The 72,089-nt window shown below is 36.8% G+C and overlaps 2 protein-coding genes across 12 annotated transcripts; both read right to left on the bottom strand.

Annotated features, from left to right (window-relative positions):
• Window positions 1–26,788: 26,788 nt before the first annotated feature.
• LOC140891548 (ABC transporter G family member 34-like) lies at window positions 26,789–33,003 on the bottom strand. Of its 8 annotated transcripts, none has more exons than XM_073300092.1 (20): window positions 32,639–33,003; window positions 32,430–32,550; window positions 32,159–32,247; window positions 31,989–32,073; window positions 31,604–31,894; window positions 31,417–31,507; window positions 30,436–31,336; window positions 30,194–30,354; window positions 30,004–30,111; window positions 29,768–29,923; window positions 29,611–29,694; window positions 29,373–29,479; window positions 28,954–29,286; window positions 28,583–28,873; window positions 28,399–28,482; window positions 28,178–28,311; window positions 27,861–28,088; window positions 27,607–27,778; window positions 27,144–27,398; window positions 26,789–27,058 (listed from the first exon to the last, which is right to left on the bottom strand). In XM_073300092.1, the coding sequence occupies exons 1-20, from the start codon at window positions 33,001–33,003 to the stop codon at window positions 26,789–26,791; spliced, it is 4,326 nt and encodes a 1,441-aa protein (XP_073156193.1). The 8 variants fall into 8 exon arrangements, with proteins under 8 accessions (XP_073156193.1, XP_073156190.1, XP_073156189.1 ...); XM_073300089.1 differs by having other exon boundaries at window positions 29,596–29,694; window positions 29,768–29,933; window positions 30,008–30,111; XM_073300088.1 differs by having other exon boundaries at window positions 29,373–29,513; window positions 29,615–29,694; window positions 29,768–29,933; window positions 30,008–30,111.
• A 4,746-nt stretch (window positions 33,004–37,749) lies between these two features.
• LOC140892394 (ABC transporter G family member 39-like) lies at window positions 37,750–46,851 on the bottom strand. 4 transcript variants are annotated; one of them, XM_073301266.1, is made up of 21 exons: window positions 46,312–46,851; window positions 46,111–46,231; window positions 45,847–45,935; window positions 45,651–45,735; window positions 45,273–45,563; window positions 45,078–45,168; window positions 41,733–42,633; window positions 41,490–41,650; window positions 41,311–41,414; window positions 41,065–41,230; window positions 40,923–40,991; window positions 40,678–40,802; window positions 40,260–40,592; window positions 39,872–40,162; window positions 39,712–39,795; window positions 39,364–39,497; window positions 39,042–39,269; window positions 38,796–38,967; window positions 38,399–38,499; window positions 38,245–38,306; window positions 38,028–38,162 (listed from the first exon to the last, which is right to left on the bottom strand). In XM_073301266.1, exons 1-20 carry the CDS (start codon window positions 46,680–46,682, stop codon window positions 38,285–38,287), a joined length of 3,939 nt encoding a protein of 1,312 aa, XP_073157367.1. In that variant the 5' UTR covers window positions 46,683–46,851; the 3' UTR covers window positions 38,028–38,162; window positions 38,245–38,284. The 4 variants fall into 4 exon arrangements, with proteins under 4 accessions (XP_073157365.1, XP_073157366.1, XP_073157367.1 ...); XM_073301267.1 differs by having other exon boundaries at window positions 38,087–38,162; window positions 38,416–38,499; XM_073301264.1 differs by having other exon boundaries at window positions 37,750–38,162; window positions 38,245–38,499.
• Window positions 46,852–72,089: the final 25,238 nt, after the last annotated feature.

Below are 72,089 nucleotides of genomic sequence, written 5' to 3'. Positions count from 1 at the left end.
TCTCTTTATTCACTATCTCATCTTACTTACACTATAGTATATTTAAGGTCTTTATCAAAACAACAATAGTATATCACAATATAACAATAAAGAAAGACAAAGAAAATGCCATTAATGAATGTAAATTATATTAAACAAAGATTGTTTATACATAGAGTCATAAAAGCCCTTAGTCACAAGTTGGCTAACCGGGCACCCACTCTTTCTGTAGTAACCCAGATACCATTTTAAGATAATAATATGTTAAACATGATTAAGGGTTGGTATTTAACCAATTTCGGAGTGTAATTGGACTTCAGAAGTAAAATCTGGGCTTTTTAATTTTGGGCCGGATAGTAAGCTCTGATCCTGGATAGTAATCTCCGATCGGAACGGAAGCTCCGATCCTGGATCGGAAGTTCCGATCCCCAGCTGCCAGAAATGATCGATGACTCAGTCGCGAGTTTTGACAAGTGTCGAACATAGAGCAGATCGGAAGCTCCGATCATAGATCGGAAGTTCCGATCCTGGCATGGCAGACATGCACGCAATGAGCTGGATCGGAAGCTCCGATTCCGAAATCGGAAGTTCCGATCCTGGTCGAGAAATTTGGCTATAAATAGGGCCGTTCAGAGTTCATTTTCAATTACGAATTCCCGAGTTTCCTTCTTCAGTTTTATAGTGTGAGATATACACTTGAGGGCCCTATCGGTTATAATCGAAGTTCTGGAATAACCAAGTTGTGGTTATAGTCATCCGGGACTAGCGTCTTCAAAGGGCTTACTTCGGACGAAGGTATGGTCCGGGAATCGATTTAAGTTTTGGGAGTACTTATTAGCTTAGTTAAGGCTTATAGAACTTGTGTAGTGATACGGTGAACTTTTGAATATAGGCTTGGAACCTAGGATCTACTTTACTTGAACTAGCCTAGAGGTACGTACACATTGACTGAGATTGCCAGCGAGTATACATGTTTATATGTTGCATTTATTTGACATTATTATATGGCATGATGTATGATTTACCGTTTTCTATACTCATATGTCATGAGCATATACACGTTGAGCCTATTCCTTGTTATACCTGATTATAGAGCCGCTCAGCTCTATACTCGATAGTCTGTCACTAAGAGTACCGCGACGGCGGGGGCATTTATGTCTGTCTACTCTGGTGTACTAGACGAGTGTGGTTGCACCCAGAGGTTGATCCGTGCGGTGGCAGCACATATGGCGCCGGTTCTGAGCATGATTTTTCAGATGACCCTGTACCAGTCATCATGTTGCATGCATTATATACATATGTTTACTCATGTCTATGTACTGGGCGTTAGCGCTCACGTCCTAGTTGTTATCTTGGACACCCTATTCCATGGGGCAGGTCGCAGGATGGACGGAGCTGGTAGTTCAAGGCAGGACTAGGGAGCAGGAGCCTTGAGGAGTTTATTATACCACATGATTTGTTAGCTGTATAATGTTTACTGTTTAAGATTTCGATTTGGTTGTATCACTACAGATTTAAGTCTGGATTATGTTACTAAGCTGATATGTAAATTATGGTTTTGTTTCCGCATGTCTTACTCTGTTAAGTTATTTTGTTGTATTAAGTTTAATGCATGCTATTAGTTGCCAGTTAGTAGGTGATACCATGCAGGGTCACTACATGTTTGGTATCAGAGCATGCATAGATTTTGGGATTAGTAATTGGGATTTAGTTTAGTCTTGAGTAATTCTTGCGCATTTGGGATTTTAATGTGCAATTCTTTTCAGGATATGGCTGACGAGAGTCACGGTAGTGTTGGCCAGGGAGGTGGTCATCATCATCGTCGCCATCATCATCAGGATGATCAACATCGTCCTCATGAGGGTCGACGTGCTATACTATTAATAAGTTTATACAGGTAGGACCGAAACCCTTAGTGGGAGGCGAGAATCCTGAACAAGCTAGAAGCTGGATGTCTAAACTTGAGAGCACGTTCCGAGCTTTCGAGTGTACTGAGGAGCAGAAACTGGAAGTTCTAGAATTCGTTCTAGAGGATAGAGCACGTTTTTGGTGGGATGCCAAGGTTGCTCAGGCACGTACTGAGAGAGGACAGGTGACTTGGGGGGATTTTTGTCGGGAGTTTCAGAAATTGTATTTTCCTCCGGCTGTTCGCCAAGCACGATCTATGGAGTTGCTTACTTTGAGGCAAGTATCAATGACTATTGATCAGTATCAGCAGCGATTTCTTGATCTGCTACCTTTCAGTCCTCATATTAATGAGAGTGATGCGTCGAAGTATGATATCTTTCTGCAAGGCCTGAACCAAGATATCTACGCACAGGTTGTCGTCTGTGATGACCCGGTGTCTTATGAGACTTTGGTGAACCGTTGCCGTCTTGTGGAGACCAGCACCAGGCGTGGACAGTTGATGATGCCAGCACAGCCTAGTGGATTTGTTGAGCCTCGAGCTCAATCTATTGTGCCATCTGTACCTACGTATTCTTCTACTCCTACTACTTCGTCTGGTTCTCGTGGTTCACGAGGTACTTTCCGCTTTGGGAAGAAGAATAAGAAGAAGGAGGATTTTTGTAGCCACTGTGGTGGGAAGCATCCTGCAGCTTCATGTCGGAGAGCTACTGGGGCTTGTTATATTTGTGGTCAGCAGGGACATCTGCGGAGAGATTGTCCTCAGCGTATGGGTTCTGCTAGTGGATCGGGATCCCAGGTTGGATCTCAGGCTTCTACTTTTCCACGTCAGCAGCCACCACCACAGAGTTCTTCTGGTTTTCGTCCCCAGACTCAAGGGCAGGTGTTTGATCTGTCTCAGGAGCAGGCTACTGAGGGAAGCGATCGCATGTTGGCAGGTAACTTCTTGTTATGTGGTATTCCTGCACTTGTATTAATTGATACTGGAGCATCGCATTCCTTTATTTCTAGTCTCTTCGTTAAGAGACATAGATTACCTTACGTATCATTAGATATGGATTTAGTTGTATCTACTCCGTTAGAGCAGGAAGTAGTAACTAAGCGTCTAGTGATGGGTTGCCTTCTGGAATTTGAGGGTAATGTGTTATCGGCTAATTTGATGATATTAGCGATGACGGATTTTGATTGTATTTTGGGAATAGATATGCTGACTTTGTATCACGCTACTGTGGATTGTTATCAGCGTCTGGTACAGTTTCATCCCGTTAAGGGTGATAGCTGGTACTTTTATGGTGAGGGTGCGCGACCTCCGATGCCACTTGTTTCGGCTCTGAAGGCATGTCATGTCTTGGAGTCAGGTGGGGAGGGCTACCTCATCTATGCGGTTGATATGTCTACGAGTAGTCTGGGTATTGATCAGCTACCGATTGCCAGCGAGTTTCCTGACGTATTCCCTGATGAGATTCATGGTTTTCCTCCGGTTCGAGAGGTTGAATTTGGTATTGATATAGTACCAGGAACTACGCCTATATCCCGAGCACCTTATCGTCTGGCACCGTCAGAGATGAGGGAATTGAAACAGCAGTTGCAAGATCTGCTTGATAAGGGATATATTCGTCCGAGTGTTTCTCCGTGGGGAGCACCTGTTTTGTTTGTCAAGAAGAAGGATGGATCGATGCGATTATGTATTGATTACAGGTAGTTGAATCGTGTCACCATCAAGAATAAGTATCCTTTGCCGCGGATTGATGATCTGTTCGATCAACTACAGGGTACTTCTGTTTATTCGAAGATAGATCTGAGATCTGGATACCATCAGATGCGGGTACGAGACTCAGATATATCTACGACTGCTTTCAGGACCAGATACGGGCATTATGAGTTTCTGGTGATGCCATTCGGTTTGACGAATGCACCGGCAGTCTTTATGAATCTGATGAATCAGGTGTTTCGAGATTATCTGGATAGATTTGTCATCGTCTTCATAGATGATATTCTTGTCTATTCTCATGACAAGGATGAGCATGCACAACATTTGAGGATTGTTCTACAGACGTTACGAGATAAGCAGCTATATGCGAAATTGAGCAAGTGTAAATTCTGGCTTGATCGGGTAGTATTTCTCGGTCATGTGATTTCTAGTAAAGGGATATCTGTTGATCCTAGTAAGATAGAGGCAGTGCTGAACTGGTCTCGTCCGACGACGGTTGCTGAGATTCGTAGTTTCTTGGGTCTAGCGGGATATTACCGTCGATTTATCGAGAATTTTTCACAGTTGGCCAGGCCTTTGACTCAGCTTACTCGGAAAGATGTTACCTTCATTTGGTCCTCGGATTGTGAGGAGTCGTTTCACAAGCTGCGTAGACGTCTTACTACTGCACCTGTGCTAGCTCTACCTTCTGGATCAGGAGGTTATGTTGTTTATACTGATGCCTCTGGTCAGGGGTTGGGATGTGTGTTGACACAGCATGGACATGTTATTGCCTATGCTTCTCGACAGTTGAAGACGCATGAGAATAACTATCCAGTGCATGATCTCGAGTTAGCCGCCATTGTATTTGCGCTCAAGATTTGGAGACATTATCTTTATGGCGAGAAATTTGAGATATTTACGGATCACAAGAGTTTGAAGTATTTATTCACTCAGGCAGAGTTGAATATGCGACAAAGACGCTGGATGGATCTCCTGAAGGATTATGATTGTGAAATCAAATATCATCCAGGTTCTGCTAATCTTACTGCTGATGCCTTGAGTCAGCAGGTGAGACTGTCTGCACTTCAGACTAATGAAATATCTCATATGATTCAAGAGTGCTGTTCATTGAGTTTTACGCTTGTAGTGACCCTGCATGGAATCACCTACTAACTGGCAACTAATAGCATGCATTAAACTTAATACAGCAAAATACTTAACAGAGTAAATTCGTGCGGAAACATAATCCATAATTTACATATCAGCTTAGTAATATAATCCAGGCTTAAATCTGTAGTGATACAACCATATCGAAATTCTTAAAAGTAAACATTATACAACTAATAAATCGTGCTGTATAAAAACTTTCAAAGCTCCTGCTCCCTAGTCCTGCCTTGAACTACCAGCTCCGTCCATCCTGCGACCTGCCCCATGGAATAGGGTGTCCAAGATAACAACTAGGACGTGAGCGCTACGCCCAGTACATAGACATGAGTAAACATATGTATATAATGCATGCTACATGATGACTGGTAAAAGATCATCTGAAAAATCATGCTCAGAACCGGCGCCATATGAGTGCTGCCACCGCACGGATCAACCTCTGGGTGCAACCACACTCGTCTAGTACACCAGAGTAGACAGACATAAATGCCCCCGCCGTCGCGGTACCCTCAGTGACAGACTATCAAGTATAGAGCTGAGCGGCTCTATAATCAGGTATAACAAGGAATAGGCTCAACGTGTATATGCACATGACATATGAGTATAGAAAACGGTAAAACATACATCATGCCATATAATAATGCCAAATAAATGCAACATATAAACATGTATACTCGCTGGCAATCTCAGTCAATGTGTACGTACCTCTAGGCTAGTTCAAGTATAATAGGATCCTAGGTTCCAAGCCTATATTCAAAAGTTCACTGTATCACTACATAAATTCTATAAGCCTTAACTAAGCTAATAAGTACTCCCAAAACTTAAATAGATTCCCGGACCATACCTTCGTCCGTAGTTAGCCCTTTGGAGTCGCTAGTCCCGGATGACTATAACCACCCCTTGATTATTCCAGAACCTCTATTATAACAGATAGGGCCCTCAAGTGTATATCTCACACTATATAACTGAAGAAGGAAACTCGGGAATTCGTAATTGAAAATGAACTCTGAACGGCCCTATTTATAGCCAAATTTCTCGGCCAGGATCGGAACTTCCGATTTCGGAATCGGAGCTTCCGATCTAGCTCATTGCGTGCATGTCTGCCACGCCAGGATCGGAACTTCCGATCTACGATCGGAGCTTCCGATCTGCTCTATGACCGACACTTGTCAAAACTCGCGACTGAGTCATCGATCATTTCTGACAGCTGGGGATCGGAACTTCCGTTCCGATCGGAGCTTACTATCCGGGATCGGAGCTTACTATCCGGGCCAAAATTAAAAAGCCCAAATTTTACTTCTGAAGTCCAATAACACTTCGAAATTGGTTAAATACCAACCCTTAATCATGTTTAACATATTATTATCTTAAAATGATATCTGGGTTACTACATTCTCCCCACCTTTAGATATTTCGTCCGCGAAATAACATCTAAAGATAAATCAAGATAATAATATGAAACATCAAACCATGTCTTATTACAACAACGGTAATTACATCTTATATGGTAATCAAAAATACAAAGTAAACAACTCAGGATATTCTGCTCGCATACGACTCTCAGTTTCCCAAGTTGCTTCTTCAATGCCTCGGCGTTGCCACTGTACCATCACAAGTGGTATAGTCTTGTTCCGAAGAATTTTCTCCTTCCTGTCTAGGATACAGATTGGTCGTTCAACAAAAGACAGATCTGGCTCTAGCTGAATATCAGTAGACTGAATCACATGAGATTCATCAGCTATGTACTGTCGAAGCAACGACACATGAAAAACATTGTGTATACTGGAAAGAGATGGCGGTAAAGCCAAACGATAAGCAACATCTCCGATCTTCTCCAGTATCTGGAAAGGCCCAATGTAACGAGGAGACAACTTGCCTTTCACACCGAATCTCATCACCTTTCTGAAAGGTGATACTCGCAGAAAAACATATTCACCAGGCTCAAACTGCAGTGTCCTGCGGCGAATATTCGCATAACTGGCTTGTCTATCTTGAGCAACTTTGATCCTATGCTTGATCAAATCTACCTTGTCTACAATCTGCTGCACCAATTCAGGACCCTCGACTTGCCGTTCCCCGACTTCATCCCAGAATAACGGAGTACGACACCATCGACCATACAATGCCTCGAAAGGTGACATATCAATACTACGATGATAACTGTTATTGTAGGCAAATTCAATCAAAGGTAACTGATCCTGCCAAGATAAGCCAAAATCCATGACAGAAGAACGTAGCATATCCTCCAGCGTACGAATAGTGCGCTCTGACTGCCCATCAGTCTCCGGATGATATGTCGTGCTCAAACTCAGAGTGGTACCCAACGCTTGTTGAAAACTACCCCAAAAACGTGAAGTAAATCGCTGATCTCTATCACTAACAATACTCACTGGAATCCCATGTAATCGCACAATCTCCTGGATATATAAGCGTGCCATGCGATCATAAGAATACTCCCGGTTATAAGGAATGAAATGTGCTGATTTTGTCAAACGGTCAACGACAACCCAGATAGCATCACACTGACGTGAAGTCATAGGCAAGTGGGTAACAAAATCCATAGTCACGTGCTCCCACTTCCATTCGGGAATCTCAAGATTCTGCAGTAATCCACCTGGTCGTCGATGTTCAGCCTTGACCTGTTGACAAACCAAACATCTCGAAACAAATTGATACACACTTCGCTTCATCCCCTTCCACCAGAATCTAGTTCGCAAGTCCTTATACATTTTCATACTTCCAGGATGAACTGATAATCGACTCCTATGAGCTTGAGATAGAATATCATTCCTGAGCTCCGCAACATTAGGTACAACCACTCTATTGGATAGGCATAATAAACCATCTGCCTGAAAATGGAATCCAGATGTATTAATTCCATTGGCTAGACGTGCCAATCGCTGAGTCTTAACATCAGATATCTGAGCATCTCTGATCCGAGAATACAATGCTGGCTCAGAGAGAATAGTATACAAACGAATCCCATTCCTCCCTTTCTTGTGCTTGAGCGTAAAACTCAATGAACAACACTCTTGAATCATATGAGATATTTCATTAGTCTGAAGTGCAGACAGTCTCACCTGCCGACTCAAGGCATCAGCAGTAAGATTAGCAGAACCTGGATGATATTTGATTTCACAATCATAATCCTTCAGGAGATCCATCCAGCGTCTCTGTCGCATATTCAACTCTGCCTGAGTGAATAAATACTTCAAACTCTTGTGATCCGTAAATATCTCAAATTTCTCACCATAAAGATAATGTCTCCAAATCTTGAGCGCAAATACAATGGCGGCTAACTCGAGATCATGCACTGGATAGTTATTCTCATGCGTCTTCAACTGTCGAGAAGCATAGACAATAACATGTCCATGCTGTATCAAAACACATCCTAACCCCTGACCAGAGGCATCAGTATAGACAACATAACCTCCTGATCCAGAAGGTAGAGCTAACACAGGTGCAGTAGTAAGACGTCTACGCAGCTCGTGAAATGACTCCTCACAATCCGAGGACCAAATGAAGGCAACATCTTTCCGTGTAAGCTGAGTCAAAGGCCTTGCCAACTGTGCAAAATTCTCGATGAACCGACGGTAATATCCAGCTAGACCCAAGAAACTACGAATCTCAGCAACCGTCGTCGGTCGAGACCAGTTCAGCACTGCCTCTATCTTACTAGGATCAAAAGATATCCCTTCATTAGAAATCATATGACCGAGAAATACTACCCGATCAAGCCAGAATTCACACTTGCTCAATTTTGCATATAGCTGCTTATCTCGTAACGTCTGTAGAACAATCCTCAAATGCTGTGCATGCTCATCCTTGTCATGAGAATAGACAAGAATATCATCTATGAAGAAGATGACAAATCTATCCAGATAATCTCGAAATACTTGATTCATCAGATTCATAAAGACTGCCGGTGCATTCGTCAAACCGAATGGCATCACCAGAAACTCATAATGCCCGTATCTGGTCCTGAAAGCAGTCGTAGATATATCTGAGTCTCGTACCCGCATCTGATGGTATCCAGATCTCAGATCTATCTTCGAATAAACAGAAGTACCCTGTAGTTGATCGAACAGATCATCAATCCGCGGCAAAGGATACTTATTCTTGATGGTGACACGATTCAACTGCCTGTAATCAATACATAATCGCATCGATCCATCCTTTTTCTTGACAAACAAAACAGGTGCTCCCCACGGAGAAACACTCGGACGAATATATCCCTTATCAAGCAGATCTTGCAACTACTGTTTCAATTCCCTCATCTCTGACGGTGCCAGACGATAAGGTGCTCGGGATATAGGCGTAGTTCCTGGTACTAGATCAATACCAAATTCAACCTCTCGCACCGGAGGAAAACCAGGAATCTCATCAGGGAATACATCAGGAAACTCGCTGACAACCGGTAATTGATCAATACCCGTACTACTCGTGGACATATCAACTGCATAGATGAGGTAGCCCTCCCCACCTGACTCCAAGACATGACATGCCTTTAGAGCCGAAACAAGTGGCATCGGAGGTCGCGCACCCTCACCATAAAAATACCAGCTATCACCCTCAATGGGATGAAACTGTACCAGACGCTGATAACAATCCACAGTAGCGTGATACAAAGTCAACATATCTATTCCCAAAATACAATCAAAATCCGTCATCGCTAATATCATCAAATTAGCCGATAACACATTACCCTCAAACTCCAGAAGGCAACCTATCACTAGACGCTTAGTTACTAACTCCTGCTCCAACGGAGTAGATACAACTAAATCCATATCTAATGCTACGTAAGGTAATCTATGTCTCTAAACGAAGTGACTAGAAATAAAGGAATGCGATGCTCCAGTATCAATTAATACAAGTGCAGGAATACCACATAACAAGAAGTTACCTGCCAACATGCGATCGCTTCCCTCAGTAGCCTGCTCCTGAGACAGAGCAAACACCTGCCCTTGAGTCTGGGGACGAAAACCAGAAGAACTCTGTGGTGCTGGCTGCTGACGTGAAAAAGTAGAAGCCTGAGATCCAACCTGGGATCCCGATCCACTAGAAGAACCCATGCGCTGAGGACAATCTCTCCGCAGATGTCCCTGCTGACCATAAATATAACAAGCACCAGTAGCTCTCCGACATGAAGCTGCAAGATGCTTCCCATCACACTGGCTACAAAACTCCTCCTTCTTCTTCTTCTTCTTCTTCTTCTTCCCAAAGCGGAAAGTACCTCGTGAACCACGAGAACCAGACGAAGTAGTAGGAGTAGAAGAAGACGTAGGTACAGATTGCACAACAGATTGAGCTCGAGGCTCAAAAGATCCACTAGGCTGTGCTGGCATCATCAACTGTGCATGCCTGTTGCTAGTCTCCACAAGACGGCAACGGTTCACCAAAGTCTCATAAGACACCGGGTCATCACAGACGACAACCTGAGAGTAGATATCTTGGTTCAAACCTTGTAAAAAGATATCATATTTCGACGCATCACTCTCATTGATATGGGGACTGAAAGGTAGCAGATCAAGAAATCGCTGCTGATACTGATCAATAGTCATTGATCCTTGCCTCAAAGTAAGCAATTCCATAGATCGTGCTTGGCGAACAGCCGGAGGAAAATACAATTTCTGAAACTCCCGACAGAAATCCCCCCAAGTCACCTGTCCTCTCTCAGTACGTGCCTGAGCAACCTTGGCATCCCACCAAAAACGTGCTCTATCCTCTAGAACGAATTCTAGAACTTCCAGTTTTTGCTCCTCAGTACACTCGAAAGCTCGGAACGTGCTCTCAAGTTTAGACATCCAGCTTCTAGCTTGTTCAGGATTCTCGCCTCCCACTAAGGGTTTCGGTACTACCTGCATAAACTTATTAATAGTATAGCGACGTCGACCCTCATGAGGACGATGTTGATCATCCTGATGATGATGACGACGATGATGATGACCACCTCCCTGGCCAACACTACCGTGACTCTCGTCAGCCATATCCTGAAAAGAATTGCATATTAAAATCCCAAATGCGCAAGAATTACTCTAACTAATTCTAAATCCCAAGTACTAGTCCCAAAATCTAAGCATGCTCTGATACCAAAAATGTAGTGACCCTGCATGGAATCACCTACTAACTGGCAACTAATAGCATGCATTAAACTTAATACAGCAAAATACTTAACAGAGTAAAAACGTGCGGAACCATAATCCATAATTTACATATCAGCTTAGTAATATAATCCAGGCTTAAATCTATAGTGATACAACCATATCGAAATTCTTAAAAGTAAACATTATACAGCTAATAAATCGTGCTGTATAAAAACTTTCAAAGCTCCTGCTCCCTAGTCCTGCCTTGAACTACCAGCTCCGTCCATCCTGCGACCTGCCCCATGGAATAGGGTGTCCAAGATAACAACTAGGACGTGAGCGCTACGCCCAGTACATAGACATGAGTAAACATATGTATATAATGCATGCTACATGATGACTGGTAAAAGATCATCTGAAAAATCATGCTCAGAACCGGCGCCATATGAGTGCTGCCACCGCACGGATCAACCTCTGGGTGCAACCACACTCGTCTAGTACACCAGAGTAGACAGACATAAATGCCCCCACCGTCGCGGTACCCTCAGTGACAGACTATCGAGTATAGAGCTGAGCGACTCTATAATCAGGTATAACAAGGAATAGGCTCAACGTGTATATGCACATGACATATGAGTATAGAAAACGGTAAAACATACATCATGCCATATAATAATGCCAAATAAATACAACATATAAACATGTATACTTGCTGGCAATCTCAGTCAATGTGTACGTACCTCTAGGCTAGTTCAAGTATAATAGGATCCTAGGTTCCAAGCCTATATTCAAAAGTTCACCATATCACTACATAAATTCTATAAGCCTTAACTAAGCTAATAAGTACTCCCAAAACTTAAATAGATTCCCGGACCATACCTTCGTCCGTAGTTAGCCCTTTGGAGTCGCTAGTCCCGGATGACTATAACCACCCCTTGGTTATTCCAGAACCTCTATTATAACCGATAGGGCCCTCAAGTGTATATCTCACACTATATAACTGAAGAAGGAAACCCGGGAATTCGTAATTGAAAATGAACTCTGAACGGCCCTATTTATAGCCAAATTTCTCGGCCAGGATCGGAACTTCCGATTTCGGAATCGGAGCTTCCGATCCAGCTCATTGCGTGCATGTCTGGCACGCCAGGATCGGAACTTCCGATCTACGATCGGAGCTTTCGATCTGCTCTATGACCGACACTTGTCAAAACTCGCGACTGAGTCATCGATCATTTCTGACAGCTGGGGATCGGAACTTCCGTTCCAGGATCGGAGCTTACTATCCGGGATCGGAGCTTACTATCCGGGCCAAAATTAAAAAGCCCAAATTTTACTTCTGAAGTCCAATAACACTCCGAAATTGGTTAAATACCAACCCTTAATCATGTTTAACATATTATTATCTTAAAATGATATCTGGGTTACTACAACGCTCAAGCACAAGAAAGGGAGGAATGAGATTCGTTTGTATACTATTCTATCTGAGCCAGCATTGCATTCTCGGATCAGAGATGCTCAGATATCTGATGTTAAGACTCAGCGATTGGCACGATTGGCACGTCTAGCCAATGGAGTTAATACATCTGGATTCCATTTTCAGGCAGATGGTTTATTGTGCCTATCCAATAGAGTGGTTGTACCTAATGATGCGGAGCTCAGGAATGATATTCTATCTCAAGCTCACATGAGTCGATTATCAGTTCATCCTGGAAGTATGAAAATGTATAAAGACTTGCGAACTAGATTCTGGTGGAAAGGAATGAATAGGAGTGTGTATCAATTTGTTTCGAGATGTTTGGTTTGTCAACAGGTCAAGGCTGAACATCGACGACCAGGTGGATTACTGCAGAATCTTAAGATTCCTGAATGGAAGTGGGAGCACGTGACTATGGATTTTGTTACCCACTTACCTATGACGTCACGTCAGTGTGATGCTATCTGGGTCGTTGTTGACCGTTTGACGAAATCAGCACATTTCATTCCTTATAACCGGGAGTATTCTTATGATCGCATGACACGCTTATATATCCAGGAGATTGTGCGATTACATGGGATTCCAGTGAGTATTGTCAGTGATAGAGATCCGCGATTTACTTCACGTTTTTGGGGTAGTTTTCAGCAAGCGTTGGGTACCACTCTGAGTTTGAGCACTGCGTATCATCCGGAGACTGACGGGCACTCAGAGCGCACTATTCGTACGCTGGAGGATACGCTACGTTCTTCTGTCATGGCTTTTGGCTTATCTTGGCAGGATCAGTTACCTTTGATTGAATTTTCCTACAATAACAGTTATCATCGTAGTATTGATATGGCACCTTTCGAGGCATTGTATGGTCGACGGTGTCGTACTCCGTTATTCTGGGATGAAGTCGGGGAACGGCAAGTCGAGGATCCTGAATTGGTGCAGCAGATTGTAGACAAGGTAGATTTGATCAAGCATAGGATCAAAGTTGCTCAAGATAGACAAGCCAGTTATGCGAATATTCGCCGCAGGCCACTTCAGTTTGAACATGGTGAATATGTTTTTCTGCGAGTATCACCTTTCAGGAAGGTGATGAGATTCGGTGTGAAAGGCAAGTTGTCTCCTCGTTACATTGGGCCTTTCCAGATAATGGAGAAGATCGGAGATGTTGCTTATCGTTTGGCTTTACCGCCATCGCTTTCCAGTATACACAATGTTTTTCATGTGTCGTTGCTTCGACAGTACATAGCTGATGAATCTCATGTGATTCAGTCTACTGATATTCAGCTAGAACCAGATCTGTCTTTTGTTGAACGACCAATCTGTATCCTAGACAGGAAGGAGAAAGTTCTTCGGAATAAGACTATACCACTTGTGATGGTACAGTGGCAGCGCCGAGGCGTTGAAGAAGCAACTTGGGAAACTGAGAGTCGTATGCGAGCAGAATATCCTGAGTTGTTTGCTTTGTATTTTTTATTACCATGTAAGATGTACTTATAGTTGTTGTAATAAGCCATGGTTTAATGTTTCATATTGTTATCTTTATTGTCTTTAGATGTTATTTCGCGGACGAAATATGTAAAGGTGGGGAGAATGTAGTAAACCAGATACCATTTTAAGATAATAATATGTTAAACATGATTAAGGGTTGGTATTTAACCAATTTCGGAGTGTTATTGGACTTCAGAAGTAAAATTTGGGCTTTTTAATTTTGGGCCGGATAGTAAGCTCCGATCCTGGATAGTAAGCTCCGATCGGAACGGAAGCTCCGATCCTGGATCGGAAGTTCCGATCCCCAGCTGCCAGAAATGATCGATGACTCAGTCGCGAGTTTTGACAAGTATCGAACATAGAACAGATCGGAAGCTCCGATCGTAGATCGGAAGTTCCGATCCTGGCGTGGCAGACATGCATGCAATGAGCTGGATCGGAAGCTCCGATTCCGAAATCGGAAGTTCCGATCCTGGCCGAGAAATTTGGCTATAAATAGGGCCGTTCAGAGTTCATTTTCAATTACGAATTCTCGAGTTTCCTTCTTCAGTTTTATAGTGTGAGATATACACTTGAGGGCCCTATCGGTTATAATCGAAGTTCTGGAATAACCAAGTTGTGGTTATAGTCATCCGGGCTAGCGTCTTCAAAGGGCTTACTTCGGACGAAGGTATGGTCCGGGAATCGATTTAAGTTTTGGGAGTACTTATTAGCTTAGTTAAGGCTTATAGAACTTGTGTAGTGATACGGTGAACTTTTGAATATAGGCTTGGTACCTAGGATCTACTTTACTTGAACTAGCCTAGAGGTACGTACACATTGACTGAGATTGCCAGCGAGTATACATGTTTATATGTTGCATTTATTTGACATTATTATATGGCATGATGTATGATTTACCGTTTTCTATACTCATATGTCATGAGCATATACACGTTGAGCCTATTCCTTGTTATACCTGATTATAGAGCCGCTCAGCTCTATACTCGATAGTCTGTCACTGAGAGTACCGCGACGGCGGGGGCATTTATGTCTGTCTACTCTGGTGTACTAGACGAGTGTGGTTGCACCCAGAGGTTGATCCGTGCGGTGGCATCACTCATATGGCACCGGTTCTGAGCATGATTTTTCAGATGACCCTGTACCAGTCATCATGTTGCATGCATTATATACATATGTTTACTCATGTCTATGTACTGGGCGTTAGCGCTCACGTCCTAGTTGTTATCTTGGACACCCTATTCCATGGGGCAGGTCGCAGGATGGACGGAGCTGGTAGTTCAAGGCAGGACTAGGGAGCAGGAGCCTTGAGGAGTTTATTATACCACATGATTTGTTAGCTGTATAATGTTTACTGTTTAAGATTTCGATTTGGTTGTATCACTACAGATTTAAGTCTGGATTATGTTACTAAGCTGATATGTAAATTATGGTTTTGTTTCCGCGTGTCTTACTCTGTTAAGTTATTTTGCTGTATTAAGTTTAATGCATGCTATTAGTTGCCAGTTAGTAGGTAATACCATGCAGGGTCACTACACTTTCAATCTCCCACTTGCCCTAAATCCAACTAGTCATACTACGTAATCTCATTGCTTCGCGATGTTTGTCAAACAATGGTCCTGGCAAGGGCTTAGTAAGTGGATCAGCGATATTGTCTGTAGAGGCCACTCTCTCGACAGTGATGTCTCCTATTTCCACAATCTCCCGGATGATGTGGTATTTCCTCAGTACATGTTTGGATCTTTGATGAGACCTTGGTTCCTTTGCCTGAGCAATGGCACCAGTGTTGTCGCAGTATACCGAAATTGGACCAATAGCTTCAGGAATTACGCCCAACTCTTGGACGAAATTCCTCATCCAAACGGCCTCTTTAGCAGCAGCTGATGCTGCAATGTATTCTGCCTCAGTGGTGGAATCCGCTGTGGTGTCTTGCTTGGAACTCTTTCAAGAGACAGCACCGCCATTGAGCATGAATACAAATCTAGAGGTTGACTTCGAGTCATCCACGTCGCTTTGGAAGCTAGAGTCGGTATAGCCTTCCAATTTCAATTCTCTTCCTCCATAAACCATGAATATATTCTTAGTCCTTCTCAAGTACTTAAGAATATCCTTCACGGCTTTCCAATTCATTTGACCGGGGTTGGCCTGATATCTGCTCGTGACACTCAGAGCAAAGGCTACATCCGGTCTGGTAGATATCATCCCATACATAATACTACCTATGGCTGACGCATATGGTATGTGTGTCATTTTCTCTATCTCTTCGTCAGTCTTGGGACACATAGACTTGGATAGAGAAACTCCATGACACATAGGTAGATGTCCTCTCTTGGACTCATCCATAGAAAACCTTTTCAATATGGTGTCGATGTAGGTTGCTTGAGTGAGTCCTATCATTCTCTTAGATCTATCTCTATAGATCTGTATCCCTAGAATATAGGATGCCTCACCCAAATCCTTCATCGAGAATCTACCTGATAACCATATCTTTGTTGATTGCAACATCCCTACATCATTCCCAATGAGTAGGATGTCATCAACATAAAGTACTAAGAACGTCACCGCATCCTTAACTACTTTCTTGTACACGCACGGTTCCTCCGGGTTTTTTTTTATGAAACCAAAGTCCTTTATTGTTTCATCAAATTTCTGGTTCCAACTTCTTGATGCTTGTTTTGAGACCATAAATTGATCTCTGAAGCTTGCATACCTTATGCTCGCTTCCCATGGATGTGAATCCCTCGGGCTGCATCATATAGATTTCTTTCTTAATGTTTCCATTAAGAAATGCAGTCTTCACATCCATTTGTCATATCTCATAGTCATACCATGCTGCTATGGCAATAAGGATTCTTATGGACTTGAACATTGCGACTGGTGAAAAGGTTTCATCATAGTCAACTCCTTGTCTTTGAGTATAACCTTTTGCTACCAATCGTGCCTTGTAGGTAAGTACCTTACCATCAGGCCCAAGTTTTCTCTTGTAGATCCATTTACACCCTATTGGAACAATTCCATCGGGAGTATCTACTAAAGACCAAACTTGGTTTGTATGCATCGAGTCTATTTCCGACTGCATAGCTTCAAGCCATAAATTAGAATCCGCATCAGAAATTGCTTCCTTGAAGTTTCTTGGATCACATCCAATGTCGGGTTCACTTTGATCCCCTTCAAGAAGAAGACCATATCGAATAGGAGGTCTAGAAGTCCTCTCGGATCTCCTAGATATAGGCGTGTCCGTTGAAGGTTCTTGAGGTGTGTGGTCGTTATTTTGTATCTCGGGTTCTTCTCGAATTTCTTCGAGTTCCATCATCTTGCCTTTCTTATCTAATAAGAACTCCTTCTCCATGAAGGTGGCATTCCTCGAAACAAACACTTTTGTCTCATAAGGATGATAGAAATAATATCCGATTGAATTCTTCGGATATCCTACAAAATAACATAAGGTGGATCGACTATCCAACTTATCTCCCACTGTCTGCTTCACATAAGGAGGACATCCCCAAATCCTTAAGTACAAATACTTAGGAGCTTTGCCATTCCATAACTCGTATGGAGTTTTATCTACTGCTTTAGTGTGGACATTGTTCAACAACAATACCGCCGTTTCAAGCGCATAGCCCCAAAACGAAGGTGGGAGCTCAGTGAAGCTCATCATAGATCGAACCATGTCCAACAAAGTTCGATTGCGACGCTCCGAGACACCATTCAGCTGAGGTGTCATAGGAGGAGTCCACTGAGAGAGAATCTCATTCTCTTTTAGATAGTTCAAAAACTCGGTACTTAAGTATTCTCCACCTCGATCCGATCGAAGTGCTTTAATACTTCTACCTTGTTTGTTTTCTACTTCAGCCTTGAATTCTTTGAACTTTTCAAATGATTCAGACTTATATTTCATTAAATATAAATACCCATACCTCGAATAATCATCAGTAAAGGTAATGAAGTAGGTGTGGCCATATTGAGTACCAACTCTAAATGGACCACAAACATCTGTATGGATCAAATCCAACAGATTTTGACTACGCTCAGGTTTCCCCTTAAAAGGAAATTTAGTCATTTTTCCTTTTAGGCAGGATTCACAAGTAGGTAGAGAGTTAATATCAGACATATCAAACATGCCCTCTCCCACTAGCTTGTTCATCCTCCTTGAGAAAATATGACCTAGCCTAGCATGCCAAAGGTTTGCCGGGTTTTGACTATCGTTTTTCCTTTTATTTGTTGTTACCGGTTTATCAACATAATTAATTGAAACGTCTTTTAATTTTAAGTTATATAGATCGTTTTCAAGTTGTTCATTTCCAATCAAACATTCATTCTTGTAAATATTGCAAATCCCATTCACAAAATTACAAGAAAAACCATCTCTATCAAGCATAGAAACAGAAATAATGTTTTTAACTAAATCTGGCACAAATAAAACATCTCTAAAAAATAACTTAAAATTTTTCTGCAAAACTAAATAAACGTCTCCCACTGCTTTGGCTTCAACTCTGGAACCATTTCCGAGCCTCAGCTGGGCTCACCCATCCTAAGCTTACGACTTCTTGTCATCACCTGCAAATCATTGCAAATGTGAGATCCACATCCGGTATCCAATACCCAAGAAGTAGTATTAAGTGAAACATTTATTTCAATGTAAAACATACCCTTTGCAGTTCGCAACTGCTCGAGGTATTCCTTGCAGTTACGTTTCCAATGACCGGGTTTCTTGCAGTGATGGCAAACATCTCCGGATATGTTCACGTTTGAAGCTTTTGTCTTGGCCTTCTTTTGTTGTACAATTTTCTTGGGTGGGGCAGAACGTTTCTTACCCTTTCCACTTGGCCCTTTCTTGGAGTAAGAAGAGAAGTCAACCAAGAGTACCGGTTTATCCTTCTTTAATGTGGCCTCATAAGACACAAGCATATTGACCATCTCTTCAAGGGTGACCTCTATCTTGTTCATATTGAAGTTCACCACAAATCCGTCAAACGACGAAGGAAGTGAAAGAAGTAACAAGTTCGCGTTTAGTTCATGCTCCAATGTCAAATCGAGTGTTACCAACTTTTCAATGAGCCCAATCATGTGTACCCCATGCTCACGGACCGAAGTCCCATCTCGTATGCGGCATGTCATGAGCTCTTTGACGGTGGCATACCTCTCCGACCTTGACTGAGCTCCAAAAAGTTCCTTGAGGTGCATGTGTATGTCAGCAGCATTCACGACATCCTCAAATCGCCTCTGGAGTTCATCAGACATTGAAGCTTGCATATAGCATTTAGCCTTGACATCATGGTCCCACCATTGATCAAGTTTTGCCAATTCTTCCGGACTTATATTAGCCGGTGCTTCCTTTGGAGGATTCTTTTCTAATACGTAGAAAATTTTCTCCGAGTTTAGAACAATCTTTAATTTACGGAACCATTCCGTATAGTTTGCGCCAGTCAATTTGTTTTGTTCGAGAATTGAGTATAGTGGATTGCGCGAATTCATTGTAAAGAAATACTGAAAAGAAACAGACAATAATCAGTGATTGTTTAATTAATTTACTAAGACATAAAATATGGCAAAATTTAATTTTATGAATTTCACTCCCACTATTTTAACGATTTCACTACCCTCTAGTGAAAACGGAAAACTCCTTTCCTTAGTGGGAACATGGAGTCCATTTGACAAATCATAGTCCCGAATAATATCAGCCAACCATAATTTTCAAAAGGTAGAGCCCAATTACTTCCAAAGTAACCCCCATGTTTTTACCTCATGTCCAATAAGGGCCCAATAATATGACGCCGTTTATTGTGACATGTCAAGATAACCCATCAATATTAAGTTGTGATGGACGGTCGCCATGTGGATCCCCCAATAATATGAGCCAATCCCATGGGAGTTCCACCCAACTTACAACATGTGTCGATCCAATGTACAGCTTTCCGACGAACGGGCCCCCCCAATAATATGAGCCAGACCGTATCCGCGGGTAGCATCTCATACATTGATCGTTGATAGAAGGTAGGAACATTTAAACAATATTTAAATTCCCTTTTATAAATCTTGATATCAATTTTAAATCATATTTAAAATGAGGGATTTTAATTTTTGAAAATTTGTCTCATCATGCAATTTACGTATGCTTGCGGGATTCATACAATTTAGTCTAAACATGCATACATCAATAATATCATATATTATTTAAGGATGATCGATCTCATTATCTATTCGACCCGTGGTTGCCAATCACGATTCTAAGTCCAATCCTAAGTGATATGCAAGTATGCAATGCAATCCTATTACATTGAGCTTCCATTTACATTTCTTCGGTCTTTATCGTCTGCTGGGCCCACCATTGTCTTCAAATCTTTATCTCCCACTAAGTCTAACAAATTTACAATAAATTTCGATGACAAGTAGGGGATACATATTTAAGGGGTGGGAACGGGTCATAAACCAAGCCCACTTTTTATTACAAATGACAATTCAAATTGGGCCATAAACCAAGCCCATTAATAAAATCCAACAACAATAAAACCAAATGTAAATAACCTAACATACACCTACAAACTTGGTCATGGCAATCGACCATCCTTTTATCCAATAATTAATTCAATAATTAAATATTTGGATAACATGCAATGACATCATATTTAAAAAGATAAAATCAAATTTTATCTTATCCTTTCATAAGATCATATCTTATCATCAATTGTACCAAAATAATTGATTTTATAAAATCTAATTTAACGGATAAAATTTATAAATTTTCCAAAAATTCAAATTTATCCAAAAATCAATTTTAAAAATTTCGAACTTGAACAATTCGATCCGATGTCTCGTGAACCAATCAAAAATAATTTTCGATCGGACCAAAAACTAAAATTTAAAAATATTAAAATTTTAATTAAAAATCAATTTTAATTTTTCCCGGGCTACCCGGGACAATCCCGGGCAGCCCGCGCCCCAAAAAGGGGCCCGGGCAGGGCAGCGATGGGCTAGGCAGCGATCCAATCGCTGCCCCGGGCAGCGACGATCGCTGCCCGATGTGCCCATTAAATTTTAATTTAAAATTTTTGTTTTTGTTTCAAAAAACCCGAGGCCAAAAATTTTGTACAATCGATTAATTTAATCGTTTGATCTGAGCAACCTGTCTCTGACGCTACTGTTGGAAAACGTGTTCAGATCAATTAAGAATTGATACCCGGTGCAGCGGAAGTTTAAATTTTTTTTTTATTTTTCTATATGGAACGATTTCATATTATGGGTATCAAAATTTTACGATTAAATTATGCAAGTAAAATAATAATAATCACAATTAATAATATTTTACCTCTTCAAGCAACGGCTTGATTATGGACACCAACAGAATTTAATCTGCTCTTCTTGTATATCCCGGGAACCGATGGCTTCACGATCAATCTCCGGAATAAGGTCCACGAACAGAAAACAGAAACCCTCTGATTGATTGTACTAGAAATCAATCAGAAGTTTATCGTAGAGAATAAACAGATTTGATCTGTTAATTCGGAATGTAATTTTTCACAAAAATCACAGACCGAATTTTCTCAAAAGGGACAGAGGATTTTCTAAAATCCCCTTGAATTATTTTATGTCAATTTCGAAAATTACTAGAATTAATTGTGTCAATTTTCGAACACTACAAATGTATTTATAGATAATTTCTAGACTAGATTAAGTTATAATTGTATTAGGACTCTAACTCCTTAGGGCCCACAATCCATAACTTAAGCCCAACAAGCCAAGCCCGTTGTTATAGAAATTAATATAAAATTCATCATGACTCCGATTGATAAACCGATTTCACCAATGTGCACAAAAACCATTTCTGCACCTTTTAAAGTCAAGATAATTTTTCTGAATCCGAATTCAGTTATTTCCAAAAATGCCCATCCCTATGTCATTTTAGGAAATTCCACTCCCTTTTAGTTAAGAAGTCCAACTTCTCTTTCATTAAATTTAACTCTTTAAATTTAAATATCTCAACGGGGTTTAGTAATCCATTACTTGTGTGACCCTCAATGGTTCAGGGATACAGCTAGCCGTGGGCTCACAACTCCTTGTGACTCGGAACAACAATTTCCGACTTGCCCAACGAATCATGGTAAGAGCGTCTAGCAACATCGCCCTATGATTCCCTAGGTATCACTGATAGTGCCTGCAAGAACCAGTAGATTTTGGTTACCGTACAGTACGGTCCCTTCATCCAAATATCCCGATCGAATCAACAACCATTGGTGCACAAGAGTTGTTCGAGATTCGATAACTATGCATTACATCTTGGAGATCAAATAGTGACATCGCATGTGTTACTAGGAAAACCGAGTAACCTAAAACACATCATGTACTTTGGCCAGATATTCGTCACACTAATATCTTCTCAGATCGCATAGGATATCCACACTCGCAAGTATGTGGTGAATCCTTGACAACAAAGCATCGACTCCTATATGTGTCGTAACTGTACCCAATCCCGACACCTGATGACCCCAATAGAGTCGGTAAACGAGTCAAAGTACAGTACTAGCATATAGAGTCTCAATGATGTTTCAAGTAGTAAGGACTAATGGTGTACAACCAAAACCGCGGACTTTATCCACTCAATAAGTGATAACCACTTGGAAAGTCCGAATAGGGTAGTTCGATCATTCATCATATGAATATCCATTTGCATGCTTTGAACATCTCCATGTCCATTACCAATGAAACATGGTACTTGGCATCACAAATGCTAGTCTCAATCTCGAGCGATCCTTATTCTTATTAGCGGACGGCTCAATTGACTAGAAACTGTTTAGAATATACAGTGACTATAAGATGTGTTTCATAATAGTGATCTCTCTTTATTCACTATCTCATCTTACTTACACTATAGTATATTCAAGTTCTTTATCAAAACAACAATAGTATATCACAATATAACAATATGAAGAAAGACAAAGAAAATGCCATTAATGAACGTAAATTATATTAAACAAAGATTGTTTATACATAGAGTCATAAAAGCCCTTAGTCATAAGTTGGCTAACCGGGCACCCACTCTTTCACAAAACTCAACTAATCAACAAAATACGAGTTCAACATGCTAGAACAAGTAATGATGCAATATGTGATTTGAAAGGGAAACTCGAGAACCAACTGTCCCGAGTATGCTATCCCGCTAACGATGACTGCTTTTACCTTTCAATGTCGTAGCTCCAACTCTCGAAACGCTACAACAAAAGTCTTAAATCAAAAACTAAACAATCCTAACAACAACAACAACGGTACAAGGTAGTCTCTTTACCGATCTTCGTCCAACTCTTGACGCTCAATAGCTGTTAACTCCGGGCTTGACAACTCCAACAAAACTGTACGGAGACAAAAGATGATCAACATCATCGAACAAACTCAAAGCCCAAAGTACAATAACTCAAATGGTTCGAAATCTCAAAACTCAAACCGACGGCATAACAGCTATAAACTGAACAAATCGGAAATGCAGGCAGCAGTTCAATACCGATATCAATACGAATCAATGCTAAAACAACAATATCAAGGCAATTCCAACAAATCTCAAAACCCAATTTTCGAACAAGGCTTCCGAAAATCAAAACAATTCCGAACGACGCTCAAATTCAAAACCGACAGATAATAAACGATCAGAACTCCGCCAAGAACAACATACTCGAATCTCAAACGATTCTAACAACATACAAAAACTAGAATGCATCTGATCGTATAAAAACTTACGATATAACGGAGCTCTCGCTGCAGTGAACGCTAAACTGCCTTTAGAAATAATTTCTAACGGCCGGATCGAGCTTGGACTGAAATCAGAAAGCTTGAAAGCTCAAAGGGGCGTCTTCAATGGTGGAGGCGTGCAAGGGGAAGGAGAGGGAAGAATGAGAGGTCAAAGCAAAGTGTAGATAATATATAAAATTCACTTTTTACGTTTTAGTCCCTGAAAAATCCAAATTTTGCAAAAAGGACCCTGATCAAAATCAAGTCGGCTATTGAACTCTGTAATCTCCGATTAACTCAAATAAACTCATTTAAGATAAAAACGGGTCATTACAAATCTTCAGTCAATTACCATGAACTAAGCGTATAGGGCACCACTGGTTTTAGTTTCAGGATATTTCTATTCTTTTATTGTAATTTGATTGTATTATATGATTAATTCTCAAGTTTTTTGTTATGTTCAATTATTTATATATTAATAATTTAATTAAATTAATTACATGTTTATCAAATTCTAGTAGTGGATTTCAGACATGAAGTACATACGTTAGAGTAATTAGATTTGAAAGAAAAATAAGAGAACAACTCGGGCAAAACAAGCTCATAAGTGTTTTATGAGATATATTTCTTATTTAGGTCAAATATAAAAATTATTGACTTAACGAAAGATAAAGATCTGTGGAACCATTTCACAAAATACCTACTCAAAAATTAATTAATTTAACAGAAGATAATGAAAATATATAGCATTAAATTTCAAAATTCATGTTAATTACTCATATGTGAATAATTTGAAAAAATATATTTTTTAAAAAATTAAAACATTGGAATACACAATTTTTTTCTCATATTTGATTTTATCGTATCATTTTCTTTTGTCATATTCTTATCGCAATGATTTATCATCATGTTTTATTAAAATAATTTATAAATATAATCTACAAGAAAACGTTGGTCGAAAAAAAATATTACAAATTATAAAATTAAAAACTCTAAAAAATATATCAAAATTATCTTTTATTTTGTTTTATTTAATTAATTTATAAGTAAAATCATAAAAATATTATTTTCAAAAAACTTTGATTTAAACACATAAGTTTAAATAGACACGAGATTCTTTCTAAGTATAGCAGAGTTTCCTAAGTCACTCAATTTATATTTAAGTGTTTATAACCATATTATCGAGGTCTAGCAAAGAGCAGTGTGCTACCGAGTTTGTATCGAAATTGTGATTTACACGATTAAATTAATTTGTAAAATTAAACTAAAAAATTATGGGTGCAAATAAAATTTATTTGAAACTTAAATTTTAGTTAACAACCACAACTATAGAGATAAAAAAAGAATACAAATGCATGAAAAAAAAAACAAATAGTTCACAATAATTTTTCACCATGTTTTATAAGAGTATTGTATAAACATAAACCATATAAATTAAATTAATTAGAAAAAACAAAAAAAAATCTCATTAATTAAAGTCATTAAACAAACAAGAGTATATTTATAAATTCACAATAGAATTTACATATTTATATATAAAAATAAAAAATTTATTTTAAAAAATAAGTTTTAGCAAACAACCACTACTAAAGATATAAGAAATAATAATTCAAATGGAAAAATAAATAGCTTACAACAATTTTTTAAATTAACATGTTTTATGCAAGTAATGTTTGATCATAAACTATAGAAAAAATTGCTTTTTTGGTCTTGTATGTTTGTCACTTTGCGATTTCAGTTCTTTATATTTTCAAATTTCAGTTTTAGTTCGCTATCTTTATTTTTTGGCAATTTTAGTCCTTTTTCGACGTGGCGCTGACGTGGCACCAATTCAGTGCTGACGTGGAGCTTACGTGTACAATGTCACGTAAGAATTTTCGAATAAAAAGGATCAAAATTTCCAAAATTCGAATCATGCAGGACTAAAACTGAAATATGAAAACATAGAGGACCAAAATCGCAAAGTGACAAACATACATGACCAAATTTGCAGTTTCCCTAAACTATATAACTTAAATTCATTATAAAGTAATAAAGAAAGCTCATTAATTAAATTTATTAAACACACAAGAGCAACCATGTAATATTTATAAATTCACAATAGAACTTACATATAGAACTTACATATTTATTATATATAATATAATAATAATTAATATTTGAAAACATACGTTTTAGCAAACAACCACTACTAAAGAGGTAAGAAATAATGATTTAAATCGGAAAATAAATAGCTTACAATTTTTTTCATCATATTTTATGCAAGTAATTTTTAAACATAAACTATATAACTTAAATTGATTAGAAATCAATAAAGAAAAAAAATAACTAACAATAATTTTTTCACCATTTTTATACAAGTAATGTATAAAAATAAACCATATAAATTAAATTAATTATAAAGCAAAAAAAAAACACATTAATTAAAGTCATTAAACAAACAAGAGGATGTTTGTAAATTCATAATAGAACTTGCATAATTATGTATATAAATAAAAATTAATATTTGAAATCATAAATTTTAGCTAACAATCACAACTAAAGAGATAATATAAGAAATATGAAATGAAATGAGAAAAAAAAATAGCTCAATAATTCTTTCATCATGTTTTATGTAAGTAATGTTTAAATATAAACTATATAATTAAATTCATTAGAAATTAATAAAGAAAACTCATTAATTAATGTTTTATGTAAGTAATGTTTAAATATAAACTATATAATTAAATTCATTAGAAATTAATAAAGAAAACTCATTAATTAGTGTCATTAAACACACAAGGACAACAATGTAAATTCACAATGAAACCTACATATTTATAATAGAATAGATATATATACTAAAAAAGTGCACATGCATTGCACGTGTATAATTAACCATTGAAAACATGAGTAAGAGATTTAGATCATAATATTTAAATTAATGATGGATTATTAACAAAGAAGAAGATCATGAGGGAGTTTCATTAATACATAATAAAGGGTACAAGAGAAAATTCACAATTAAAGTAGTATATTGATATGATATGATATGATATGATATGATATAATATAATATATAATAAATATAATAATATGATAGATATGTCGAGTAAAAAATATATATTTTAGTTGCAAAAAATCATGTATTCTAGTAAGAAAACATATTTTTATGGATCTTTGTTTTTATATATGTGAGTAGAAAATATTACAATTTCGATGCCTTGTTAGCACATAGCTAAAAAATTTATAGCATAGAAAGTAAAATCAATTTTGAATAAATTGGTCAGGGATGAATATTTAACACAATATTCTTCATCTCCTTTGGAAGTTTAGGCACTTGATACCCAAAGCGAAAATCGAAACAAAAATCATCACAAATACCAAATGCATCACACCAACAACTGGTAGAAAATCATGATCATAGCCTAAGCTTTGTTTAAGGTAAGCTTTAACTGTCACAACTCCAGCTCCAGGCACTTTTATTTTAGATGTTAGATCCCCGACTTGCGATGTAACGACCCCGTTGATCGTCCAGGCCACCGGAGAACACCAGTAATACCATCTCCACCATATGGGAATTTGCTGCAATGACACATGCACATTCTTTTCATTGATGAAAAATAGGGACTCAAACTTATCATGATAAGATGGCGGTTTAATTACTAACCGGTCGGGGAACGAGGAAACCAGAGAACAAGTTCCAGAAGCTGACGAAGAATGATGCCACGATGGAAGCAATCTGGAGACCTGGGGTCAAGGCGATGAGCATCATCCCGTATAGGGTGAAGTAGACTAGGCACATGAATATGAAGTAGTAGAACCAGAAGAATTTTGCGACGGTCCATTCGAATCCGATCATCGAGTAGAGTAGGAGAACATATATTATAGTTTGAACTGCTACATATATCATCTCTATGGCCACCTGCAAGATAAATGAATTCAAAACGCAGTCTTTTAGATGAAAGAACTGAGCTTTGCTATTGTTCTTGCCTCTTGGTATGAGTGTAAAATATTGCTATTTTTTTTTATAAGTAAAATGCTACACAAGACAATTCAATCCGTTATCTATGCTTCCAATTTGGTACATTGCCTCTAACTTGAATTCATGGTTTTGAAGTGATTCTTGATACCTGTGAGAATGCATAAGGAAATGCAGAATACATTCCAGCAGCACGTTCTCGATAAAAAACCGTTCGCTCGACAGAAACAACGCTTTGCACGGAGTTGCTGTTGGTGGCCGCCAGGAATAGAATAGCTGAATAGAAAGCTCCCAAAAGATTTTGAAGATCTTGTTGTTTTCCTCTGTCCCAAAAAAAAGAACATGCTTGAGACTTTTAGATCAGATTTTGGCGAAAATATTGAAAAATGGAATGACAAAACATACATCTTCTGTCCCTTTTTCCAGAAGATGACACCGAATATAATACCGATCATGGTGGTCATGAAAAATCGAACCGCGTTATATCTAGGATTCCTCCAATAAGACCAGAACTGCTTCCAGAAACAAGCTTTGCACTGATTGAAAAATGGTTGTGAGTACTTTGTAGGGTAAAAAAGATCCTTGGATCCTGCAGGAGGTTTACTTAGTTCTTCTATGAGTTCTTGATTACTCCTGAAAATTAGAAATGCAATGGGAAATGACATACAGATTAGCTTACAACATTAAAAATCAAGAAATAAGATTTTTCCCATTCGACTTACTGATAAAGGGATGACTTTGCATAAATTTCTGCAAAATCCACTCCAAGTTGAGTTTCTACTGCTGGAGTGCTGATATCCAACATCCAGGTAGCTGGATTATACCCGTTTTTGATCTTAGGAACCCCGGGGACAGCCTATCGCGTAAGATGAAAATGATGGTGACAAATTACAAGCATACATGGATGGTTAATAGCTTTCTTGATTTCTGAGAAAACACTCACTTCAAAATATTGTATCAGCTTATGGGATTGGTGACCGAGTGATCCGGCGTAAATGACTCGTCCTCCTCTCTTCATCAACAGTAGCTGTACCAAATGCAAGGTTTATTAATGCTTAGATGATCGATGGATAAGTAGAATGATACCAAAAAAAAAAGTTATGAATATTTGATGATTTGTACTCTACATCATCGAAAGCTTCGAATATATCTATACTCGGCTGATGAATCGTGCAGACCACGGTTCTGCCAGTGTCGACCGTGTTTCTCACAGCACGCATGACAATTGCGGCAGCTCTAGCATCCAGACCTGATGTTGGCTCGTCCATGAAGATGATGGAGGGGTTTGCAACCAACTCTACCGCGATCGTTAGCCTCTTTCTTTGTTCGGTCGAAAGGCCATGAATCCCAGGTAGCCCCACTAGCGAGTTTCTTATGGGATTAAGTTCCACTAGTTCCACTACTTCCTCCACAAACATCTTTAATCAACATGGTTAAAAAAATCACACTTCATTCCGTTGTAGTATAAAGAAAACACATCAATTTAGTAATAAGGTACCTTTCGTTTGCGATTCTTTATTTCTACTGGAAGGCGTAACCAAGCAGAGTATAGGACAGATTCATAGACTGTAACATGGGGTGAATGAATATCATTCTGTTCACAATACCCACTGACCCGGGCAAACGTCTCCTGGTTCTTCGGGTACCCTGCGACGCTAATACTTCCTTCTATGTATCCACCAGTCTTTCTTCCGGCTAAAACATCCATTAAGGTTGTCTTTCCAGCTCCACTAACACCAACTAGTGCTGTTAATATTCCAGGTCGAAAAGCACCGCTCACGTTTCGTAGTAGTTGGAGACGATCTTCTCCCAAGCCTTGAGCTTTCATTTCCTGGCCAAAAACCAACACCTCAATACGGTATTGGAATACAACAAGTTTAGAATGAAATAAAAACAAGCAAGAAAGAATGTACATACAGCAGGCATATCCACATAGTAGTTCATATGGTTGAACACAAGCGACAGAGGCTGGAAAGGCAAAACCATTCCTTTTTTCGATCGATGGTCCTCTGTGCTGGTTGACGCTTGTTTCAGTTCAATTTCATCACCTGTTGATAAGTATATAAATCAACAAAGTACTCGTAAATCGTATGCAAATGGTTATAACACAGATTTTTGTCTAATGAAGGCCACAAAGTGCTGTTAAATTGTATGCAAATGGTATCACCTTTAGATGCATAAGATTTCTTATTTTTGCTGTCATTTTCATCAATGGTTACAGTCTTCGAATCTCCCAAAGCTGAAATGACACGAGCCATGTCAACTAAGGCTTCATTATAAAACAAGAAAATCGCAATCCAATATAGACTTACGATTCAAGAAACTCAGTGCTGCAATGAAAAGAATGTTGAAAACAATCGAAAATACTATCAATGCAATAACACAAATCCAAAACATATAGTCTTCAGTATAGAAGCCCCTCGACTTAAGTAGGACTTTCCCAACAGTTGGTTCATGGAATCTGGGATCTGTATTAGGCTGCATTAAGAAGCATAGCGCGATCAAAACACGAATATGTGCCAAGATTACGAGGAAATGTACTAGAAACTCACGGCGCTCCATCTTTTGTCCAAAAATTCGTTCATGACAATGGCGTTTTGCCCGTAATTCATAGGAGAGACGTAAGGAGCCCATTTCATCCATGGCTGCAAATCATCTAACAACAAAATTAAGTTGTTTGTGAAGTTGTGGTGTAGTAAAAAGATTCGAAGTTAAAAAAAATGGATAAAAAATAGTACCTTTCGAAATTATAAAACCTCCAAGAACGAAGACCACAAGCAAAGTGAAGGTCCCAAATGTCAACGCAACAACCTGAGTTCTTCCAACAGCAGCAATGAATCGGAATAGACCAAGAGACATCTGATGTATGCTGAAGAATGTTAAGTACTGCCGGAAGAATCTGAGACATTATTTCAAAATTCGTCAAGAGAAATTGAATATATGTGATGTACAAAGAATCGAAACCATGAGATTGTCTTACCTTTCTGCTGAAGGGGCGAATCCGATTGTGTAGTACGTTAAAATAATCCATATAGCAGACTCCATAAAAGATACAGGAATTCTTAGTATCCAAATAGGCAAACCTAAAGCCCATGCCGGATAGAACAAGTAATCTCTTTGTTTATAGAACACTGGAAGCCTAAAAACGGTCATTGCAAGCTCGGCCATCCCATTAAACATCATATTCATTAGGCTGAAGACAAGTGCTCCATAAAATTTACCCCCGTCTATTATTCTACCGTGCGGCATCTCTGTTCTAAAGAACAGAGTAAACGCTATGATCGACATGATCGTTATTTGGGTGGTCTTGAAAATGTATAAGAACGAGTTACGTTTCATGAGCAACCATTCTCTCGAAAAGCAGGCACGAAACAGCTCCCAGTTGGAGATACCGTATTTTTCTTTCACCAAAGCAGCAGGGTGGACTTTAGTTCTATCGTATGGAGTGCTTAAATCTTGGGAAAGCTTCTGCCAAACGTGAAAGGAGTTGAAGGCCTTAGCGAACTCTGCAACTGAGACGAATTTGTATGACTGTTCTTTCTTGAACCAATATTGTGCCTGGTCTTTCTTGGATGTCACTTCTTGAAGAAAATCGGCAACTCCTTTCCGTTCAGGGCATTTGAATCCCATGTGCTCGAAGAATTCAAGCACGTTTTCTCGGGGACCTTGATAGATGATTTGACCTTCGGACAATAGGATAATGTCATCGAAAAGGTCATACGTCTCAGGGGCTGGTTGTAGTAGAGCGATGATCATTGTCGCGTCCAGGATGTGCACCATTTGCCTCATGTACTTGACAATCTGAAAGGTGGTGGAGCTGTCCAAACCAGTTGATATTTCATCCATGAAAAGTACTTTTTTCGCCCCAACCAGCATTTCTCCTGTGGAATGACGAACAAAAACACAGATCACTTACATGTGAAGTCAACCATTTTACGCGGGATATTTGGAAACATCATACCGGTTGTCACTCGTTTCATTTGCCCTCCTGAAATGCCCCTTCTCATTTCGTTACCTACCATAGTATCCGAGCATACGTCTAATCCAAGTAGCTGTTATTCGAGCAACAAAAGTTAGCTTTTTTACCTCACGACTGGCATATATACTTTAGGAGAATGTATAGAGGAGGAGAGTCACAAAAGCAAAACCTTTAGTACATAATCCGTGACCAAACTACTTCTTTGGCCCGAAACCGACGTAGCCTTCATGAATGCATCAATTTCAGGATCAGGCTTGATCCCAGCTTCTTTCTCCCGCCTAGATAGTTCTGCGAGCATTTCATATCTTGTGCCAATGCCCATACAACGACCAGAGAAATCTAAAGTCTCCCTCACTGTCAGCTCCCCGTGATGAAGGTCGTGTTGGCTGATATAAGCACATGTCCTTTGAGGAACGAATTCTCTGAATTCATGCCCACAATAAGTGATCTTCCCAGATTGCTGAACAAAAGACATCTTGTTAAATACTTGTGACAAAGAACGTAGACGGCCAAAAAACGAATCTTGAAATAGATACTCTTTAAAAGAAAGATACCCTTAAACTATCCTCAAGCTTCCCAGCGAGTGAGAGCAAGAATGATGTCTTTCCGGAGCCCGGAGGACCCAATAGCAAGGCTATTCTGATAAGTAAAACTCGATTTTAACATGAACTGAGAAAGTGAAACTATAATATTAAAGAGAATCAACACAAATTTCAAAAATTACCTTGATGGTTTGATAATCCCATTGACATCTTTAAGTATTCGTATGGTTTTTTTATTCGAAGGGGCTAGCCGTAATAGTCCCAAGACACTCTGTTATCCCATTACCACCAAGTACACATAAATTGAAACAGAAACAGAACGCTATTGTCACTTTCTTGAATGTTTAATAAGTTTGATCAAAGAAGAAAACATCCATAGCAAAATTGTTAATATGAAGAAGAATCGAATAGTGAATGGTTTCAATTTCCACCTAAATGATTCTTTGAGTATACCTCAATAGAATTCAGTACTGCATTAATCAAAGTGGGGAGTGCTCTTTTTCCGACATAAACATCTCCATCGACCGACAAATGCTCGTACCTTATCTCGATTTTTGGTGTATCAATCCCCACCCTACATGGCCATCATCAGAACATTTTACATCAAGAATCCATGGGAGGCACACGAAGATTAAACCGTCATCAACGTACAAACAGATCACCTATCGATGCGGCTCCTCAGCCTTTGTAGAAACCTCTCGTAGTCATCCTCTACAGCTTTGAGAATTCGATCCATCAAACGTTTCTTCTCATCATGCCCGAGCTTCCGTACGTCGATCTCACTAGCTTTCACCTCCCCATTTTCGAATAGCTCCATCAGCACGCCTTTTCGCAGCCGATCATACGTGGGCAGACGTTCTATGGCGGCCCACCGCAGCTCTTCCTCGTCGTCCTCTCTGAAGCTGTGGCTGAATGCGTCTGGCGGCGGCTGCCACATGTCTTGGAAGCTCAGCCGCCCAGAAGAGGTCATGCTCTGCCGACTACTGACTGTTCTAGCAAGATCGTCGCCAGCCAAAATCGCCGCCATGTTGCCGTTGCAACAATGTTTGATTTCGTGAGCAGATCGATGTTGGATTTCGCAGAAGCTGTATGTAGATAATAATATTAGTTCATCGCCGAGTTAATTTAGATCACAGAAACGGGGGGTTGTGGGTTTTTTTTTTCAACTTTCAAGGATTAAATTTGATTGCAAATCAAGAAAGTAATACGAGTGTTTTGCTGCAAGGAACCCGATGTTACAGTGCATGCTTTGGCCACAAATTCTTGTCCGAAAGCCGCGAATGTTAGTTGGGGAAGTTTGAATTTGTCAGTTACGGAAGTTTCGCATTTTTCAAAGTATAGACACATAACTAACTGAAACTCAGTAATGGGCTCCTTTGAAGCCCAAATTCAATTTTGGATAGGTGAGCCCATGTTTTTTTCCCTAAAACTAGCCCACCAATGATATCTTGATTCTTGAAACCAGATATCTGGTTTCTGTATCATGTTCCAAATAATTTTTTTTATTGAATATAATATGATAGAATATTTATATATATATATATAACATTGAATTATGAGTTAATTGGTAAAAACTCCCCATTCCATATGTTTAGTTAAGATTCAGTCCCTGTCAGATTTTTTTTTTTACTCCCTGATTCGAGAAAAGTTTGTATTTACTCCCTGGGCCTATAAGTTATTTTCTAATATAAAAATAGGTATAAAAAATTAAAAATTAGGTACAAATACATGAAATTTCAGTACTAAATATTTCAGATCTGGTATAAAAACAAGTTTTCTTGGTATAAATATTTTGTGTTATATTTCATCTCTCTAAAACTGAAAATATAAATCGTGATTTTTGTACTCCATTTGTAGTAACCCAGAATCCATTTTAAGATAATAATATGTTAAACATGATTAAGGGTTAGTAATTAACCAATTTCGGCATTAAGGGTTAGTAATTAACCAATTTCGGCGCTTAACAAATTAGAAAGATGATTTGACGAACGGAGCTTCCGTTGGCCATCGGACGGAACGATGGAGGGGCAAAACGGACGCACGTTTCTTGAGATACAGGCAGACATGAGGTGGCTTGATGACTAAGCTACGAGTTTTGACAAGTGTCAAACATGCAGGAAAGGACGCAATGAACCTTGAACGGACGCAACGTTCGTGTCCGGAAATTTTGGCTATAAATAGGGGTCTCCGGAGTTCATTTCCAAATACGAATTTCGAGTTTCCTTCTTCGATCAGTTATATATAGTGAGCTATATACTTGAGGGCCCTATCGGTTATAATAGAGGTTCTGGAATAACTAAGGTGTGGTTATAGTCATCCGGAACTAGCGACTCCAAAGGGCTATTTACGGACGAAGGTATGGTCCGAAAATCTATTTAAGTTTTGAGAGTACTTATTAGCTTAGTTAAGACTTATAGAACTTGTGTAGTGATACGGTGAACTTTTGAATATAGGCTTGGAACCTAGGATCTACTATACTTGAACTAGCCTAGAGGTACGTACACATTGACTGAGATTGCCAGCGAGTATACATGTTTATATGTTGCATTTATTTGGCATTATTATATGACATGATATATGATTTACCGCTTTCTATACTCATATGTCATGTGCATATACACGTTGAGCCTATACCTTGTTATACCTGATTATAGAGCCGCTTAGCTCTATACTCGATAGTCTGTCACTAAGAGTACCGCGACGGCGGGGACATGTATGTCTGACTACTCTGGTGTACTAGACGAGTGTGGTTGCACCCAGAGGTTGATCCGTGCGGTGGCAGCACTCATGTGGCACCGGTACTGAGCATGACTTTTCAGATGATCCTTTACCAGTCATCATGTTGCATGCACTATATACATATATTTACTCATGTTTATGTACTGGGCGTTAGCGCTCACGTCCTAGTTGTTATCTTGGATACCCTATTTTGCGGGGCAGGTCGCAGGATGGACGGAGCTGGTAGTTCAAGGCAGGACTAAGGAGCAGCCGAGCAGGAGCCTTGAGGAGTTAATTATACAGTAGGATTCGATATAGATGTATAATATTTACTTTTAAGTTTTTTTCAATATGGTTGTATCACTACAGTATTAAGCCTTGATATATTTTACTAAGCTGATATATAATTTATGGATTATGTTTCCGCACGTTTTACTCTGTTAAGTATTTTGCTGTATTAAGTTTAATGCATGCTATTAGTTGCCAGTTAGTAGGTGATTCCATGCAGGGTACTACACCATTTGAGGCAATTGATGCCATAAATATATAAATCAATACGTAAATTAAATATTTTTGTACTCAAATTTCTAAAATTAGTGCGCATAAATTTTTAATTTTTGTGATTCTCAAAATACTGATGTTTTTACTGATTCATAATGAACAAGTGCGTTAATATAAATATTTTGTACATAAACATGTATGTACGATAAGTTTTTATTATTAAGAAAGTTGTTTCAATGTTATACTCAAAATTTTAATTTTTTTACCAGATCTAAAATATTGGTTAATACTCAAATATCATATGTTTGTATCATATTTTTAACTTTTTGTACCCATTTTCATTCATGAAAATAAATGTGAGATCAAAAAGTTGAAACAAAATTTTTTGAAATAAAGACTGAATCTAAATTTATATATGAAATCAAGGACTGAATCCCAAGTTGTCCTTGAATTATTTTATTGCATTATAGTTGTAGAGTGGCACTGGGACGTCTGATTGGTATATATTTAAAATTTTACCTACAAAAATTGGAAAATAACCCAACTCTAAAGTTCGAGCCCATTACACTGCAAGAAAAGTGGAATCTTTCATTTTGAGAATTGGGTAAACTTGTATCGAAAATTCAAAATTGTATTATTTTTTTCCAAATCTAATAAAAGTAGGTTTTGTTTACTAATTATTAAGTTAAATATAAATTGAGTAATAAAAAATATATGATAAATAATTATAAAAAAAAGTAAAAAAACTGATTATTCTAATTATGTGAGTCGGTAATGTGGGATTTTTTTTATATAACTAAAATGGTCACTGTGCCATATTACGTGGTTTGCATTTTCTTTTTCAATCACGTTTTTGAAAAAGAAAAAAATTGAACATGGAGCTTGGAGGTACGTATCTATACCTATATCTATACTATCTATGCTATTTTATTAAAATTGAAAGGTTGGTACATTGATATGACCAACCTCTTTATTTGTTTGCCCTTTAGTATATATTTAATTATCAAAATTTTATTTTATTTTGTGTATTGATAACTAATTATTTATGAAAATGTTAATTTCACTGTATTTTTTTTGTATTTTTATGGATATTTATTTACAATAATGACATTTTTTATTTCACTGTTTATTATTTTATTTTTATTTTTATTTTCAGTTAAAAAAATGAACAACATGCGTCCGAGTACTAGTCTTAAGTAAGAAGACCTTATAGAAACTGATTGGTCTCTTGGTATGGTCACACAAAATTAATAATAATTTCTATTTATTTATCTATTTTCAAATTTCAAATTATTCGAAAAAACTAATGGAGCGAGAAATACCTAATAGAAGCAATGATTTTTTAAATACTTCTTATGGTTAGCATTCTTAACCCCCAAAAAATTTATTTTTCTACTATAAATTTATTAGATTTTTTTATTGAAATTAAGTATGATAAAAAAAAATTTCGTCGCACATCTTGTGTGTACAAATATGCAAAGTATATATATAATATAAGGATGACAATATCTCGTGTTTATCAAACTCGCCTGAACTTTTCATATGAAAATATATAGTTTCTTTATTATTAGTTGAATAATATAAAATATAATTTTTTTACGATAAATTTTTTATTAAAAAGGAAATCAAGAGTGGACTTTAATTACAAGATTTATTAACCAAAAAGAAAAACTACATCGCTCCCAAACAAACGAGGAAAAGGAGGAAATAACAAAAGATGTAAGAGAAATAATTTTAAAATTGTGATAATAATTTTTTGAAAATATTATTAACATAAAATTTACGTTCCTTTTATTACTAGATTTTTTCCTTCTATTCTTGTTTGCACGTTATATTCTTCAGCTTCAAGTTATTTTACAAATTTGTCATCATATTTGTTTGTGGTTCACAAGGTTGTTTATGTCATTTACTATATTTAACTTAATAAGATCATTAATATACTTAACTCCACCAAATTTAATAACCTTTTAGGTTGAGCGCATGGTGAAAAATGATGAGAAAGAATAAGGCTTATTTTTGGATCATTTGATGAATAGTGGAAGAGTTATTAATTGATGCGTGGTTATATTTGGATCCATGTGTTTGCAGTTTAATTATTTAATAAATGCATCTCATTTATCATAACCGTCTATTTGCTACATTTAGACGGTAATGAAAATGTTAGAATTAAATAACCATCTAATGGGAATTGATATTTTAAATATATATGAGTTGGTCCCTTTGTGAGACAATTTTTTGAATCTACTTCTATATGATGAATTGGATATCACAAAATTTTTGTAGGACACAACTTATTCTTATGGATAGACATAACGTTTCGGATAATATATAAATTTACAAAGTCCATTTCATTTTCATTTTGCAATCTTATTTTAATTTTATTTCAAATGGAATTGTCTCCCGTCTCCGCGTGCAACAAACACCCTTTGCACTTTTCTACTTTAAAATAAGTAATTTTTTGGGGGGAAAACAGTTTACAACACAAATAAATACACAAACATGAATTTATGTGGCAAAATATCTTTCCGTCCTTTCAAAAATTCCAGGATAAAAAGATAATGGGCTTCAGGGCTTAAAAACATGGAAAACTGAAAGACCAAAAACAAAAGAAAGAGACCGATTTAACTTTGAATCGGATAATCTACAAGCATCTATCCAGTTAATATGTTAAAGATTGAGTGATTAGAAGGAGTTTCTTCATCTCTTTTGGTAGTTGAGACATTTGATGCCAAAAGCAAATACCAAAACAAAAAACACCACAAAAACCAAATGCATCACACCAACCACGGGTAAGAAATCATGTTCATAACCAAAGCTCTGTTTAAGGTAAGCCTTCACTGTCATAACACCATCTCCAGGCACTTCTATTCCAGAAGTCAAGTCACCAACTTGAGACGTAACGACCCCGTACATCGTCCATGCAATCGGAGAACACCAGTAGTACCATCTCCACCATATAGGAATTTGCTGCAACATGCATACATGCTTTTTAAGTGAGTAAGCTCCATAAAAATGTACTCGACATATCGATGGAAGAGGGTGGACTAACCATATGTGGAACGAGGAAACCGGAGAACAAGTTCCAAAAGCTAACTAAGAATGATGCCACAACTGCAGCAATATGCAGACCGGGGGTCAGGGCGATAAGCATCATCCCATATAGGGTGAAGTAAACGAAACACATGAAGATGAAGTAATAGAACCAGAAGAATTTCCCCACGGTCCACTCGAATCCGATCATTGAGTACAGTATAACAGCGTAAATTACAGTTTGAATTGCTACATAAATCATCTCTGTTGCCACCTGCAAAGAATAAAAAAAGTTCCAAGTATTTGATACCAATAGTAAAACCATGCATATTATGAGTAAACTACATCATAAGATATTTAAGTAGTGTTTGGGAGAGCTTCTAGGAAGCACTTCTCAACTTGTCGTTAACAAAATTTCACAAAATTTTGTTAGTGAAAAGCTGATAAGTGCTTCCTCTCCCAAACACTGACTTAGAGGCACTTGTTACTTGAACACAAAAGTTTACGGTGAAACCACTCATGTATTCATTGTATAACTTCAATCAATGGATTTAAAGTGATTCTTGATACCTGAGAGATTGCATAAGGAAGAGCAGAATACATTCCAGCAGCGCGTTCTCGATGGGAAACTGTTCTCTCCACAGAAACAACACTTTGAACAGCGTTACTATTGCCAGCCCCGAGGAATAGAATAGCCGAAAAGAAAGCTCCCAAGAGATTCTGAAGATCTTGTTGTTTTCCTCTGTCAAAACAATTAATCTACTTAAACTGCCTGAAAAATGCAAGTTATTGCAAATATAGAAAGGCCAAACTTACGTTTTTTTCCCCTTGTTCCAGAAAATAATACCGAATACGATAGCAATTATAGTAGTCATGAACATTCGAACGGCATTGTACCGAGGATTCCTCCAATAAGACCAAAACTGCTTCCAGAAACAAGCTTTGCATTGATTAAGAAATGGTTGCGAATACTTTGTAGGGTAAAAAAGATCCTTGGATCCTGGTGGAGGTGTGCTTAGTTCTTTTATAAGTTGTTGGTTCCTCCTAAAAAATTGTAGTGAAGTGGGAAATGAGATTTAGATTACCTTAAAAATCGACAACATTATAATCAAGATAAAAGTTTTACTGTTTAACTTACTGGTAAAGTGATGAATTTGCATAAATATCAGCAAAATCGATTCCAAGTTGCCCTTCCATTGCTGGAGCGCTTATATCCAAAATCCAAGTAGCTGGATTGTACCCGTTTTTTATCTTAGGAACCCCAGGATTCACCTGTGGAGGAAAAAAAATACGACGGTCACCATTACAAGAACGAAACGATGTATGGAAATAACTTTCTTGATTTTTTCGAGACTAAGTTAGTATTTGGGAGAGCTTATATAAATCATTTCTTAGTTTTTTCTTAACAAAATTTCAAAATTTTATTAAGGGAAAACCGAGAAATGCTTCCAAAAAGTTCTCCCACCCAAAGACTACCTAAACTCACTTCAAAATATTCTATGAGCTTATGGGAATGGTGACCGAGTGATCCGGCATAGATGACTCGTCCTCCTCTCTTCATCAAAAGTAGCTGTACCAAATGCTCTGTTACAAGATGGATAGGTAGAATGATACAAAAAAAAAAGAGTAGTATGATAGTACAATACGTCATCAAAGGCTTCGAATATATCTATACTCGGTTGGTGAATCGTGCAGACCACGGTTCTGCCAGTGTCCACCGTGTTTCTCACAGCACGCATGACAATTGCGGCAGCTCTAGCATCAAGACCTGATGTCGGTTCGTCCATGAATATGATGGAAGGATTTGCAACCAGCTCTACCGCGATAGTTAACCTCTTTCTTTGTTCTGTCGAAAGACCATCAATGCCAGGTAACCCGACTAGCGAGTTTCTTATGGGGTTAAGCTCCACTAATTCCATTACTTCTTCCACAAACATCTATAGTGATCAACATAGTAAAAATAGGTATAATTTTTATAATCAATGTTTTGATCCATTGGAATATGAACATCAAGAAAGAGTGATGACTTGGTACCTTCCGTTTGTTACTGTTTACTTCTACTGGAAGGCGTAACCAAGCAGAGTACAGAACAGATTCATAGACTGTAACATGAGGTGAATGAATATCATTCTGTTCACAATACCCACTGACCCGGGAAAATGTCTCTTGGTTCTTCGGGTACCCTGCGATGCTAATACTACCTTCTATGTATCCACCAGTTTTTCTTCCGGCTAAAACATCCATTAAGGTTGTCTTTCCAGCTCCACTAACACCAACCAGTGCTGTTAATATTCCAGGTCGGAAAGCACCACTCACATTTCGTAGTAGTTGGAGACGATCTTCTCCCAAGCCTTGAGCTTTCATTTCCTGGCCAAAAACCCACACCTCAATAAAGTATTGGAATACAACAAGTTTAGAATGAGAGAAAAAAATCAAGAAAGAATATACATACAGCAGGCATATCCACATAGTAGTTCATATGGTTGAACACAAGTGACAGAGGCTGGAAAGGCAAAACCATTCCTTTTTTTGCTGTAACTGTGCTCGTTGAAGCTTGATGCATTTCAATTTCAAAGTCTGTAAACAAGTATATAAAACAAAAAAATAAATGTAAATTGTAAACAAATGGCATTAACATATATTTTGTCTCATCAATGCCACATGACACTAAAATCTAAGAGATATATTTGCAATCACCTTCGAATGCAGAAGATTTCTTTTTGCTGTCATTTTCGTCCATAGTTATAGTCTTTGAATCTGCCAAAGCTGAAAAGAGACTAAATATGTCAAATTAGGCTTCATTGTGAAAAAATAACATTGCAGTCGACTATAAACTTACGATTCAAGAAACTCAGTGCTGCAATGAAGAAAATGTTGAAAATAATCGAAAATGCTATAAGTGCAATAACACAAATCCAAAACATATAGCCTTCGGTATAGAAGCCCCTCGATTGAAGGAGGACTTTCCCGACGGTTGTTTCGTTGAATCGAGGATCTGTATTAGGCTGCATCAAGAATCAAGCATAGAATGATCAAAGCATGACTATGTACCACAAGATTATGAGGAAATGAACTTGGAACTTACAGCACTCCATCTTTTGTCGAGAAATTCATTCATAGCTATCGCGTTTTGTCCGTAACTCATGGGAGAGAGATAATAAGCCCATCTAAGCCATGGCTCCAAATCATCTATCAGCAAAGACAAGATTCAGATGTGGAATAGGAAAAGTCCCGAATTACAGATCAATTGATCAAGAATCTTACTTTTCGAAACAATAAAACCCCCAAGAACAAAGATCACGAGCAAAGTGAAGGTCCCTAATATCATTGCAACAACCTGAGTTCTTCCAACAGCAGAAATAAAACGGAATAGACCAAGAGACATCTGATGTATACTGAAGAATGCCAAGAACTGTCGGAAAAATCTAGAGCATCGACGTGACATTGGTCAGAAACATTAACGTCCGAACTGATGAGACAAAATTGAAAGGACCAATAATGTATTACCTTCCAGCAGGAGGAGCGAACCCGATTGTATAGTATGTTAAAAGTATCCATATTGCAGACTCCACAAAAGATATTGGAATTCTTAATATCCAAATAGGCAAGCCGAAAGCCCAGGCAGGATAGAACAAGAAATCTCTTTGCTTATAGAACACTGGAAGCCTGGAAACCGTGAATGCAAGCTCGGCCACCCCATTAAACATGATATTCACAAGACTGAAGAAAAGTGCTCCGAAAAATTTCCCTCCATCCACCAGTCTACCGTGTGGCATCTCTGTTCTGAAGAACACAGTAAATGCTATAATCGACATTATGGTTATTTGGGCACTCATGAATATATATACAAACGAGTTGCGTTTCATGAGCAACCATTCTCTCGAAAAGCAGGCACGAAATTGTTCCCATTTGGAGATGCCATACTTTTCTTTTACCAAAGCATCAGGGTGGACTTTGGCTCTATCATAAGGAATGCTCAACTCTTCACCGAGCTTTTGGCCGATGTGAAAGGAGCTGAAGGCCTTTGCAAACTCTGTAACTGAGATATATTTGTAGGATTGTTCTTTCTTGAACCAGTATTGCGCCTGATCTTTCTTGGATGTCACTTCTTGGAGAAAATCTGCAACTCCTTTACGTTGAGGGCATTTGAATCCCATGTGCTGGAAGAATTCGAGCACATTTTCTCGGGGACCTTGATATACGATTTGGCCTTCAGACAATAAGATAATGTCATCAAAAAGGTCGTACGTTTCAGGGGCTGGTTGTAGTAAAGCGATGATCATTGTCGCGTCCATGATGTGCACCATTTGCCTCATGTACTTGACGATCTGAAAGGTGGTGGAGCTGTCTAAACCAGTTGATATTTCGTCCATGAGAAGAGCTCGTTTCGTTCCCACAAGCATTTCTCCTGTGAAACCATAACAAAATAACATATCACAATATTTGATAAATCCACTTAGAAGCTCCAGTGTCATGTAGGTTGCGTTTGGATCGAAGGCTTTTCAAATATATTCCCTTCAAATCCACTGTTTTCATTTCTACGTAGTATTTTTACGTTAATTACGATGGATTTCAAGTCTATCCAATAATGAATCCATGTGAAATGTATTCTGCTTTATATAGATAATGAGTTAATGACTTGAGTAATGCATGAATATAAGATTTAATCTACTCTTTCATTGTTAACAATAAAATACAATCGAAATCTATGGATTTTAAATATTTCAATCCAAACGCAACCATAGAGAATTTAGTGATTTTATTTTATCATATCCGTGCTTTCTTTATATTTTTATTTCATATTTTGCACTTCTTTGAATTTATTTTATATTGATAATAGGTTTGAGCAGAATGTGGAAAATGTTTAATTTTGAAAACAAGATCAAACAATTGTTGTAATTGACTAGGGGTGGTTTTTCGGTATGTCGTACTAAAAATATTGGTATGAAAAAAATTCATACCGATATTGATAGAGAAATTCCGAAATTTTGGTATGGAAAAAATTCATATTGATACCGTATAGATACCGTAAAAAAATTCGGTATACCCAAAAAATGTTTATATATCGAAAAAATTTCGGTACGGTATGTCGAAAAGCGAGGCAGTTATTGACTACCCACCGCTTAGGCGGTTGAATTTTGCATAAATTAAATGATGTTTATACATAAATAAGCTTATAATATAATACAAATTATAAAAAGTACAAATAAATATATAAATACAACTAACGAGATATATAGTTAATAAAGATTCATCACCATATTAATACTAAAAAAAATTATTACACTATTATCTAACCTAGGGTTGCAAACGAACCGAATCGAGCCGAATAATGGTAAAATTTTAAGGTTCGAATTCGGCTCGATAAGAGTATATTCGAGTTCGAGCTCGATTCGAAATTCGATAATTTTAAATATTTTGGCTCGAGTTCGGCTCGAAATGAAGTTCGAGTTCGGTTCGAAATATTCGAACCTATTCGTGAACTATTCGGATATTATGGTTCGAAAGCTCGAAATGTATATATATTATTATATAATTATATTATATTAATTAAATATTAAAGCTCGCGAACTATTCGCAAACTATCGAACAGAGTAATTTCGGCTCGAGCTCGGCTCGAAAAAAAGTTCGAACATGTTCGAATTCGGTTCAAGTTCGATAAGCTCGAATACGAATCAAATATTTATCGAGCGAGCTCGTAAAGCTCACGAACACGTTTGGTTCGTTTGCACCCCTAATCTAACCTAGTGCGCGGCGGTTTGAGGAAGAGAAGTGGGCAGGACCTTGTGAGACTTGTTGGTGAATGGGTTGGATTTGGTTATTATTATTATTATTGTTTTTTGAAAGAGGTTATTATGTTTTGAAAATCAAGAGTTTTTAAAATTTCAATATTTTCATATAATAAAATTGACTAGGAATATATTCGATTCCTATGTTTGATTTTAGATTGAAACTGAAATTCCACTCAAATTTAATGCATCTAGATCTCCATAAATTCAATTAGGAATAATTAGGCAGCTACATTTAAATGGACTCATTAACTCGAGGAATCTTTTGACAAGTAAACGAGGGATTTGGCCGTGCTTGTGCAAGAATTTGTGATTGAATTTTAACACGTGTTAACATGGTAGAGTTTGGTACCACTGTATTTATTAGTCTTTATTTATTTGAATATGATTTCTTCTAGCTAGATCATTGAATGACATTATTAATTGAAATTTTTCCTAGTTAGTTAATTCAGATCGATGATTCTATCATTCTGCTTTTATTTATTTTGTCTTGCTTAAGTTAAATATTAGTTAAAAAACTAAACTAGTATTTAAAATAGCAAAAATTGCTTTTTTGGTCCTGTATGTTTGTCACTTTGCGATCTCAGTCTTTTATATTTTCAAATTTCAGTTTTAGTCCGCTATTTTTATTTTTTTTTGGCAATTTTAGTCATTTTTCCGACGTGGCGCTGACGTAGCACCAATTCAGTGCTGACGTGGAGCTGATGTGTACAGTGCCACGTAAGCATTTTCAAATAAAAAGGACCGAAATTGCCAAAAATCAGAACATACAGGACTAAAACTGAAATGTGAAAACATAAAAGATCAAAATCGCAAAGTGACAAACATACATGACTAAATTTGCAATTTTTCCTTTAAAATATTAGTTTATGAGATCAAAATCGCAAAGTGACAAACATACATGACTAAATTTGCAATTTTCCCTTTAAAATATTAGTTTATGTGAGATCGACTGGAATTTCAATCCGACTATTCGATAACTCAAGTGCACTTGCTGGTTTTTCTTAATCAAAAAGATTTTAATTTGCATCCAAAATTTTAGCCAGGAATATGAATATGTTACCTGTAGTCACTCGTTTCTTTTGCCCTCCTGAAATGCCCCTTCTCATTTCGTCACCTACCATAATATCTGAGCATACATCTAATCCAAGAAGCTGTAATTCGAGCAACAACAGTTAACTTTTACCCCCCCCTTCAAATCCAAAAAAAGACTGTATAAGAAGAATACTTTGGAGAATTTAAGGCACGAAAACAGAACCTTTATAACATAATCTGTGACCAAACTACTTCTTTGGCCTGAAATAGATTCAGCTTTCATGAACGCATCAATTTCAGGGTCGGGCTTGATTCCAGCTTCTTTCTCCCGCCTAGATAGTTCTGCGAGCATTTCGTATCTTGCGCCGACGCCCATACAACGACCTGAGAAATCTAAAGTCTCTCTCACGGTCATCTCCCCATGATGAAGGTCGTGTTGGCCGATATAAGCACACGTCCTTTGAGGCACAAATTCACTTAACTCGTGCCCACAATAGGTGATCTTCCCAGATTTCTGTATAAAAAAAGATCTTAGAAAATAACATAGACAACAAAATATATATATAAGTCTTGAAATAGATACAAGGCACAAGAAATGTACCCTTAAACCATCATCAAGCTTTCCAGCAAGTGAGAGCAAGAATGATGTCTTTCCGGCACCCGGAGGACCCAACAACAAGACCATCCTGATAAGCAAAAAAACACAATTAACCAAGAAAGTGATGCTCTTTACAACCGAAGGGTAGCAGCTGTGGGTTCTCATACATCATTAAAAAAAAACAGAATTTTAGAAATACCTTGATGGTTTGATGATCCCATTAACATCTTTTAGTATTTGAATGTTTTTTTTCTTCGAAGGTGCTAGCCGCAACAATACCAAAACACTCTGTGATCCATTGATACCACACATAATATTACTTTCTTGAATGTTATATTTATATATTAACTATTCAATAAGTTAATATCAAAGAAGAAAACACCCATGCATCTCAAAATTCTCAGTACTCAAAAAGAAAATCAAATATTCATGAATGGTTGATCCAAAGTACGTCTGATTATACCTCAATAGCATTCATTGTTGCATTAAACAAAGTGGGGAGTGCTCTTTTTCCAACATAAACATCTCCATCGACGGACAAATGCTCGTACCTTATCTCGATTTTTGGTGTATCAATCCCCACCCTACATATACATTAAGAATCCAATTCACATATAATTAATATATCATCATTCATGAATGCGCACACATGCATATATATCACCTATCGATGCGGCTCCTCTGCCTCTGTAGAAATCTCTCGTAGTCATCCTCGACAGCTTTAAGAATTTTATCCATCAAAAGTTTCTTCTCATCGTCTCCAAGCTCGCGTACATCAATCTCATGACTGGCTTTCACCTCCCCATTTTCGACTAACTCCGTAAGCACACCTTTTCTAAGCCGATCATACGTAGGCAGCCGTTCGATGGCGGCCCACCGGAGCTCTTCCTCGTCATCCTCTCTGAAGCTGCGGCTGAACACGTCTGGCGGCGGCTGCCACACATCTTGCAAGCTCAGCCTCCCAGAAGATGTCCCGGTGTGGCGGCGACTGCTGAATGTTCTATCCAGATCATCACCAGCCAAAATCGTGGCCATATATATATATCTGCCGTTGCAACGATCTCGGATTTCTCAAACAGATGTATATATGTCTGATTTCACCGGAGCTATATGTTAAGCTTGTGCAGAGTGAAGTTTACAGGGCATCAAGTCTCGGTATCAAGTAATTTATTGCAACGAGCATGGCCGTATAGTTAGGCCTGTGCATGAGCTAGGGGGAGTTTCATGAATCCGTCGACTCAGTTACGTTACCCATACTTGAAAGTGAAAGGAGCCTCAAAATTTTATACATATCGTGAGAGAACATGCACTTTAGATTACACGTTGAATTTGAAATCACGTAATAAAAAAAAAATTAAAAGTATTCAATTAATTTCATAATATGATGGTTAAAAAAAAGAGAAATATTAAATGTACACATTGAATTACAATTAAGTCACAATAGATTATGTGCATTCACGTGCGATGCACGTGACTCTTATAGTCTTACTAGTATATATAAAAGTCGATATATAGTAAGAAAAATGAGATCTATGTTTCTTTCAAAATTGTTGGTTAATAAAATTGGGTAGTGTTTGGAAGAGCTTCTAGGAATCACTTCTCTGGTTTTCCTTCACAAAATTTGGAAAAGCTGAAAAGTGTTTCCTAAAAGCTCTCACAAGCACTGCCTTAATATTGTTCTAGATATGTATATATTTGAAGTAATGATATATAGGAAAATTAAAAAATTATTCATGCACTTTATTTGAAAAAATTCTTTCAAAAGTACATTTAGGACAGTTCTATAATTTTGGGTTGTGTGTATCGAATGTGTAATATTCATTGTACATGTAGCATAACTCATTTATTTATTAGTAAACATAAAACAAAGTTCACCTTTTTCTTTTTTTCCTTGACTCGGATGCATCTTCAATCCGTTGGTGACGTGTTTCAATGTGTAACTTTGAATATTCTGAAACTGAATTGCTAGCTTATGGGGTACTTCCTGCAAATGCTTCTAAAATTAATATAATTGTCAAGATTGAATAAAGAAAACACGAGGCAACTAATCATTCTACGATACAAGTAAAAAGATACATTAATTGGGATGGAGAATTTTTTTGCATATTATCGACAAGCATAGAAGTACTACCGTTGAATAACATCCTGTTGATAAGATAAAATAAGTTCACTGAAAATGAAAAAAAAAATGTTTTAAATAACCAAAATGAAATTGTTTGAAAATTCTGCAACAAAAAACGATAGCAACAATATAATTAAAAAAAAATGAATGAAGCATGATGATCTTAATATAAATATAGAATCACAAAACATAAAATTCGATATTCAAATCTGTTGTGAGAGAAAATTGAAAAACGTGATATCCAAAACTTTTGGGAGAGATTTGAAATTGATTAATTCCTCCGGAACTTACACAACCAATTGCCTAGAACTTTTTATTTTTTTAACTTTAAGCTCTAATACATTCCATCTTCTAGATAAAAATCCAAGATGAAATTGCAAATTGCAATGGATATTTTCATATTTATTAGGTATTATATTATACATGCACAATATACATTTCCTTTTTACTTTTATTGGTCAAAAGAATAAATTAAAAATTTTAAAAATATGAAGGAGCTAATAGTATTAATAACGGTTTGCATTTCTTTTTTATTTACATTGCTCACAAGAATAAATTAAAAATATATATAAATGAGCTTATGTATTTGTTGCAGATTCAAGAACTTTCCACGAGAAATCAGATAATGAACACTCAAGTTAACACACACTTGAGAGTTGAGAATTTATAGTGGTTCAATTCGATATAATCTCATATTAATTAGTGGTTTTGGTAATCAGATTTTAGGATTATACTTTTCTTTAAATTATCAAAATTGGGTATTGATAATTCTTTTTTAAATTTTTTTTTTTTACAGTGTGTTTGGAATGCAGGATTTCAATGGGATTTGACGGGATTCGTAATTACAAATACCATAGGATTTCGAAATTGGATTGAAATTTGATGGAATTTCGTTGGATTTCATTTAACTAAATAAAATTCTTATGAAATTGATCGGATTTCATGAAATTTCATAGGATTTGAGTTTTAAAAATTATAATAAATTTTTTAAAAATTATATTTATATAACTTAATCATAGATTTCAAGTTTTCTTTGCAAATTTTACAAAATATCATTTATCTAAAAAATTATATTATCAATTCATAATAGTATATTTTAAATTCTTGTTATTTTTAAGAAATATTTATGAATTGCTTACTTAGATCTGCTGTCATTTTGACTAGTTTCATAAAAAAAATTATACTAAATTATACAAGTGGAACATACATATTAATTTACAAATGCATTTCAAAATTTTTATTTATATAATATAATTTATAGATATAATAGATAGAAAAAAAATTTATTTGATATAGTCAACGATCAATTACAATAAGAAATATTTTTGGATAGCAAAAAAGAAAAAATCAAACAAAGAGAAGTAAGAATAATTCAGAGTTAGACTTTAGATATATATAAATATTTTAGCGACAACAATAATAAAATAAAGAAAAAAAACAAATGATGATTTTATGGGCGTAACGAGAAAATCAACACAATAATAATGTTAAAGAATTTGGTTCATATATGTATAAATGATAATATAAATTAAAGTAATTAAAGGTCCTCTATATTATGAACAAACTGAATGTAGAAAATAATTTTAATATTATCGAATATGTTTAACATGAAAATATGAATTAAGAGAGTCCATTTACCTCTAAATATTCATGATTGATTAAAAAATGATAAAATTATTAGGGAATTCTTAATTGAAAATGATTCATAGATAGATGATTTTTTTATATTTTGAAAAAATAAAAATAAAAAAGGTGATCTATTATTTGGATGCGCCCAATTTCTAAAAATTCGACTAAAGCTTTCGAAATCTAAGATAATACAACACTGCTCATAATGCATGGATTGGTCGGCCGTAAACTTTGTCCAAAACCAATTAAAAAAGGAAGAAAAGTTTAAGTGAAAACGAGTACTAATTACGAGGAGCAAGCAAAACAAATCTTTACTATATAATCTTGCATCATGCCAAATTAGCTCCATATCTATTACTATTACTATTTAATAAAGTGAGAGGATGTTATAGTAACTATCTTTGGTATTTTTAAGTGAATTTCCAAACTTATCTTCCACCTAATAAAACCATTTTTAAAAAGCAAACGTATAATTCACTAATTTCAATATTTTGAAAAATAACTCCCATCATGTTTTAACTGTTTGAGGTTTTTTTTTTTAAAAAAATAATAACTGTTACATATATTTTATCTTCTAAAATGGTAAATTAATAATATATACATTAACAAACACACGCATTGCGTGTGCAAGCCTATTGGATCGAAAACGGTGTGTAGAGGGGGTACATACACACTTTTAAAAATTTTGAGCTACAATAGCTCGGTTTTTGAAATATTGAGCACCGATGAATTAAATCGAGTTTGGTTTTTCAAACTAAGGGGAAGACACTCGAAATATTCTTTCGTAGAAACCGATTAAACATTTTGTAAGGAATTTTGAAACAATGCAAGTTGAAATAACGAAAACGGTTTGGTTGAAGCATTTTATCAAACACTTTGTATGCTATGAAGAACACATAAAATGCTTCAACAATGCATCTTAAAAATCAGTAGTATAAGTAAAATAAATACGATAAATAGACTCGGATTTATTTATGGATGTTCGGATATTTCAACAAGTACTCCTACGTCACCCCTTCTTCCTCATCGGAAGGATATCACTAGAAGAATTTGATTTATACAACTCATTTGCACAAACCCACTTTGGTTTAGGACTTACCCACTGCCTAAACAAGAACTCCTAGCCACTCAAATAATTGTAGGCATCAATCTCACAATCCACATAATGTTTAACGTCTTTATATCAAGACTACAAACACAATCTTTAACGTCTTTGTCTTAAAACTCTCACTCAACTAATCTATGAATACATCTCGAGAATATGTGAGTGAGTTGAGTTCTCTTCAACTGATATACAAAGATTTCGGACAAGAAAAAGTGTTCTATAAACTTGGTTTGGTGTGAAGAACTTGGTAGTGAACGCTCATCTTTATTCTTGTTCTTCACACCTTGGGCTTTGCTCTCAATCTAGCTGATTTCTTCAAGTAGGTTTTCCATGCTTTGAATTTCCTTCAAAAGCTTGTATTTGATCTTCTAGATATTGTATTTATAGGCTCCAAGAATGACATATCTGTTAAACACCGAAATAGAGCCTTCAGAATTCTTTTGTACTATTTTCGGATCGCTAAAATGAATTAATTCCACTAAGCTGATCTTAGTAAAATGAATTTTGGATGTGAAACTGAACTTGGAATATTGTAGCAGTTTTGGTACGGTTGCAGTTTCAGCACTATATCAGTTGAGCAAACTTCTGTTTAGTAGCAGCCTCGGTTTGTTAACAGTTGAGCGCACCTTAAGTTTAGTAAATAGACTAATCTAGGAAAGTTTAAGTTTGGGTAGGTAAACTACTCTTGGCAAACTTCAGTTTAGGAGCGAGGCTGATCGAATAGCTTGAAGATCAACTGATCGAATAGCTCCGCATGATTCGTTGATATCTGGGCAAAGTGATGAATACAAAAGTTGTATCCCTTGATCTCAAATTTACAACGCCACAAGAATCAATCCATTCGAAGTTCATATACAAAAGCTATGCTCGAAATACCAAAGCTGCTCGAACTTCAGTTGAGCACGAAATCAGTTAAGTGCATATGATAAATCTAGTGCTATATCTCTTGATTAGTTGATTTCTGGGAAAAGTGATAAACATGAAAGTTTTAGTCTTTCTATTAGCTTTCTATGGAATCAAGAATCACTCAATTTTGTGTTTATATGAGGGAGATATTCTCAAAATACCAAACTATGCCAGAAATTCTGCTTTGCAGAATTTCAGTTCCGAACCAGCAAATTCAATGCAGTTTAGCAGCCTCTTAGGATCTGATTCAGTCTTTGACTTGTAAATATGATTTGTAAATCAATGTCTTATATTTCCCAAGCAGGGTGAGTTGTTCCATTCGGATAATCGAGCTACAAGATATGACCAAAATACAAGAACTACTCGAGGTAAACTGATTATGTTTTTTTGCTAGACTGATGCAATTCAGTTTGGTATTGTGACGTCAGTTTAACCAAGATAACATCCGTTTTTGCTCAACTGACGTAAAATAATATGTTCCAAATTGAGTTTTATATGAGTCGTTTTGGTGGCTAAACATTTACATTACTGAGCTGTGAGATATCATCGAAATACCAGAGTTCGCCAGAAATTCAGTTTAGCTAATTTCGAGTTTTGGCTTCCATCTTGAGTTAACAACTTCACACTAGAGTAAATATGTTAGAAACACAATAACAAGTTTTGTTATCATCAAAATCAAGATTGCTTGTGTTCTAAAAACCCAAAAAAGCCGCTAGTATCTATTATGCATTCATACAAATTCCCACTTCTTCGTTATAAAATTTTTGCAGGGTCGCTATTTTTTATTTCGAATTTTCGAGATGATTTTAACTTTTTTTGTGGTCAATTTTTTATTTTCCTTTTTAATTTATAATTTTTTTTAAAAAAAATGAAGTGAAAAAAGGAAGGAAAGAAAGAAAGAGGCAATAATTCCACTAGCAAGACAATGTTTAAAAATTATCAACACATGTCGAATTAAATGGGACAATATAATGTTCGAAAATAATAGTGTCACATTGTATACCAAATTCCTTTAATTTTATAGCGTAGTTAGAATTTTGATATCTTCGAAGTTTAATTTTAGATTATTTCCAATTAATTATTATTGAATGATTGTTTCTAATTAATCATATTTTCCCCAATTCCAAACCAATGTAGGTTAAGCAACTTGGATAATGATCTTGAATCTATGTATATTATGATCTTCGATTGCCACATAAAAATACATGTTGAACGTTGACATGTTTTCATAATTGAATCGGCAATTGAATCAGACAATCTTTAAAAAATAGTTCAACCAGAAAGTCAAATCGGAAAAACGTTATATTATATAAAATAATATATATATATATATATATTACATAATATATTAAAAATTTTAAAAATTTTAAATATGTATATAAATAATAAAAGTTATATATTTATCCAAGTTTAAAATCTAAACAATTACATGCAAATAAAAATAAATAAATGCATATATTACTAAAATAATATTTTTAACAAAGTTTAAAATCCAAATAATTATATATATATATATATATATATATATATATATATATATATATATATATATATATATATATATATATATATATATATATATATATAGTTTCTTTCAAGTGCCCACCTATCATGCCCACTACCATGCCACCAATGATGTGACGCTATTCTATTGGATGTGATAAAGATGTGATAAATTGATAAAAATCCTGTTCGAACATGTTACATCTTTTTAAAATTTTAATTATTTCTTATATGTCTTCAAAAAAAAATTATTTCTTAATTTATAGGTTAGAATTTTGTTTACCGTCATAATGATATGTTTAGTATAAAAATAAATCATTATAATATTTTTAGCCAATAAATATTAATTAATTACAAGTTAATAAATTTAAACTTGTGAGAATAATTTTTTTTTTGTCTTAAATATTATAAATCTATATTTGAAATTAAATTTAATGATATTTTTTAATTTTTAAACTTTTTATTTTTTTATTTTAATAAATTTAAAATTATTTAATTTATGACGGATCCAACGGGTCTAACCCGGATTGAACCCGCCGGGTTTGCGGGGCGGGGCGGGTCCAAAGGGAGGCGGGGCGGGTCCCGGGTTTAGCCAAACCCGCCCCAGACCTGCCCTGTTGCCATCCCTAGGGGCGGAGGCACCTATTGCCTTAGGGGGGGCCCTCCCACCCAAAAAAAAAAAGATTTAGTGTGTGTGTGTATATATATATATATATATATGAATTTCTTTCAAGTGCCCACCTATCATGCCCACCACCATGACCACCAATGATATGGCACTATTCTATTGGACCTACAGTTTATCACATTTTTATCACATCCAATAGAATAGTGCCACATCATTGGTAGGCATGGTGGTGGACATAGTAGGTGGGCACTTGAAAGAAACTCATATATATACATATATATATATATATATATATATATATATATATATATATATATATATATATATTGGCTTTGTTCGGTACTCTCTTTAATAGTCTTTAATGGGTTGTGCCTCATCTCCTTTAATATATAATACATTGGCTTCCCAAATAAAATAAGGTAATTTATTTTAAGTGGCGATCAAACTCTCTTTTTAACGGGATATTTGATTCATTTCTTCTCTTCGACTCTTTCGAGTAGCTGACCAACACAGTGACACACAACATCCAATTAAGATTTAAGGTCGTTTTGCCTTAAAAAAATATTTAAGGGCATTTCGTAAATGATTTCAGGTTTTTTGTGTATTTTTTTTCTTCATATCGTGTATTTTAAATCATTTTTTCTCAAAAAATTAGTTTTGGTTTCTTGAGAGCATATATTTCTTAATTCTTCTCTTTATTTTTTTTCTTGTTTTAAATCTTTGTTTTATTTAATTAAGGGACACCACATTTGATATCAATATTAGAAATACTAAAATTTATTGTAAAAAATGAAATTAGCATTGTTAATTTTTGCGTCTTTGATTATTTTTGTTTGACTATTTCTATCTGTTGAATAATTGGTCGAAAATATTTGTGGTTAACAATGTATATTTTTACTATATTCATGAATCATAATGTAATTTAACTGATAAAGATAGAGTAGATAGTCATAAATCAACTAGCAGAAAATTGAATGCAATGAATCTCGTTTCATCTACTAAGTTTTATCCAAAAAACTTTGCAGAACATGAGACGCTGCAATTAAGAATCCAATTTTAGCATTTTGATCATGTTCAACAACTTTTTTATATCATAACTCACTCGAAACTTATTTAATTGTTTAGATCTTGAGATAGGTTTTGGCTCAGTCCCCCTCTCTTGTTTTTCTTTTATCATTTCTAATAATATCTCTCTTTTTTTTTCTTTTTTTTTTTTAAAAATAAATTCAAAAATCTATCCGCATGTGTTTACGCTTCCAGTTTCTTCTTTCTTGGCCCCCCCTCTTACGTGATCCTGGCTCCGCCCCTGAGAATAGCCACTAGTTCTCGGTCAAACCGGCCGGTTCAATCCGGTTTTAAAAGCATGGTTTGAATAGAATTTTTAAACAAAAACTTTAACTTGTGAGACTGTCTTACAGATTATTTTTGTGAAACAGATCTTCTAATTGATCGGATTCATGCAAAAATATTATTTTTTTATAATGTCAAAATATTACTTTTCAATCGATCTAATCACATGTCTCACATGCGACCTATCCAAATTTTTATCAGTACTGCATGTCCATCGGGCTCTAGTATTTGAGGACATCAATTTAGATATGTAATATATGATTGAACTAGATGCTTTCTGAATATTTGACTTGTTGAATAGATTTTGTATCAAAAAATTTTATCATCCCAATTCCCAAAGAATCTATTCTCATCAATCAAAAACTTCCAATCTTGTAATGGAACTCCAAATTGTTCTTGTCAATAGAATTGAGGATGATTTAGTAGAATAAATCTGTACAGTTTTTTTTTAATAAAAACATAGCTTCCATCAATAACCTATTATGTTAACGTATGTGTCGTTAATTTTCACATACTAGTCCATCCGCATAAATTGTGTGCTGTTAAAATATGGATATTTATTTATTTATTTTGTTATTATATTTTTCTTTCCAACATATTTAAATTTAAAATTAAAATGGAGGTACGAAAATTGGATAAAATCATGGACACATGAAGTTTGAACTAGAGAGAAATAAATTTGTTCCTCTTTTTTTAAAATTTTTTCAAAGAGGGTATTTTAGATATTTCGTCTTTGATTTCACCAAAACAATTTTAATTTGGTTACTAAGTTGTACTCTTCTTGATAAGATAGTAAGATGTAGGACCATGCATTGAGGTTAATTTTACAACAAAAATAAAAGAGAAATTAGTTGTAATGTGTAGGACTGAGCGTTTGTCGTTTTACCAAAAGTTAGCTGATGGTAATAGTGCAACTCAAATATTTTAAATTGTACAGCAGCCCAAGCATCATGGTTCGATCGTTCAACCAAGCAAGGACAATTATTGTACCCCAAGAATCTCCTTCCCAATATGTTGAATCTTATATTTTGGTGATACAAAACAATACATCATTGTTATAGATTGTGTTGCCTTCCTTGTAATACAAGTATCAACCGCTCGTCCTGGAGTAACTAGTGTCAATCGCTTACTTCGAAGAATAGAGGTATCGACCGCTCACAAGCTAGACCTTGACAAGCTCCTCAACCGGTCACACAACTCACATTTCTCGACCGATCACTAGCTCAACTATCTACTCAGCTCGCTTCACAAAAATCTCCTCGACCGCCTCACATGCAAGAATATATCTTTCAACGGTCAAAAGGAGAGACTTTAAAAAAATACAACATTTATTAACTGCCTAAGATACTTATGAGTAAGCCAACAAGGAATATTGGAACTTAACTTAAAATGATTACTGAGGCACTTGTGTTTAGTATCTAATTGCAACTTTTACCTTCTCATATAGAAAGTGTCCAAATCAAGCATTTATTGAAGACTACACTCATCAGAAGATCAAGCTATTTTGCATTAAATATGTTGGGACTTCCTATGCAAGAAACAACAGTCAAAGGACAACTACATTTATTGACCACGTACAATAAAGACGTTAGAAGTATGGGAACTATATATTGAGATTGCTCGAAGAAGAACTAATGAAGAATAGTCTGCGCAATCTTTATAGCAATTTATCTGAGCACTCATACTCAATCTTATGTACTTTGCTCACTTCAACTCTCGCTTAAACAGAAAGCTATTAGATCTTATTGAAATCTAGGAGTCCCGAGTTAGGCGATATTTAAATCCTAATATCGAAGTGAGTGTGTTACAAGACGTTGTAATAATCAAAATCTTTTAGTGCATTCCTTCATGAGTGGAAGAAGAAGAGACGTAAATGGATTCAACCTTCGAACTTTCATAACCACTGCTCTACTTACATTTCTGCACTTTAACTTACTGATCTTATCTGTGATTTGTGAGACCTCGATTCTAAACATCTAATCTCGGGATATACAATAATTAAGCATAAGAGAATCCAAGATTTAAAATCAATCAAATATTTTTTTTATTAAATAGTGCTCGCTCGATCGGTAAAACATTACCGATCGAGCAGGCCATAAAATCCAAGTCTCTGCCGAGACTTATCAAAGCCCTCCGCTCGATCGGTAAAATCTTACAGATCGAGCGGACACAAAATGTCCAACATTCTGCCTCAGCTCAGGGGTGCTCGCTCGATCGGTAAGATTCAACCGATCGAGCGGGCACAAATCTGCAGAAAATAAAACAGATATGCTCAACTCTATTCAACTCCAAATCTTCAAAACTAAATTCATTTGACATGCATAAATCATCCAAACATCATACATAGTCCAAAAGAAGTAGTTCTAGAGTTATACAATCTCAAACTATTAGAACATGCTTCAGTCTAGCCTATTCAATGCGATACAATACAATACAAGTACGAATCCAATCTAAGTTCGATTACAAAATCAACTTCTAAAAATGCCAAGGCCTCACTCTATCAACTCGACCACCTATCCATGCGATCTCTGACTCGGTCCTGCCACACCTGTTGCCAAGCACACATACAAAGACAAGACAACAGCCGGATAATCCGGTGAGAATAATATTCCCAGTAAAAGAGACTAGCACGCAATATCAAATAAGCATCTCAAACGAAATACATCGACTTCCAGATACTCAAATGTCAACCATGCAAATTCAATACAAATCAAAGTGAAATGCATGTCTTTAAAACTCTGGGATTATCAAGTCCGGATAATCAAAAGGTAATCAGCTCTTCTCTTCCTCTATTGGGATCCCGAGGGTGAACTATCACACAAAATCGCACCGACCCTTCACTCGGGGTGGATAGTGTATAATTCAATCCTCTATACTCTGAAGCAACTATATAGAGTTAAGTCGGTCATTGCAGTAAATTGCCTGTCAATGCCGCCTACTATAGTTCTCAGAACGTCTAACTCAAAATGAAATAAATCCCAATTTCAGACTGGCGGCATAACGGTTATATTCTGATAAACCGAAAACGCAGACAGCATCATAAAAACGATATCAACTCAATACAAAGCCCAAACAAACAACAAAAGCTCAAACCCGACAAATCTAAAAATCCTCATTTTCGAAAATGGCTTCCAAAAATCATAACAAATCCGAACGACGCTCTATTTCGAAACCGACAGAGAATAAACGATCAGAACTCTGCCTAGATCAACGTACTAGAAACTCAATCGATTCTAACAACATCCCAAAACTAGAATGTATCTGATCGTAGAAAAACTTACGATAGAACGAAGCTCTCGCAGCCGTGATCGCTAATCTGCCTTCAAAAATAAATTCCAACGGACGGATCGAGCTCGGACTGAAATCTAGAAGCTCGAAGAACTTGGAAGGCGCTTCAATGGAGGGAGACGTGAAGGAGGAGGAGGATGAGGTGAAAAAGAGAGAAAAAGCTTGCTTAAATATCTAACAAAGTCCAAAATTGCGTTTTAGTCCCTGAAAATTCCAAAATTTGCAAAAAGGACCCTGATCAAAATCAAGTCGGCTCTTGAACTCTGGAATCTCCGATTATCTCAAATAAAGTCAATTAAGATAAAATCGGGGCGTTACAATTCTTCCCCTCTAAGAAAAGATTTTGTCCTCGAAATCAAACACTGTTCCAACACGAACTGTGTCTCTCAAGTTACTCCTTCAAGTCCGCCAATCAAAATTCGACTCATTCTCGTCGGCAAAATCCTCATCTGCTCAGTCACAATCCGAAACATCTCTGGTTCCAACTCAAGCATAACATCTAAAGTTCGACTCGTCTAATCTGGTTGTCCGTCGTTCTGAGGATATCGAACTGAATAAGTTAAAATCAGACAACAAAACCTCATCGAAAACTATGCCGAAAGAACGAGTGCATCAAGGATCTCTGTCTAAACTGACAGACTTTGGCAAAACATGACATCTGACGACCTCTGACAAGATATCAATTCTCTAATCTTGACTGAAAGTCATTAAGTACAGAAAACGGTAGCAGAATCCAAAAATCGGTCAATAGAAGTCAGATAGTAGATAAAATAAGAACATCTCAAAACATCTGTTGTTGCATACAATTCCTCTGATTAAGATTCGCAGTCAGAAATCTCATACAATCTAATCCTCTTCTCTGCCTCCAAATTAGTTCCGTCTGCGAAAATAAATACTCCAACTCTTAAGATTAGAAAAGATCACGAAAATTTCCTCATAAGACACTAGATAACAGATCTTCTAATCAATAAGATCTCTGCGAGCTCAAAGTCCAGATTCAGAAATTGAGTCTCGAGCGTCTTCAGCTGTCTCGATGTCCAGACTATAGCGCGATTCCTCTCAATAAGAATACATCCCCAAAATCTCGATAAGAAGAGAGCGCTGATCGACACAAATTCCATCATCAAATCATACAATCGAAGAAGACCATTCGAACCAAAAAGAATCCCGACATCGAAGAATAACATACAACTGCTTGGTACCACAATCTGCTATACGATTCTCAAAAGCTCTGAAAGATTAGTACAATTCTCATTTCAAAAAGGTAAGAAATCAACGATAAGAATTCCTAGTCTCAACTAATTCTTCTGAAAGATCCGGTTAAAAGAATTTACCAACACTACTGGAGCATTCGACAATTCAAACGATTCAACAAAAGTTTAGAGGCACTCTAAACATAAAACAGATTTTTCAATAAGAAGGCAAGAGACTCGCCAGTATCTAACAGTCCAATAAGAATAGAAAACCAAAATCGAATGTTACCTGATCTATCATTATCGGGTACAGCCTGAGTCTGCGGATCCTCAGACAGAGCAAAAACTCGTGTCTATTGTCTGGGAGACTGGTTCGCATACTGATTACCTTCCTGTCTATTCTGCTGCTGAGGTTGGAAAGAGTGGACAGTAGGTGCTTGCTGCTGAGGCTGAGCTGTCTGTCTCAAAGAACTTCCCCTCTGAGCTTGCTCAGGGACACGCTGAGGACACGCTCTGGCAAAGTGTCCCGCCTGGTTACAGATATAGCAGCTTCCAAAAATAACTCTAAACTGATCAATGGAGTGACGACCTCCGCAGTTGGCACAAGACATTCCTGACTGACCCGAACTCTGTCCCGATCCAAACTGTCTCGAGCCACTAGAGCTCGAAGAACTGGTTCCGTGCTTCTTAAACTGCTTTCCTTTCGGATGATAGTAATCCTTTCTATTACCTCCACTGCTACCACCCTTAGAACTCTGTGGTTGATTCTGCAATTGAAAGGACTGATTCTGGTAATACGATGGTTGGTTCTGATATTGAGAAGGTTGTGCCTGGAACTGTCCTTGCTGCTGCTGAGGCACAAACTGACCTCCTCTCTGTCTCCACAAACCTGCTTCAGCTCCTTTTGCGTGATTCATGGCATCCGCAAAATTATCTGGCCTAGCAGTGTTTACCGGCGTGAAGATATCAGGGTTCAGACCATTAATGAACTGGTCGGCTTTAGCTTCTTCATTATCAGCGATATGCGGTGCAAAACGCAACAAACTATCGAATTTGGCAACATACTCTTCAATGTTCAAGTTCCCTTGCTTCAGATTGGCAAACTCTGCTACCTTGTCCTTTCGGTTCAAAACAGGGAAAAACCACTTATAAAACTCAGACTTAAACAGATTCCAGTTAATAGTTGTACCTCGGTTCTCCATGGATCACTTCGTCATAATCCACCAGTTCTTTGCAACACCACGAAGCTGATGAATGACCAACCTGGTTCTGCGGTCATCAGAATAGTCAAGGGAATCGAACAACTGGTCAACGTCGTCCAACCAACTCTCATAGTCAGCTGGATTTTCTGTACCCAACAACAAGGGCGGATTAAACGACTGAAACCTCTTCAGCAAGGTTTCCATCGGCGTCGCTGTAGCATCCAACTGATCAACTTCAGTACTAGCTTGCTCGGTTCTCCATGGATCTCTTCGTCGTAATCCACCAGTTCTTTGCAACACCACGAAGCTGATGAATGACCAACCTAGTTCTGCGGTCATCAGAATAGTCAAGGGAATCGAACAACTGGTCAACGTCGTCCAACCAACTCTCATAGTCAGCTGGATTTTCTGTACCCAACAACAAGGGCGGATTAAACGACTGAAACCTCTTCAGCAAGGTTTCCATCGGCGTCGCTGTAGCATCCAACTGATCAACTTCAGTACTAGCTTGCTCAGTCGTAGGAATAACTGGCGGTGGGTTCCTGTTAATAACTCGTCAAGGACCCATCTGATAATCAAAGATTAGGACACAAGATATCTCAATCGCTGCAATCGGTGTCCTTGAAACCTCTCGGAATTCCGTATACAGGTGAAATGTAGTTCATATCTCAAATAATTCATGCTTTACAATTCAAATCACAAAATCATGTAATTCAAATAATTCTCAATTAATAAAGCATGTTCGCAGGGTATTTAAACAAATCAATTTAAATAACTCAATCACATGCGAGAATTCAATTCATGTGGACTCGATCTACCCCGCTCACTTCTAAATTCAGTCCAAGAATCTTATCGCTCTGATACCACTTAATGTGAGACCTCGATTCTAAACATCTAATCTCGGGATATACAATAATTAAGCACAAGAGAATCCAAGATTTAAAAGCAATCAAATATATTTTTTTATTAAATAGTGCTCGCCGATCGAGCGGGCCATAAAATCCAAGTCTCTGCCGAGACTTATCAAAGCCCTCCGCTCGATCGGTAAAATCTTACCGATCGAGCGGACACAAAATGTCCAACATTCTGCGTCAGCTCAGGGGTGCTCGCTCGATCGGTAAGATTCAACCGATCGAGCGGGCACAAATCTGCAGAAAATAAAACAGATATGCTCAACTCTATTCAACTCCAAATCTTCAAAACTAAATTCATTTGACATGCATAAATCATCCAAACATCATACATAGTCCAAAAGAAGTAGTTCTAGAGTTATACAATCTCAAACTATTAGAACATGCTTCAGTCTAGCCTATTCAATGCGATACAATACAATACAAGTACGAATCCAATCTAAGTTCGATTACAAAATCAACTTCTAAAAATGCCAAGGCCTCACTCTATCAACTCGACCACCTATCCATGCGATCTCTGACTCGGTCCTGCCACACCTGTTGCCAAGCACACATACAAAGACAAGACAACAGCCGGATAATACGATGAGAATAATATTCCCAGTAAAAGAGACTAACATGCAATATCAAATAAGCATCTCAAAAGAAATACATCGACTTCCAGATACTCAAATATCAACCATGCAAATTCAAGACAAATCAAAGTGAAATGCATGTCTTTAAAACTCTGGGATTATCAAGTCCGGATAATCAAAAGATAATCAGCTCTTCTCTTCCTCTATTGGGATCCCGAGGGTGAACTATCACACAAAATCGCACCGACCCTCCACTCGGGGTGGATAGTGTATAATTCAATCCTCTAGACTCTGAAGCAACTATATAGATTTAAGTCGGTCATTGCAGTAAATCTCCTGTCAATGCCCCCTACTATAGTTCTCAGAACGTCTAACTCAAAATGAAATAAATCCATTGGCTCAATATGAATGCAATGCAAATCATAACTCATTCAAGTAAATCAAATAACATGCAAGTATGTGATTTTTCCGGAACACTCGAATCAAGTCGGATTCGAGTTAATCATTTCATTCCAGTCTAAGTCATCTTATACCTATTCTCAAACGTCGAGGCTCCAAACCTGGAAACAACAACAATTCCTCAATCAAGATTCAATCAAACTTCCTCAATCGATAATAAGAAATCGATACTATATCGGCTACAATCTTCAAGCTGCACAAAGCTGCAATCTCGCAACTCCACTGGCCTCAATAAATCTGTACGGAGACAAGAGAAGATCAACAACGATGATCAAACTCTATAGCCAAATATCATCAATTCAAAATGGTTCAAAATCCCAATTTCAGACTGGCGGCATAACGGCTATATTCTGATAAACCGAAAACACAGACAGCATCATAAAAACGATATCAACTCAATACAAAGCCCAAACAAACAACAAAATCTCAAACCCGACAAATCTAAAAATCCTCATTTTCGAAAATGACTTCCAAAAATCATAACAAATCCGAACAATGCTCTATTTCGAAACCGACAGAGAATAAACGATCAGAACTCTGCCTAGATCAACATACTAGAAACTCAATAGATTCTAACAACATCCCAAAACTAGAATGTATCTGATCGTGGAAAAACTTACGATAGAACGAAGCTCTCGCAGCCGTGATCGCTAATCTGCCTTCAGAAATAAATTCCAACGGACGGATCGAGCTCGGACTGAAATCTGGAAGCTCGAAGAACTTGGGAGGCGCTTCAATGGAGGGAGACGTGAAGGAGGAGGAGGATGAGGTGAAAAAGAGAGAAAAAGCTTGCTTAAATATCTAACAAAGTCCAAAATTGCGTTTTAGTCCCTGAAAATTCCAAAATTTGCAAAAAGAACCCTGATCAAAATCAAGTCGGCTCTTGAACTCTGGAATCTCCGATTATCTCAAATAAAGTCAATTAAGATAAAATCGGGGCGTTACATGATTAAAGTATATAATTATCACTGAAGTACTTGAGCTATTTTCGCATTTTTAAGTTGTTTATATAACTTCGGAAATTGAGAATATCGGTTGAGTGAACTCACATTCGCTAAAATCTTTTTTTTACCAAAAATATTTTAAGAGTGTGTATTTACCCTCTACACACACAATCGATCTACAACCAGTGGTATCAGAGTTGGTTGTTCTTGAAGAGCATTTGAAATTGGTTTTATCTTAAAAATTTGTTTTTGGAGATTTTTCTAACACATAAATACATAGTTGAGAATTTTTGGCAGCTTGTAGCGATTTTGAGAAAAATAGCATAACTCCTTGCTCGAGTGTCCAAATGACGAACCTATTTTTGCATTGCAAACTAGACTCGTATAGGATCACATCGGTATTAAATTTGTAGCCTGATATTGAACGAGAGAAAGAAGTTTATTGGTTAAATGTGAACCATCCATGTGTGCTGCAACATCTATGTATGGACAATAGTTAGTATTTTTGTCAAGAAGCTCAAGGATGTTGAACTCATTGACCGGCTAAATCGGTGTGATATAAATCTACTGGCAAGCGTACCAGGTCAAGTAATAGTAAAGTGGACAGAGAGTCCAAGTATCGATCCCACAGGGACTGTTGTCAATTCTCAAGAATTAATTATTTTACTTAATCTAGACAAAATAATAGAAGGATTTTGAATTAAATAAGATAAGAATATAAAATAAAAACTGATTAAGAAATAAGAATAAAAATAACTAAAGATAAAAATAATTAAAATAAAGACAACCAAGACACACGTAGGTACCGAACAAATCACGTAACATGTAGTCGATTCAAGACTCAGATTTAATCTTAATTCACGGGAATTCTCCTAATTTGTTCAAAGGTCTATTTCTAGAACAATCAAACCTATTCAAATATTGATGAACTAATCTTTCGTAATTCTAATCAAATTTGAATGCATTAAATATTTGTGAAAATTCAGTTTACACCTAAACCGCACACTGAAACCGAATTCTATTTCTAGTCGGTTTTACAATATGTTAATTATCAGAGTGATCAAAATCAAAACCTCCTCTGTCGATTTGGAATTGATTAACATGCAAGCAAACAGTTGATCAGACTATTCACAAGATAAATATAAATCTGACAATCAATAAAATAAAATCAACTCTAAAAAATCCCAAACAAACATCCAAGTTTTCTACATGAATTTGTTCGGCCCAATCACGCCGTCTTGGTTGAAAATAAACTACTCAATAATTAAAAATAATAATTCAAAAATAAAAATAAAAAGAAGAAAAGAAAAGAGAAATCTTCTCTCTCAAGCCTTGTAGTCGCCTCCTCTTGCGTTGTCTGCGCTCTGGAGCTTCCGAAACCCTCAAAAATATGTTATATCTTCTATATATATGGTCCGGGACGCCTACCAGTTAATTTCCTCTCAAAATAAGGATTTTTCGAAACACATATGACCCCCGAACACGCGCGCGCGTGGCATAGGCCTCGCACGCGCGCAGCACATAAAAACAGAAGGCTGTACGTCGGACTCGCGCGCAGTACAAAAAATCTGCGCCGAGCGACAATTTTCAAAAATTCATATCTCGAGATCTAGCCGTCGGATTGAGCTGAAATTTGGACAGCAGCTTCAAAACATCTTTAACCTTAATCTGAACGGTGGAGATTGGATTTCAATGTCTCTAAAATTAAATATGATTTTTCGATCAAGGCTGCTCCGTAATTCACTCTTCAAAATTCCATTTTCCTACAAAATTAACCCAAGGAGTGAAATACATACACATGCACTAAAACACATAAAAACACATAAAAATAATATGAATGCACACAAAATAGACATAAAAATAACATGAAATAATGCATACAAAATGCACTTATCAACACCCCCATACTTAAACCTTACTCGCTGTAACGCCCAGAAATTCGGCACGTAAATCCGCATGCATAACTAGGGGATTTAATAATTTTAAAATAATGTGAAAATGTGTTAAATTAATTTTATATGTTATTATATGAATTATGTGATTTATTGGCATGCTTTAAATATTGGTTCGGCATTTAAATCGGTATGATGTGATTTATGAATTAATCTTAGAAAATTTATTTTATGATCGCGTAGGCGGGACCGTGGACGGACGAAATACCAAAATATTTAGCCAAAAATATTTTATGAGTTTTATGAGCCTTAAAATAATATTTTAAGGTATTTTGTCAAGAAAATTTTAGTATTTAATTATATATTTATTTAAGGGTTTATTTTTAGCCAAAATTAGCCTCTTTATTGACTTTTATTAATTTTTAAAATTAGCCTATTTAATAATTTCGAGATTTGGAGTTATCTTATCAGATTATTATTATTATTAGAGAGTTTTAATTATATTTTTCTATGGTATATTATCTATATTAATTAGTTAATATTTATTATACAAAAATTTATTTAAAAACCTAATCCTACCCCTTTAAAAAATAAAACCTACGCCAAAACTTACCTAGCCGCCTTCTCCACCTCTTCTCTTCCCCATCTCCACGCTCCTCATCAGATTCCTAGGCCACCATAACCGACCTTTGAAGTTTTATCAAGTTTTGGTTCTTCGTTCGTCGTCCGGTAACCGAATACGCGTCGGAATCAACATTTTGATCAAATATTCATCAAGGCACGTTTGATTTCCATTTTTTTTACGCCATTTAAATCATATTACAAATATTTTATGCTTACCAGATCTGTTCTTGCATGTGTTATGATCTAGAAAAGAAAACATTGAAGTTCATGCATGTTCCTCACGTTTTTCATGCGCATGGCCGGTTTCCTTGGTGTTTTCTGCGTAAGGCTGGTTCGAGGGGCTGACCAAGGGCTAGGGGTCTGATCTAGGGTCCTTAGGGTCGGTTTTGGCTAGGTGGTTCATGGCTGGAAGGGCTGGAGCCATCCTGGAGTTGGCCATGACAGCAGCTACGCGCGAGCAGTGACATCTGTTGGGTTTAGGGGGCTTGGCCGAGCCATGCATGGGCTTGGCTCGAGCCAGGCCTGGTCTTGGGGATGCACTTGGACCCTGGGGTGGTCCAGATGTCGGACCTCCGGCCATGGGTGGCCGGAGCTGGTCGGAAAGAGCTTGAGTTCAAGGGCTGCTCCAGGGGGGGTGCGCAGGGCTGAGGGAAGAAAAAGCCAGCCATGGCCGAGCCATGCACTGCAAGGTTCGAACCATGGCTGGACCAGGAAGGACCCACAGGACCCTGGGGTGGTCCTGTGGGCGGAGCTCCGGCCAGGGGTGGCCGGAGTTGGGCTGTAGCAAAGGGGAAAGGGGTCACTGCCGTGAGGAGTAGAAAGTGGGAATGGGGAGTAGGTCACGTGGGTCTGGGTGTTCTTGGGCCGGGCTTGGGTCCTTGGATCCGGGTCCGGTTCGTGTCTAAAATGATGGGTCAAATAATTTTAGTCCGGGTCTAGATTTTTATTATTTAGGCTCGGGTGTTTTTATTTTAATTAAATGAGAGATTAATTAACAATTAATGGGTTTGGGCTTGATTAATTAATAAATTGGACTAGTTTAATGGGATTAAATGATTATGAAAGCGAGCCACTAATTTGTCATAGACCGTGTGATCCATGAGAATTATTGGGCCAAGTGGAGTCGGGTTAAGTAATTTTATCGGTCTAATTTATAATTAATGGGTAAACAATGCTTTTATTAATTAAATTTAAGTTAATTAGTTAATGGGCTTAAATTATATTTTAAGTGAGCCCATTAGTTTCTCTTGGGCTTGAGGGCCCAAGAAGCTTAATGGGCCAGGTCAGGTTGGGCTTTTGGATTTTTGAGTTTAAGTCTAGCGGTCAGCAGCTCGAATAAGTCCTTGGAAAAATAAATTTCCGTAAATATATATTTAATTCATGCATGCATTTTTATTAGATATATAAGTATTATTTTTAAGAAAATAAATTAAATATATATTTACGGGCGAATTTTCATGAAAATAAAGAAATATATGAGAATTTTTATGTTCATGCATCATGTAACAATTTTTATGATAATTTTAAATGCATGTTAAGAAAAATATATTTTTTATGGAAGTTGAAGTGAAGGTGGAAAGTGATGTGGTTGGAGGCCGGGATACCTGGGCCCGGTGACCTTCCTAATGATGTATAAGTATGATGAGCTTATGGATCCAGCTGAGAGGGCTGGTGAAGTAGCAGCACAGAGGTGGAAATCCCACCGCCGCGTACGTTGGTTTATAGATTGATCAATCGATTAGTATGATGCCACCGACATGGATACGACCTGTTGAGAACTAAGAAAATATGATAAGTTAATTCATGATATTTATGATGATACATGTTATAGCATGATGATTAAATAGTATGATTTTATTTCATGTTTATATTCATAATATTTTAAGAGCATGCACGTATAATTATTATTCACGTATTTTATATGATTTGTGCTTGTGTGTGGTTTCATTTTGTTATATAAGGATAGAACGTGCTGAGCCTCTAGGCTCACTAGATTTAAATGGTGCAGGTGAGCAGATTATTAATGAAGTTAATGTGTTCCCGACTGGCGGCGAGGGCGTATGAGTATCCAGGCGGCTAGTACCCGTGACCATCGCTCAATTATGAATTTTATGTTGAAACTAGAACATTTATTTCCGCATATGTTTTATTATTAAATTTTTAGTATTTATTTCATAAGTTTGCATGGATTCTTGTCAAAGGAATATTATTTAGGACTTTTATTATGATAATCTTATGGATTATTATTTAGTAATTTATGTTAGGTATTTATTTGCATGCATGTACTTTCGTTATTATTTATGTTTAAAGGGTAAATTTATATTAAATTAAGTAAAGTTATTTTTAAGTATTATATATATATGTATGGGCATATATATATATATATTCATATTCATTATTTTATTATCATAGAGTAAAAAAAAAAAAAAAAATTTACTAGAAGTTTTAGGATGTTTCACTCGCCCTCGAGCAAGACATGAAAAAACAAAATGCAAACAAAAACATAAGTAAGGACGATTCATAAATGTGCAAAGCCTCTGAGAAGTTTAATCACAAAACAAAAAACACAGACATGCTCTCAACTTTTCATAATACACCTTCGGTTTTACGTAAACGTGTGTGTGTGAAATGTCATTCCAGTTTCATACAACTTAGACCGAATTCGTCTCAAATCTGCTTAGCGACCTATGACAAATCAGTGCAAGTTTCACTTTTCAAGTGTCCATTCATTCCAACGATCTCTAGACATACCCACCTCCCTTGAGATAATGAATTACACACCTCCGGATTTTGCACCCGGTATTGCATTAGCCCCAATAATTACCCGCTGACTTAGCTACAACTGGATAGGATATGAAAAATCATTCTATTTTTTCTTTCTAATCCCCTCATCTATAGCCCGGATGGAGCATCAATCCCATTTAACCCGCATACTTAGCCTTAAATTTAATCTTTTATAGGATTTTAATCCTTTCAAGGCCCGGATGGAATTGTATAAAACTCTTTTTTTTTTTTCTCTAGGTGCGCCCAAGATCATAAGTGTAAACTAGAGCCTCATCAAAATTCATAGTACACAATCAAGATTCACAAACCACCTATTGCCGTGCAATGGTCAAACAGACAAAAACTTCATCAAATCTTTTGTTACAGTCCACTGGTCTAACATTAGTGCTTAAAAATATTCACGATTCAACCTACAGTTTCTCATGTCAAGCCAAGAGCAAAATTTTTCAAAATTTTTTTTTTTCAAATAAACTTCATCATCATTGGCTATCATGACTCATCCTGCCCATGCAGGACAACACAAACAACAACAAAAACACACTATATGCAAACAGACATGAAACGAACTTTATGCAACACAAACACAAAACATAATGAAATAAACTAGTCTACCCCCCATACTTATCCAAAGCATTGCCCTCAATGCTTCAGACAATGAACAGAATTCAAAACGAACAAAAACACAATGAAAACAAAAATAACACTCCCCTGGTTTTCGTTTCATTCTCTTCCTTCTTGACGGCATCAGCTGGGACAGTAGCATCAGTCTAGATATATCGGCAGACATGACCAACTGGCATGGGAAAGAAAACAAAATCAAATAAAAACAAAATATAAAAAAAAACAAAATAAAAACAAAAGCAAAAACACTGGGTTGCCTCCCAGTCAGTGCTAAAATTATAGTCTATAGCCCGACTATGCAGAAGCCACCAAGAATCATACGATTCTACGTATGGGTTTTGAATTTCTTCGCCCTCAAGCTTGGCGTGATATTTGCAGTTTAAGCTTGTCGGTCCAACAGTACTCGGCATGAAATTTTTCCTTTGGAAAGAGACTCTGATTCTAGGCTGAAGCTCAAAGAGGATGTAATACTGTGGAGGTGGCGTCAATGGCAAGAAAAAATCTTCTAACAGTGTACATGGAATGACCATTGACAAAGTAAAATATGTATCCTTGAATGGTTCTTCCTCCTCCACTATCACGTTTGGCTCATCCTCACAAGAAGATTCCTCAAAAATGATTTCTTCATGCTCTGGCTCAGTTATTTCACTCTCTTGGCAGATCTCCAAAATTGGTTCTCTAAGAAGCGCAATCTGTTCATCCAAAAGACTTATGCGACTCTCTAAAAATTGATTTGACTCTGTCTGCTGTCGCACAAGATTTTCCAACTGAGCCACATAATTTTGGAACGCCCTATGCACTCTTCTTGATGCTCCGATGGCTGGTTCGCAAAATTTTTAGAGTTGATATCTGGAGGATATTGGTGACTCCAACCCTGCAGTGAAGGATCACAATGCCAATGGTAGTCAAAATCTGCCATATCATTTAACAAGTGCATCGCACTGTCTTCATCTCTTCTAAACAATTGACTGCCAGTGGCCAACGCTCCATAATCCACCCAACTTCTTGTAATCTCATCCAAACCAACATAAAAAAATTGAGTGAGGGTGTAGCTCGAAAATTTATGGCATCGAAATCTGTTCGCCAAATCATTGAATCTCCCCCAAACAGCATAGAATGGCTCCAAGTATTGCTGGCCAAATCTTGTGAACACCTGATGATGATCCATCTCCAAGTACCTCACAAGCAAAAGAAAAGAAAAAAAAATCAAAATTAAAATAAAATAAAATAAAAACGAAAAGAACGAAAAGATAGAAATAAAAAAAAATGTCTAGCCTCAAGCAAATAATCTATCCTAATATCAACTAAACAGTCCCCGGCAACGGCGCCAAAAACTTGACCGGCTAAATCGGTGTGATATAAATCTACTGGCAAGCGTACCAGGTCAAGTAATAGTAAAGTGGACAGAGAGTCCAAGTATCGATCCCACAGGGACTGTTGTCAATTCTCAAGAATTAATTATTTTACTTAATCTAGACAAAATAATAGAAGGATTTTGAATTAAATAAGATAAGAATATAAAATAAAAACTGATTAAGAAATAAGAATAAAAATAACTAAAGATAAAAATAATTAAAATAAAGACAACCAAGACACACGTAGGTACCGAACAAATCACGTAACATGTAGTCGATTCAGGACTCAGATTTAATCTTAATTCACGGGAATTCTCCTAATTTGTTCAAAGGTCTATTTCTAGAACAATCAAACCTATTCAAATATTGATGAACTAATCTTTCGTAATTCTAATCAAATTTGAATGCATTAAATATTTGTGAAAATTCAGTTTACACCTAAACCGCACACTGAAACCGAATTCTATTTCTAGTCGGTTTTACAATATGTTAATTATCAGAGTGATCAAAATCAAAACCTCCTCTGTCGATTTGGAATTGATTAACATGCAAGCAAACAGTTGATCAGACTATTCACAAGATAAATATAAATCTGACAATCAATAAAATAAAATCAACTCTAAAAAATCTCAAACAAACATCCAAGTTTTCTACATGAATTTGTTCGGCCCAATCACGCCGTCTTGGTTGAAAATAAACTACTCAATAATTAAAAATAATAATTCAAAAATAAAAATAAAAAGAAGAAAAGAAAAGAGAAATCTTCTCTCTCAAGCCTTGTAGTCGCCTCCTCTTGCGTTGTCTGCGCTCTGGAGCTTCCGAAACCCTCAAAAATATGTTATATCTTCTATATATATGGTCCGGGACGCCTACCAGTTAATTTCCTCTCAAAATAAGGATTTTTCGAAACACATATGACCCCCGAACATGCGCGCGCGTGGCATAGGCCTCGCACGCGCGCAGCACATAAAAACAGAAGGCTGTACGTCGGACTCGCGCGCGCGCGAGCTTGATTCTCGCGCGCGCGCAATACAAAAAATCTGCGCCGAGCGATAATTTTCAAAAATTCATATCTCGAGATCTAGCCGTCGGATTGAGCTGAAATTTGGACAGCAGCTTCCAAACATCTTTAACTTTAATCTGAACGGTGGAGATTGGATTTAAATGTCTCTAAAATTAAATATGATTTTTCGATCAAGGCTGCTCCGTAATTCACTCTTCAAAATTCCATTTTCCTACAAAATTAACCCAAGGAGTGAAATACATACACATGCACTAAAACACATAAAAACACATAAAAATAATATGAATGCACACAAAATAGACATAAAAATAACATGAAATAATGCAT

The sequence above is a fragment of the Henckelia pumila genome, chromosome 3 (genome assembly GCF_033568475.1).
Source record: "Henckelia pumila isolate YLH828 chromosome 3, ASM3356847v2, whole genome shotgun sequence".
NCBI lineage: Eukaryota > Viridiplantae > Streptophyta > Magnoliopsida > Lamiales > Gesneriaceae > Henckelia > Henckelia pumila.
This window is presented reverse-complemented; position numbering and strand designations above follow the sequence as displayed.

What these genes read in the sequence shown, in the direction of transcription:
- LOC140891548 (XM_073300088.1), bottom strand. Translation starts at nt 33,003, where the DNA reads ATGGCGGCGATTTTGGCTGGCGACGATCTTGCTAGAACAGTCAGTAGT. An exon ending in TCACGGATTATGTACTAAAG is followed by an intron (nt 31,508 to 31,603) that starts GTTTTGCTTTTG and finishes CTCGAATAACAG; the next exon opens with CTACTTGGATTAGACGTATG. An exon ending in AGCTGATACAATATTTTGAA is followed by an intron (nt 28,312 to 28,398) that starts GTGAGTGTTTTC and finishes CTTACGCGATAG; the next exon opens with GCTGTCCCCGGGGTTCCTAA.
- LOC140892394 (XM_073301264.1), bottom strand. Translation starts at nt 46,682, where the DNA reads ATGGCCACGATTTTGGCTGGTGATGATCTGGATAGAACATTCAGCAGT. An exon ending in CAGAGGAGCCGCATCGATAG is followed by an intron (nt 46,232 to 46,311) that starts GTGATATATATG and finishes ATGTATATGTAG; the next exon opens with GGTGGGGATTGATACACCAA. An exon ending in AGCACTGAGTTTCTTGAATC is followed by an intron (nt 40,992 to 41,064) that starts GTAAGTTTATAG and finishes GTCTCTTTTCAG; the next exon opens with CTTTGGCAGATTCAAAGACT.